Here is a 72,089-nt window from a genome sequence, read left to right as displayed (position 1 = left end):
GTAGATCACAAGAAATAATATAAATCATGCTATAGAAAGTTTATTTTTTAGGTACTAAGAAGATATTCATTCTAAACTTTTAATTAGAAATAATTAAAAAGTTAAAAATTTATTTTTGTATTAGAGATTCAAATACAGCACTAAGTTTCACATAATATTTGTCAGCTTCCTTTAAAGCCAATATTTTTATATTGGTATAATACTATATTCACAGTATTTATAGACTATTCAGATATATTTAGTTTTTCCACTAAGTTTTTCTGTTCTAAAATTCAATATAGTGTAGCTTATGACATTCTGTTGTTATGTCTCCTTATAATTTTCTAATTTGCAACAGTTTTTTCCTTCACATGTTTGAAAGTACTGGTCAAGTATTTTGTAGAATGGCCCTCAATTTGGATTTATCTCATATAGACTGAGAGTGTAGTTTCTCTCTCTCTTTTTTTGTAGTTCTCTCATTTTCACAGAAATGACTTACCCTTATCAGTGCATCATATCCAGTGATTCTTGATGTTGACAAGCTTATTATTGATTACGTTAACTTCATTTACTTGGTAGAGGCATTATATACTCTAGTCTTATCAGCATGTACTGTGGTATAAACACTGAGTGCTAAACGATTGCGCCAATGAAGCTCCTACACTAGGCTTATCCATTGTAAAGTTAGTTTTACCTTAGTGATTGCTGCTTGGAGAAGATAGTCTTTTATTGGGCTGGAGTGATAGCACAGCGGTAGGGCGTTTGCCTTGTATGCAGCCTTGTATGCAGACCGGGGTTTGATTCCTCTGCTCCTCTCGGAGAGCCCGGTAAGCTACCAAGAGTATCTCGCCCACACAGCAAAGCCTGGAAAGATACCTGTGGCGTATCCAATATGCCCAAAACAGTAACAACTAGTCTCACAATTTGTTGTGAGACATTACTGGAGCCTGCTAGAGCAAATCCATAAACAACAAGACAGTGCAGTGCTACAGTCTTTTATCCATATGCCGTACTTGTCCTTAACTTTTTGTTTTGTTTTGGGAATACATCCAGTGGTGCTCAGGTGCTGACTCTGTGTTTGGGGGACCATATGTGATAATGTTTAGTGTCAAAGATCAATCCATAGTCAGCTACGTGCACGGCAAGTGCCTTAACCTCTGGACTATCTCTATGACCACTTAACTTTATTTTTTTTAAAAAATAGAGGCCACAACCAGTGGTACTGGGGTTGGAGGCAGTACTGTGTTAGGTTGTGCTTGGTGTCCACCAGGGCTGCTCTATTGGTAGGTGCATGTGGGGCCATTTGGTGCCAGGTATTAAACTCAGTTTATAACTGAACCATATCTACAGTTCCTGTCCTTAATGTTTTGCTCATTGATTTTGGCTTTTACCCATATATCTTATCTGGAGCCCATCACTACTCTAGTATTTGGAGTGACTTTCTATTTTTCGGTTGTTGTTAATTCCTCCTGCATTTACTAATTGTAGCTATTTTTAAAGAAAGAGCTATTGAATTGTTTTTGAAGAATCAGGATTATTGTGACGATAAAAATGGATGATAGAATGGAAAGAAGCAAGACAGGAGACAGGAAAACGACAAATTAGGAGATAGTTTAAGTAATTTATATCTTGAACTTGGACAAGGCTAATGCAAGTGAATAATTAATATAAAATATTTAATAACTAGAGCCAAGAGAATATGTTGACTTATTGAATGTAAGCAAAGAACGAAGACATCAAATATGGCGATAGACTTCTATCTTGAGGATAAGAACTATTTGAAGTATTAATGGTTTTGAAAGAAGAGAGATACGATGAAGTAAGCTCTGAATTTGCAGGGTTGAGGGACCCATAGTACATCCAGGAAGGATTGTTTCAGACATTTATCCTATAAAGGGCTGAATCATGGAAGAGAGGTTTGGAATCAGGAAATACAAATCATGGTACAGTTTGTGAATTAAAGAGGTTGCCTTGCAGTGTAGCTGGTGTCTGTTTGATGTGAGCACTGAGTATGGTCTCTAAGGACCGCTAGTGATCATTCGTGAGCAGAGTCTGAGCACTTAAGGGTGTGGCCCTACTTCCTCCCACAACACCACTCCCATATATATATATATATGTATATATACATACATATATATGTCATTAGTAGACAGTTGAGAATTAGAGCCACAAAAATCCAAAAGTTTCCCAGAAAATATATGTAGAGAGATAAATTATAGCAATCCAGGGGATATCCAGTAACAGCAGAAAAAAGAAGGAACTCACATAAAGAGAACAAAAATGTGCATCAAGAAGATTCTTCAGAAAACCAACATCCTGGGAAAATGTCACTTAAGTGATGATTATTCTTATGGAGGAAGAACACCTGGGTGTTCCCCAGCTGTCAGGTTACAGAAGAGCCAAGAGAAAGACAAAGAAATATGGTAGTTATGAACTCTTCTGTGACCTTTATTAGAGAAATTTTAATGTCGTGGTGAGTACTCAGAGAATTCTGTTGAACTTGATATTAAATCTTATGCTCAGTCACTCCTGGTGGTGCTTGAGGGAACAGGTGGTGCTGGGAATCAAACACAGGTCTCCTGCCTACAAAGACTATCTCCTCACCCTTTGAACTATTCTACATAGCCTACTTCTTTATTTTCAATAAAGTTTTCAATGATTTTACTGTTGGTTTACAGTGTTTCAGGAATACAGCCAGACACCTGGATGTGTGAATGTACTACACTCTCTCGAACACCAGCAGAGTTCTAGTGTCATTCACCACAACCAAATTGGTCCTCTCTAGGCATTCCTCTCACCCATGACAACCATCTTGTTACAAACACCGTACTCCTTCCTTTCTTCCTCCCTCCCTCCCTCCCTCCCTCCCTCCCTCCCTCCCTCCCTCCCTCCCTCTCTCCCTTTCCCCTCCCTCCTTCCCTCCCTCCCTCCCTCCCCCTCTCCTTTGATTTTGGGCCAACCTCATGATACTCAGGGCTTATTCTTGGCTATGTGCTCTGGGGTCACTCCTATCAGGCTTTGGGGAGGGCACCATATGAGATACTAAGGATTGAACCCAGATCAGCTGTGTGCAAGGGGAACACCCAACCTGCTGTATGATCACTCTGGCCTAACCACCATACTTTCTAAGAGATATTATTATTTTTAAAAGTTCATTTGTTTTATATGTATTAGACATATATAGGAGCATGTATTGTTTGATACTGGGAGAATTTTATATTATATATTTTTTATTCTTCAAGATAGATAATTCTCTATATTTCTTCAGGTGCTTTTGTATAAAAATATAAACACACATTGTCATCTGATGATGTTGTAGATAACATCATTTCACTGTCAGTGCATGTACTCTACCTGGCTGCCACAGAATCACCTATAGGCATCTCATTATTATGTCTCAAGTCAACCTGTTTGAGTCGAGTGTTTGTTCAAGGTGTCAGTGTGCTCAGTGGACAGGTCAATTTGCTTTGCTTGGCCAGGTTCCTGAGTGCCTTTGGGTCTCCAGTCTTCGAAATGTTTCATCAGCTAAATGGAGAACAAAGTGAAAGGAGAGGGGATAGTTCAACTTAAATCTGTCCCCTTGAGGAGGGGAAAAACTTCAAACAAAAATTCCTATTTACAGAAAAGCAATTGCATTATCTTTATATAATATTACTTCAGCGGAGAGGTAAAAAATTTCTTAGCAGACAAAATCACTTCCTTTATTTTACCTTTAGCAAAAGCTATTTGCCTTCAGAACATCCTTTGAGCTTGAGAAATTAAGCCTGAAATATGAATCATTTGAAGAAAAGTACAACATATTCTGGAAGCAGAATTTGGCCTTATGACTGTTTATTTACAAGGCACTTCTTTTTATTTTAGAAACAATGTAATAACATTACAGAAAGTTAAAAAGCAGAAAAGAAAACCACTCCTGATCTATTAGTATAGTTACTATCTTTTTTGAGTATTTCATTTCTTTCTATAATGAATCCATATTTTTAAATAATTATAGCCTTACAGAAATATAGTTTCATCCCTGGCTTTTTTTACTTAACTCATAAGCATTATTTTGCTAGGTAGTCTTTACAACTAATTTTTAATGACAGCATAATATTCCACGAAGTGGATGCAACACATATTCATAAGGAATTACTCTAATATAGGACATTTAGTTTGTTTCTAATTGATCACTGTTATTAAAAAGACTATTGGAAAATGTTGTATGCCACGGATATTTTATATTATTTCTTTAGGAGGTATTTTAAGATTAGTCAGAGGAGATCAAAGTTATGTTCTTTACACATATTTCCATGTTGCCTTTTAAAAGACTTTACTCATTATGATGTCACAACTGACACTTCCCAAGTGGCTACCAAGTGGTCAGAGCAAGATCAGGCGGGGTGTATCTCTTTGTGTGAAAAATTGTGGAAGGATAATGTCAATTCTGACAAGTAATTTATGTGTGTGAGATGGGTGGGGGGAAGAAAATCATAGCCCAAACAAAGATTAAAAACCTGTCAAATGCTTAAAGAATTGTAGTGTGGTGGGAGAAGACAGGAGCGTCTGAAAAGCAAGAGGCAATTTGAAGCTCTAGTCTCAACTATGTTTTGGTTATAATAGGATAGCTATGTACAGAATTGATACATCTGAGAATATTAGACATGTGCAACATGATACTGGACTTGGAAATAAGTAAAAGTAAAGTAAAAAGTAAAGGCCCTCCCGTTGATCATCGATTTGCTCGAGCGGGCCCAGTAACGTCTCCATTGGAGACTTTGTTGTTACTGTTTCTGGCATATCGAATATGTCACAGGGAGCTTGCCAGGCTCTGCCGTGCGGGCAAGATACTCTCGGTAGCTTGCCGGGCTCTCCGAGAGGGGCGGAGGAATCGAACTCGGGTCAGCCATGTTGGCTGCGTGCAAGGCAAACGCCCTACCGCTGTGCTATCGCTCCAGCCTGGAGCTTGGAAATAATTAAATTTTATTTCGTTTTCACTGTGTTGGATAATTTTTATGGGATTGCCCCCATTTAATATTCATTATGTGTTATCATTGTTGTCATTTTAAAGTGAGAACCTGAAAGTTTTGTGAGACGTGAACAAATGAGTTTCTTAAAATGACACAATGGTTAGTTATGTATGGTTGCTATTAGCTCTAGGTGATCTGATATCTGTGATTTGCTTTGCCATGTTGTTCTCCACTCTGCTGAAGTTTTTTTTTTTTTTTTTGCTACACCGAGTGGTGTAACAAAGCAAGTAGTGGACTGCTGAAGAAGACTGCTATTAGAGAGAGGACTGCCATTAGAAAAATGTGGGGATGAGATAATGTACTGGCTCAAAAGAAGATGATACATTTCTCCCCCATAGCTGGGCTGGTCTTCTCTTTTGCCTACTTGTACTCCAGGACCCAGAGATTCCCTGGGAAGGAACAGGTCTTCCACATGCAGTGAAAAGTTGGAAGAACCCTTGAAGCTATGACACAGCCTTCATAGGTGCCTTCAGCATCACAATTGGTATAGAATTAGCAAAAGTTTGTGGGTGAGTCCCAGGGTGTCAAATAAAAGTTGTTTTATTGTTGGTGTTGGTTTTGGGGCCATAACTAGCAGTGTGCAGCATCAGTTCTTGGCATACTGTGCTTGGGAGTTGGTCTTGATGGTGTTCAGGGATCATCACTTAATCACTTAACTTCCCGTTAGTCGTCGATTTGCTCGAGGGGGTGCCAGTAACGTCTCCATTTGTCCCTTTCGCGTGCTAGTGTAGCCCAATGGCATCTGTTCGCTCTGGGAACACGAAGAGCCTCAAACCGATCGTTCATGATCTTGATGAAGAAGTCTGACCATCTGGTAGGTGGCCGGCCACGCAGTCTTTTGACATCCCGTGGAATCCAGTCAGTGACAGCTCTAGTCCAGCAGTCCTCTTTAAATCTCATTACGTGACCAGCCCATCTGATTTTTGACACATTGGCAAACGAATCAGCATCCCTAATTCTTGATCGTCGATGGATGTCAGAACTCTGGATTCTTTCTCTCATTTGAGTGAAACGTGATATTCCAAGCATAGCTCTTTCTATTCTTCTTTGGGAGACCTGAATAGCGTTCTCATCCTGTTTGCGTAGGGCTCAGGTTTCTGAGGCATATGTTAATGCAGGAAGAACAGTGGAATCAAAGAGATGTGCCCGGAACCGGAGGTTCTTGTCCTCTTAGCTATTTCTTCGATGTTCTTGAAGGTGTTCCAAGCCGCTCTCTTCCTCCTGCGCAGCTCGGGTGCCAGGTCATTTGTCATGTTGACTTCTCGACCTAGGTACACATAGCTGTTGCATTTGGAGATGGTCGTTCCATTGAGAGCGAATGGGGCGTCAGGAACGAGGCTGTTTCTCATAAACATTGTCTTCGTAAGATTCAGCTGTAGTCCTACCTTTCCACACTCACGGTCAAAGTCGGCCAGCATTTGTGCCGCTTGGCTGATGTTTGGTGTTATTAAAACAATGTCATCAGCAAAGCAGAGGTGGTGTAGTTGCCGACCATCTATCTTCACTCCCATTCCTTCCCATTCCAGTCGTCCCATGATGTTCTCGAGGGTGGCACTGAAGAGTTTCGGTGAATTGGTATCACCCTGCCGAACCCCTCTCTTGACATCAACGATCACTTCTTTGTAGAATGGTGAGATCCTGGTAGTGAATCCGCAATACAGCTCATGGAGGATCCTGATGTATTGGGCTTGAATGCCCTGATTGGCTAGGGCTTCAATGACCGCTTCCATCTCAACAGAATCAAAGGCCTTCTTTAAATCAATGAGCGTTAAAACAGAGCGGCATCTTGAACTCCCGAGAAACCTCAATGAGCTTAGTTATCATGTGGATATGGTCGATGGTGCTGAATCCTTTGCGGAACCCGGCTTGCTCACAGGGATCATAAATTGGGGATAAAACATGGGTCCTCTGTGTGAAAAGCAGTATCAACTCGATCCTTTGAACTATCTCCATAGCTCACTACCACCCTTACTAGGTTCTTATGGCGTATATCAAAGGAAATCTCTGTGGTTCTGTTAGGAGGACATTTTGCCAAAGCCTTATTGTACCTGGAGAACCATTCTTCCCACTGAAACCTCTTCTAGCCCCCTATTAGTGAAACATAGTTAACAAAGGGCAAGGCTCTAAGGAAATAGACTAGAAATACTAGAACCAGGGAAATGGAGAGGGGTGTAAACTGTAGTGTTTCGAAGAACACTTGTGAAGGTCACAGCATTATATCATAGTGTCACTAAAATATTAATATTTTATCAATAGAACATCACCCCTCTTCCATGCATTACCGCCAAACTCCTCAGACTCAAGATTACAGCTGAAGCAGCTGTGAAACACAGACTTTTCTCTGAGAAGGGCTCTTAGGGAAGACTAAGTCAAGAAGGATGTTAAGAAGACACCGAGGGGATTTGAAGCCTTTAGCATTTATAGTGACAGCTAATGTAAAACAATTGAACTTCTACCTGACAGTCATAAATCAGGCATTAAAAGTCTGTATGTCCCAGTTCTTATCACCTGATACTTCTTGTCTTCAACATAAAATGGCAGAGTATACTGGACAGCAAAACAAAACATTACAGAATTTAAGAGAAAATGTTATCCTCAGAAATAGCCACAAGCATGATGGATTTTGAAATCATCTGATAGAATTGAAAATAAATGTGATTAATATGCTAAAAGCTCTAACATAAAAGTAGAACGTATGTAAGAACAGATGAGTAGTGCATGCAGATAATTGGTAAAAGTAAAGTAGTAGAAATAAAGACACTGACACACTGATGAATAAATGCCTTTTATGACACATCAGCAGGTGGGGAAACAGCTAAAAGGAAGGTAGTATTAGATAAGCCTAAACATAGGTCAACAGAAACTTCTGGAACTAAAATACATAGAGAAAATGTGTGGAAAAGAAAAAAAAAAGAAAAAACCCAAACACAACAGCAGCAGCAGCAAAGAATTAAGGGACAATTAAAGCAGTTATAAAATATGCATAATTAGAGTATCAAAGGGCTGGAGCGATAGCACAGTGGGTAGAGCATTTGCCTTGCACGTGGCCCACCAGGCAGATCCAGGTTCGATTCCTCCACCCCTCTCAGAGAGCCCAGCAAGCTACCAAGAGTATCTCACCTGCACGGCAAAGCCTGGCAAGCTGCCCATGACGTATTCGATATGCCAAACACAGTAACAACAAGTCTCACAATGGAGACGTTACTGGGCCCAATAGAAGAAATCAATGAACAACGGGAGGACAATGACAGTGACAGAATATCAAAATAAAAAAATGACAGTCGCACAGAAACATTTCTATTTTTTTTTTACAGTTGTAGATTTACAATTTTTTGTGTTTGGGTTTCAATTATACAATGATCAGATACCCATCCCTCCACCAGTGCCCGTTTTTCACCACCATGGATAATATCCCTCCCACCCCCATCCCCCCATCCCCCCCTGCCTCTGTGGCAGGGCAATCCCCTGTGTTCTCTCTCTCCGTTTGGGTGTTGTGGTCTGCAAAAGAGGCATTGAGAGGCAAACATGTTCAGTCCATAGTCTACTTTCGACATGCATCTCCCCTCCTGGGAGGATCCTCCAAACATCCTTTATTTGGTGCTCCCTTCTCTATCTGAACTGCCCTTTCCTCTAGGATACCTGGCTGGCCTCTAAGTTAAGGAGTAATCATCCTGGTGCTTATCTCAGCTATTCTTGGGTATTAATCTCATACTTTGTTACTTTATATCCCCCAGATGAATGCAATCTTTCTATGTCTATCCCTCTCTTTCTGACTCATTTCGCTTAGCATGATACTTTCCATATTGTACCACTTGTATGTAAATTTCATGACTTCATCTTTTCTAAGAGCTACATAGTACTCCATTGTGTAGATGTACCAAAGTTTCTTTAACCAGTCATCTGTTCTTGGGCATTCAGGTTTCTTCCAGTTTCTGGCTATTGTAAAGAGTGCTGCAATGAACAAACAAGTGCAGATGTCACTTCGACTATACATTTTTGCCTCTCTGGGATATATTCCCAGGAGTGGTATTGCTGGGTCAAATGGGAGCTCAATTTCTAATTTTTTGAGAATCGTCCATACTGTTGTCCAGAAGGGCTGAACCAGTGGACATTCCCACCAACAGTGAAGGAGTGTCCCTTTCTCGCCACATCCACGCCAGCATTGGTTGCTATTGTTCTTTTGAATGTGGGCCAGTCTCTGAGGTGTGAGATGGTATCTCATTGTGGTTTTGATCTGCATCACTCTGATGATTAATGATGTAGAGCATTTTCTCATGTGCTTTTTTGCCATTCGGATTTCTTCTTTGAGAAAGTTTCTGTTCATTTCATTGCCCCATTTTTGGATGGGGTTGGATGTTTTCTTCTTGTGGAGTTTAACCAGTATTTTGTATATCCTGGCACAGAAACATTTCAAGCAATTATGGTTTAAGAATAAATAATAGGGTTTAAATCACAGACCGCTGACATCCTATTATGACATCTTATTATCTCATTCCTGCTTTGGACAAACTGGCAGGCTACCGAATGTAGCCTGCCCACACGGCAGAGTCTGGCAAACTCCCTGTGTTGTACCCAATATGCCAAATACCAGTAACAATGATGGGTCTCATTCTCCTAAAGAGCCTTGAATATAATCTCAGGCCTAGGATGAAAGGAGACGTTACTGGGGCCTGCTCGAGGCAATCGACGATTAACAGGATGATTTGTGATTTGTGATTGTGAAATCATAGACCATGGAGGCACAGAGAATATTATTCTTAGGAGCAGATTAAATGACAGAACCGACTTCTCCTCCCTCCCCCCTACAAGACCAAAATACCTCACCTGGGAACATCAAGTTTAACTGTAGACATTGAAAAACAAAAAGAAAAATTTCTAAGAAACTTGTGATGGGTGTGTTGTGTATGGAAAAACCATACCAAGGAGAAACAAAAATAAGAATTATACCAGTTTTCTAATCAGAAACTACACAAGGAAGAGAATGGAATAATTAAAATGTTGATTTAAAAAAAACCCCTCTATCCTTGAAGTCTATATCCACCTGGTCATATCTGAGACACTACTTTGCCGCCTGGGAGAAAAGAGAGAGTAAATAAGGAGGAACCACCAGAAATCCTCACCCTTGGAGAGTCATAGGGTTATGACTGGGGAGGATTAGAAGCGTTTGTAACTGTAGTAGTTACCAAGTCCTTATTGGATTACACAGGTGTTAGTCTGGGCGGGTAGATGTGCTTTACATAAAATCTGACAAGGTTGTTAAGACAATAGGGCATTTTTGACACTCATACAATTTTGACATTCTCACAACAGAATAGAAAAAATAGAAGGCATCAATGCACAGCATTGCTGTCTTGGGCGTTCTAGAAGTTCAGCTTCAGTGGGAAAATGGGAGATTCTGGCAGCAGACAGAGTCCATGGCAGGTCTAAGATGGAGTAGATATGCACGTAAGTATCTCCGAGATATACTGGGTGAGTTCATGAAAGATTTAAGAGCCCCACAGACGCATGACCCAGTAAAAATGAATTATTTCTGTTACTGTCACTTCATTAGCTGCCATGGATTTTGAAGGATCGACGATGCCCTACTCTCTTTCAAGAATGTGTCCTAGCTCATTCTGTTCATTCCTCCAGTTACCTCTTCGGTTAGCATGCAGAAATACACAGAACTAATATAAGAAAGAATCTTTGCGTGCGCGGGGGTGGGGGGCAATATTATGTAAAATAGAGTTCATTGCCCTGTATCTGTTTCTCTGCTTTATTTTTGGAATTAAGATTACTACTAATATCTCCTTGAAATAGATAATGTGGTCCAGTGTATTTGTTAAGCTCTTTGTGTCATTGAGGTTTTATCCTCCTTGAATAATAGCGTTTGAAATTAGTTGAACTCCGAACTACAGGTTCTCAGCTTTTATCTCATACTTTGCAAGTTTCCCCTAAGAACAGTGTATTTGCTTTTCAGGACTTTTGTTGTATGCTTTCTTTTCTCTATGGAAAGACCCAGGTAAAGTTTAAATTACAGTTAATTGATAGAGGCCAAGGAGGAAGATAGAAAATTTAATTAGTTTCCCTGCAAAGTAATGTGCATTAATCTTACTTTCCACACTAGAGACTAACGTATCTTAACTTAAGGTGCACATGAAATGTTCTGTTTAAATATACAGGGTCTTAGTCATCCTTCCAGCTTATTTTCTGTCTAGACAGAGAAGAGAATCAAATCCCTTTTAAATTATAAAATTGTTCTGCAATTAGATACCATGCAATCTCTTAAGGCACTCAAGGAACTTCATAAATAGTTAATACCAGTTAACACTTGCTTAGCTGGGAGGTAGGGAACAGATGCTATTGGTGTCCCATGGCCTCAGTTGACTTACACTTCCAACTACTCATCCCTCATGCACAACCCCTCCTACCTCAGGCTCTCATTAGGGCAGGGAGCTGGTTAGACCCACTGACTTCAAACTAGAAGAGTGGGGTAATCAGAATAATCTAATAATCTAATAACCAGTAGCCATTGGAGTTAGGAATTGGTAGATAAATAGCCCTATCTCCTGGTCTTTTATTTATTATTATTCATTATCATTAATTCATCATCATTATTATAATTATTATATATTTTTAATACTACATCAGCAGTTCTTAGGGCTTACTCCTGGCTCTGCACTCAGGGATCACTCTTGGCGGGCCTTGGAGTATGGGGTAGCAGAGATCAAACCTTGGTTGGCTGCATTCAAGGAAAGCACTCTATCTGCTGTATTATCGCAGCCTCGCCTCCATTTTTATTTATTTCCGGCCTTCCAAGAAATGCTTTCAGATTCTAGGAATCATTGCCATTGATGCTAAGTGCTGTTGTATGGACCTGATTATTCCATTCTTCTCTACTTCCTCCTCCTGCTCCTCCTTTTCCTTCTTCTTGGGCCTAGTGGTACTGGTTGACAACCAGAGGAGTTCAGGGGGTCTTATGGTACTGGGGGTTGAACTTGGGGCCTCTATGTGCAAGGCGCATCTTCCAAAACCAACATTAACAACATTAACACCAAGACCTGAGTTTCATTTATGCCTGGCTACTGAGCAATCTCACAGTAATAAGCAGCTGAGTCAAACACCCTGTGTTGCGTCTTTTGCCCTTACTTCTCTTTCTTTGATTTCCTGGGGACACTTCTAAATAAACTACCTAACCCCGTGTTTTAGATTCATCTGCTTTTGGGGGAATTTGAAGAACTGATTAATTTGGAGGATCATTTAGGCTGATTTTAAATAAGCTTATACTGATTAATACATGCTTACAACTATTCACTGGGAGATCCTTTAGGAGACTTCAAAGTGTTAAGGGTTTTAGGTATTGAACAAAATAGACACTTACATTTACCCTACAGAACCTTCCATATTCTTCCCCACTACTCCTTCTTGATTTTCAGGTCACAATTGATGGTACTTACTCCTGGTTCTGTGCTTAGGGACCACTTAGGGCTTACTCTAGGCTTAGGGCTTACTCCTGGTTCTGTGCTTAGGGACCACTCCAGGTGGGGCTTGGGAACCTTATGGGGTTCTGGGGATCGAACCTGGGTTGACCTTGTGCAAGGTAGGTACCTGACCCACTGGACTATCTCTCTGGCCCTTATATTCCTTTGAAAAACCTAACAATGATGTGAAATAAATGTTATACTGATACCCATTTTATGTAGAACTAATACAATGAAGCGTTTTCAAGATTTTGGAGGATAAAAATAAAAAATAATTTAATTTCCACAGACACTACTAACTTTTCTTTGATATGATATGGGTGTTCACAGATTTCTTTTCAATTTTCAGCTACTTCTTTTCTGGTTAAATATCTCATTGTGGTTTTAGGACTCGCTCTCGTGCATATTAAAACATCAACCACAGAACCAACTCTTAAGTTTCCCCTCCTTGCCGTTAACTACACCTGGGCAACACCTGCAGAGATTTATGAATCTTGACACTAGGCTTTAGTACGAGAGCTGTTGGGGCCAGACTTTAAAAGCCTCCAGGTGGTTCAATTGTGATTTCAGGCCAAAGCAGAGGATCGTGGAGAACAGCCTGTTCTTTCTTGTGTTCTCTTATCTTTCCTCTGTTTGCCAATCTGGTGTTGGAGTTGTTTCTATTGGTTATCATCATTGATTTTACTTTCTTCCCACAGACTTAGAACAGCCAGCATCCAACACTTCCTATGGGTATTTAGGACCCCCAGGGAAGGGTCCTGAGGAGACTTTGCTGCCCTTTTGACTGACTAGTATAACTTCAGTTTCTCAGACAAATCTGTATGATCAAAGTTCTGGTCTTTGGCTCAGTTCTACATCTTTCATGGCTTCAGGCATTTGTAAGAGCCTTTCCCTCCCTCCCTCATTCTCACCCTCTCTCCTCCTCCCCATCTTTTGTTTTGGGTCACATTTGGTGCTCAGGGCTTCCTCCTGACAGGATCTGGGGATCTAATAGGGTTCTGGACATCTGCAATGCAAATACCTCACCTCTGAGCTACGGCTTTGGTTTTTTATAATGGTTGCCTCTGCTTCCACTTTGTCTGGTAATGGTACCTACAATCCCAGTGGTCATGTAGACCTCAAGGCACAATATGTAAATGTCTCCTTTTTTGTTACACCCCTGCCCTGCAAACTTGTTAAAGATTTTTTTTTTTTTGAACTTTCTTGAAGCTAGAGAAGGAAGCAGCCAATGGAGGGAGTCAGTTTTGCTTCTTTCCCCTGCAGGTCAGTTGAAGAAAGAAATGTTTCTCCAAAAACACGTTTATGCTCTTGGAGGTGTGAAAGGGATGTTAGGGATTGTGGAAAGCTTGTGGAAATATCCCCACTCAAAACTCTGATGTGGCTAAAAGTGATAGTTACATTGAGCATTTGGACCCCTTAGATCTTAACCAGGTTTTTTTCCAATTCCAGAAAATTAAGAACCACCCACAAGGCACTTCCTTCCATTTTCTTGCATCAGCTTAGGCACAGAGAGCAGGAAAGATTCAGTTCGAAGAGAGTGTCAAGGTCATGTCCTAAGTAACAGACCTGAATGAAACTAGCTTTTCTCTTGTGTCTCTCACATATTCCTGAAATGATAACTTTTAAGAAAAAATAATTGTGTTTATAATGTAAACAAATAGTTTCTGTACTTTTTTTTTTATCAATTTGAAAAATAAATCATGAGGAGTTTTCTGTATCTACTTGATTTTAGGAACTTGAGTCTGGTGCCTTGGACCACTTGGCCAGATAGCACAGTGGGTAGGGTGTTTGCCTTGCTTGTGGCCTACACGGCCGACCAGAGTTCGATTCCTCCACCCCTCTCAGAAAGCCCAGCAAGCTACCCAGAGTATCTTGCCCGCACAGCAAAACCTGGCAAGCTACCCGTGACGTATTCGATATACCAAACACAGTAAATATTGTCACAATGGAGATGTTACTGGGCCCGCTCGAGCAAATCGATGAACAACGGGGTGACAGTGACAGTTACAGTGATTTGATTTTAGAGGCTGTCTGGATGGTCCAGGGGGCAAGTTAGTTCTAAAATCCTGTTTATTTCTTTCTGTCCCTCCAGTGAGAAAATTCCAAGCCAAAATTCATAATGTGCAATTTAAAATCTATTTCAGTGTGGGGAGGTACTAATTTTGGTGCTCCAGTTTTTCTTGAGGAGGTTTATAAACAAACATCCTGCTGTGAAAAACCATTTTAGGTGTGCACATGTGCACATGCACACACACGTGAAGTGTTCATTATGAGAGAAGAACTCAGAAATAAGGATACTAGAGCCTTCAGGTCAGCGATAGTCCAGTGAAATGTTCTTTTTTGCTGTTATTTTGTTTTGAGTCCTCACCTTGCAGTGCTCAGGTCTTACTCCTGGCTCTATGCTCAGGGATCACTCCTGGTGGGCTCAGGAAACCATCTGGCTTTCCCAGGATTAAACCCAGATCAGCTGCATGCAAAGCAAGCATCCTACCTGTTCCGGCCCTCATAGTGAAATGCCCTTTTAGGATGTTTCTAATAATTCATTTCAAATATAATGTATGTCATTTGTACCTCTGAAAGTGGGAATGGTAGTGTAGACAAGAAAGGGGGCAGACACAATAATCTCTAATTCACTTATAATCAGCTTCAAGATACAAGATTTTTTGGTTGGGGCAGGGGGTGGAAACATGGGACAGATTATTGTATTTATCCCCAGTCTACCCTTAGATTGGGCACAGCAAATATCTCTTAAGCCTCCAGTCAGTGGTGTTTGGCAGTCACTGCCTGCCTGGAGTTTTGCACTGAGAGGATTCTGAGAAGTGGTTAAGTATCAGAGTCAGCCATTGGTTCAGAAGGGTAACACTTATCCTTCTAAGCCACTACTAGTTCTTGGCTCAGTTTCATGGTAACTGATCACACACAGAGGGTAAGACAACCTTGAAGTGTTTTTATTTGCTAGGTTTTCCTCTTTCCAGTTCTTGATTGCCAGCCACAGGAACTCAGGCATAAAACGAAAGTATTTTGTAAGGATATTGGATTGTCTACTGAATCCCCAGGAAGATTGGAGAAGCTGGCTTAGAATATGGACAGTAGTCAAGCTGGCATTGCCCTGGGTACAGGGATTGCTCTTTGACTCTCCAACCCCACCACTGCTCTCGAACCTTTTCTGAAACACTCTTGCAGAAAACTTCGTTGTATATATTTTTTAAAACTTTGAGTGGACTACAAAAGAAGAGTATAATGTAGTCACAGGCATCCATTCCTGGCATCTCTGATTATTCCAATTCTGCTGTTCCTATTTAAACTATCCTCCATTTTTTTTTTCTGGGGAGCGAGTATTTTGAAGCATTCTCACACAAAATCTTAAATAAATTGTAAATATATCACTCCATTAGAAAATAATGTAACAAAGCTAATCCACAACCTGATTTGAGATGCTACTTTTTGTACAAACTTTATTTTTCAGAGATCTAATCCCTAGTCTTTTTTTAAAAATTATTACTTCTTTTTATTCTTCATCAGTGCACATCTTCATTCTATAGTCAGGGAGCTGGAGGAGAAGGTCTGCTCCTTTGAAAACCATAATGGGAGACGGGGCCAAGCCTCTTCACTCTCTCAGAATTACTTTCAATGGAGAATGGGGTACGTATTCTGGGCAGACAAAAGAGCAGATAAGACATAATAGAGATTGGAATGTGCTCTTACAACTCATCAGAGGAGTAGTCACTTGTCAAAAACCACCATTTATATTTCCTAATTGTCTTTGACTTATAGCTTAGCATTCTTCTACAACTGTGTAAAAATACTTTGATAGTCATTAAGCTTTGATTTAAAGTGCTATGGTTTCCACCTGGATGGAAGGCTATTTTCTTCTTGGGAGGTTTATTAGCAATTACATATGTAAATCTATGCACATCGCCTTTTGATACATTCTCTTGGGAAACATTACACCAAGAAATTATTAATGTACATGAAAACAACAGTTAAAATTCCCAGAGGATAATCGAGGCATTGAATATTTTTACATATATTAAGGGATCTACCAATATCACTTGAGGGTGCCAGGACTGAGGAAAAACTGCTAAAATAATAATTTGCCTTGCTGAGAGATTTAAAAAATTTGACCAATTAATGTACTCATATAATTAATACTAGAAGAAGAATTAAGGTTGTGGACTACAGAGTTTCTAGCAGTAAGAAGGAGATAACTGCAGGCTATTAGCTGTATCTGGTAGGATCCTTGCTTAATGCAAATTTATCACATTTGCTTGTAGGAGAAGTGGGATGCATAATTTTCGTCTTCTTGTTTTGAATCAAATATTCACCTTCATTTGTATTTCCTATTGTGTTATTGTTTCTGTTCTCATCTCCAGAGATTATGAGCTATAATCACAATTTAATTTCTGATGGCAGTCATCATTAATGACAATTATCGAAATAAATAAATTCAACAAGTATCTATTGGTTGATATTGATATATCCATAATGGAGAGGTAAAGTATCCCAAACTGAAGGGGATAGGGGATATGAAATGCAAACTTGTTAGATGAAGCTATCAGACTGGCACTAAAGTAAAAAGCTCTTGGAATTTAGGGACGGGAAGGTGTGGAATTAATTCTGCATAGAGAACTCAAGATAGGCTTTCTAGAATAGGTGGCATTTGAACAGGACTTCTATAGTATTAGGTCACTTTACATGAAAGAGGAACACTCAGGAAACTGGAAATTACAGGCACTGGAAATTACCCTCTATGCATGTGGACAAAAAAATTATTCAGTCATATTCTTACTGGAAACAAGGCATTTTATCTTATCAGCAAAGGCTCTAAGAAGAAAAAATTCAAAACGTGTAGTTAAAACCCTACAGAAAAACAGTCGTTGTCACACTGCATCTTTCTGCCTGGCTGAGCCCCTGTGGTAGTTTGTAGTTTCATTTAGCTCCAGCTCATGGGACAGTCAGCACAGAGGGCCACACCCTCTGTGAATGTGTTTGTGGGATCAGTCTTCAAAGGGGATGCCCATTTTTCTCAGGCCCTTACATATACAACCTCTTAAGTGTGACCTACTGCTTTTTGGTTCACTTTGAGTCATGTGTGGTGGTACTGAGGGGTTGCTTGGGTAGTGTTCAGAAGACCATATGGTGCCAGGAATCAAACCTACACCCATGTTATACTCACTCACACACACTCAGCATATCGGTGTCATCTTCTCATCTGCCCTTGATCAGAAAGTGAAGGGGGCTGAGCACTATTATATACTGTGGGGAGGGCGTTTGTCTTGCATGTGGCTGACCTGGATTAGATCCCAAGCATCCCCATCCATGCCTACTCGGATTGGAGTCGAACATCCTCCACCCAGATCCTCCAAATTCCAGTAGGCGGGGGTCACACCCACCACCTGGCCCCCTGGCACCGTGTAATCCCATCAACGGCCAAGACTCAGAGACTATAAAATCCAGCTCCCGGAACCGGAACATCTTATCAGGACATCTTTTTATGACATCTTATTATCTCATTCCTACTTTGGACAAACTTGCAGGCTATCGAATGTAGCCTGTCCACAGGGCAGAGTCTGGCAAACTCCCCGTGGCATACCAAATATGCCAAATACCAGTAACAATGATGGGTCTCATTCTCCTAAAGAGCCTTGAATATAATCTCAGGGCTAGGTTGAAAGAGACGTTACTGGGGCCTGCTAGAGGCAATCGGCGAATCCCCTATAGTCCCCCGAGCTTGCCAGGAGTGACCCCAGAACACAGAACTAGGAGTAAGTCCTGTGTACAGCCAGATGTGGTCCCAAACTGAACAAAAATCAAACCAAACAATTGCTGTCTCTTCCCCCCCAAATCAACTAAGCTTAAGTACTGAGGGTGAGCTCTGTGTAGTGGGATGTTGCTTGTGGTTTTGTGCTAAAATAACTGAAGTCAGATTAAGAGCTCTGCATATGAATACATTCAGGAAAGGGGACTTTCAGTGCTTTTGCAAACTGAAGGAGAGGACTGCCTGAGGTTGAATACTCTTAGAATTGGCAGGTTACTTATTTTGTTTATATCAGTATTATCTCATCTGTGAAATGATCCTAAGCATACTATTTTCTCATTGCATTACTATGTGTGTGATGGTATAAAGTGTGTGGGATGATGCCTATTGAGTTTTAACTCTTGCTGGTTCAACAGGGCATGTAGAGGGAACCGTGGAATTAGAAAGGGGTGCTGGACTGATTTGTAGACAACATGAGAATGAGACCCAGGTCTAAATCAAGACATCTGCTTGCTGGAACATCCAGGGTTGGTCTGAATAAGGGTCTTCCTTCTGAATTTGATCTTTCTATGGTTTGAGGGTGAAGTTAGCTCCTTTCTAGGTGCTTCTGGGAACTTGGACTCTCTTCTAAGGTTACTAAGATATCCTGGCAGTGGGCTTTGATGTGGAATCAGGGTATCAGTGCCTGAATAAGCTTCATTATAATGAAATGATAGGCAGAGTTGGCTTGCATGGCCCCTATAGATGGCAGGCAGGGGTATTTTAGTTTGACTTCTGAGGACTCTTCTCTGTGCTAGGAAGCTTCCTTTTAAGGCTGTTCACATAAGAGCAGCAAGGGATTATAGAATAGAAAGGCACATGCATGGAGATAAACTTGTCGATGGCCATGGTTAAAGGACTAAGAAGAGAAAATTCAGGGGAGTATAAATCTTTGAGCAGTTTTGTGAATCTTGAAGTCATTGCCTTAGTCAATACAAAGCCTTGCACTGCTGTTTTGAACAAGTTTTGCTGAGCAGAAATCGTACAAGTAAGATTACTTTAGAGAAAACCAGTGCTCTGGAACCCGAAGGGCTGCCAGTTGCATTGCAGCTCAAGGGGCCGGGATGTATTAAGCCCAGGATGAATTAACCTCTGCAGTGCCACTGAACTGAGTCTGCACCCAGGGGATACCAGTGTGGGTTCAATTGAAGGACTAGGAAAAGAGTGAAAGCCTGGGGCTGTGTTTGAGATGAGATTTGTCCTTATAAACTCAAGGGCAGACTTCTCCTCCATAGGGAAGGAGAAATCTGCCCCCATCAGTTCTAATGGGATGGGTACAAAGCCATCTTACTTTCACCATTTCTGGTCCGGCTAGTCTTTGTCTTTTATTCAAAATTGTGTGTGTATAGTGGGTGCGGGTGGGGAGGGGCAGATATTGGCTTCTGAATGTACTTAGAGATCACTTGTCCAGTGATTGCTATTTCCCTCTCTGAAGGAAATTACTGAATTTGAAAAGTTTGATAAGTGCTATTGTTTATTTTCATTCTCCTTAGGATATAATTAGGTGATGATATCTATCCTATAATACTAGCTTAAAGAGCTTTGGTCTCTAATCTAATCTACTCTATATCAAAGGAAAATAGTGAGTTGCAGACGGGGAGCAATTTACTGGTTTGTCCCTCCCTCAGCCTCTAAGTGGCCAGGTAGGACAGGACCCAGACACTCCTGACTCTACATTTTGGTAGTATTTCACATTAAACACAGTAAAATGCACTGCATCTTGAGGTTGTTTATATAGTGTAAAAAGATCTTAATATTCTTTTATTTTTGTTTTCTGAGGCAGCACCAGAGATTATAGGTCTCATTTTATATAAGCTGTCATCACTTGGGATGCTGACATCCTAGCAGAGAAATGGAAGGACCTAGTAACTCCCTTTAAAGTAAATCTTTTTACTTTAAAATGACTATTTGTTGGAAGAGAAAAGCTTGAAATGGCGTAGAATATCTTCCTCTCCTCCAGGAAAATGCCAAGAGTTCAAAGAAACTTTGTCTTTTTCAGTGCTGGGGTTGGACCAGGACTTCAGGTATGCCAGACAAGCAATTTACCTCTAATCTAATCTCTAGCCTCTAAATATTAAATTTTAAGATTAGATATTTCACTTTGATACATCACCGTCTGTTCCTCTTTGGTTGAAGGTCACTTGTAGAGCATTGGTTTAGAATCACTTTTTTCTCTGTCTTATAAAAGCTAAGCTTTGTCTTGCGGCCAGAGAGTTTTCCATTCATTATTCTGGCTGAAGAAATGGTTTGTACTGAATAGTAGGTTCCCAGGGGGATGAGTGACTCTCCCTAAGAATCTGCAGCAGATTCTTATCATACTGTATATATTTACTCATCTATTTGGGCTGACATTTGACACCAGAATGTAATTTTGGGGAGTACAGGAATTTTGTTGTTGTTTATTTGTTGTATGGGCTGTAACCAGAACAATGGAGTACACAGACGTAGGCTCTCTACCTGTTGGGTGAAATAATTCACAAATTTATCCTCTGAATCTCAGGAGAAGGTACGAGCACCAATGGCAACAGTGTTTGCCTAGAGTGTTCCAGTTCTAGTTAATGGACCCTGGAGTGCTCCTTCTCTAATTTTGAGCGGGTGAGTACAGGGACATCCAGAACAGTGCACATACTCCCTTTCAGAATGACTGCACGCCAACTTTTAAAGGGTGAGAAAGAACATAGTTTTTAATACTTCTGGACAACTAACACAAGGCTTGATATTGCTCATTTTTCAAGGGTAATTGCAAACCAAAGCAGTTGTACTGGCCAAGAAACTTGGGCATATTTCATTACAATTGCAAGATGCCCGTAACTGCAGCTGATGAGGGAAGACAAATCCAGAGCAGTCAGTCTTCCTCCAGGGAATTCAGCTCATCTCTGCTCACTAAACTGTTCTGAACTTCTGAATTGAGAATGTTCAGGACTCTTGACTAATTAAATGCTTAAGGTACCAACCACATACTCAGTCTGCTCTGGAGCTAGCATAAGAGGAACTTCTTAATTTGGGTATTTCATTTGCCAACACTGTTTTGGGAGAGGATCTACATTTCAGGATAATTTGCTTAACTTAAGGATAGACATGCATAAGGTAAAGGTAAAGGTAAAGGTAAAGGCCCTCTCGTTGTTCATCGATTTGCTCGAGCGGGCCCAGTAATGTCTCCATTGGAGATTTTGTTGTTACTGTGTTTGGCATATCGAATACATCACGGGTGGCTTGCCAGGCTCTGCCGTGCTGGCGAGATACTCTCGGTAGCTTGCTGGGCTCTCCGAGAGGGGCGGAGGAATCAAACTCGGGTCAGCCATGTTGGCTGCGTGCAAGGCAAACGCCCTACCTCTGTGCTATCGCTCCAGCCCCAGACATGCATAGTTACCAATTTTGTCTAAACCAAAGTATCTTAAACTGTAGTAAAAGGGCTAAACATTTATTTTACCTAATATGTTTATGATGGTCCTCATTCCCCTGACCCTGAAAGAGCTCCCAATATGCCATTGGGCTATACTAGCACGTGACAGGGACGAATGGAGACATTACTGGCGTCCGCTCGAGCAAATCAATGAACAATGGGGTGATAGTGATAGTGATAGTTTTTCTACCCCAAACTGTGTTTCCCCCAGTGAGATTCAAAGAATAGAATATAGAATGTAAATCAGGATATGGACTTTAACATCTAACTATAGGTTCAGATAATGCAAGTGGAGATAAGTACAAATTCCAAAATATGTCGGTGAAGTTTAGAGAAGAGCATAGACTTTATCCTGAGCCTGCAGTCTGGTCTTTTAAAATAATTGAGGACTTGAATACTTGTCTCAGAACTAATTTCAGGCACCAACAGAAAGTTTAGAATCTTTATCAAGGCTAGGTCAATGGGATTTGCAGCGAAATATCATTAATCAAGTGTGGGAAGATATTAAATCAAATTATACCTCCAGTAGAATTTTTACTGGTGGTAGTTTTAGAGGTGATGTGTCAAATGACAGATAGTATAAAAGAGCACCAGAAGAAAAGAGTCTTTTTTTTAAATGTGTTTGTGAGAGAAACTGCTTTGCTTGGAAGCAAGTTTGCAAATGTTCATTCCCCTGTCTGCACAACACCACCAAGAGGAGACGTATTCGCCTTCACCCTTTTCAGATTCAGATATGAGAACGGCAGTAGCTCAGGAAGATTGTGTAGTATTCATGTGTACAGAGAAACTCTCTTCTTACACTATTGAGAAATCTTCATATTGTTTCACACGCAGGCTTAATCAGATGACATTCTATTAGTGGTGAATGAAGGAGTAAAACTACCTTCCTTCCTTCCTTCCTTCCTTCCTTCCTCCCTCCCTCCCTCCCTCCCTCCCTCCCTCCCTCCCTCCCTCCCTCCCTCCCTTTCTCTTTCTCCCTTCCTTCCTTCCTTCCTTCCTTCCTTCCTTCCTTCCTTCCTTCCTTCCTTCCTTCCTTCCTTCCTCCTTCCCTCCCTCCCTCTCTCCCTCCCTCCTTCCCTCCCTCCCTCCCTCCCTTCTTCCCTTCCTCCCTTTCTCTCTCTCTCTCCTTCCTTCCTTCCTCCCTCCCTCCCTCCCTCCCTCCCCCCCTCCCTCCCTCCCTCCCTCCCTCCCTTTCTCCCTTTCTTTCTCTTTCTTTCTTTCTTTCTTTCTTTCTTTCTTTCTTTCTTTCTTTCTTTCTTTCTTTCTTTCTTTCTTTCTTTCTCCTTCCTTCCTTCCTTCCTTCCTTCCTTCCTTCCTTCCTTCCTTCCTTCCTTCCTTCTTTCTCTCTTTCTTTCTCCACTTTCCCACCAATACTGGTTGCTTTCAGTCTTTTTTTTTTTTTGAGTTTTGGGCCACACCTGGCGATGCTCAGGGGTTACTTCTGGCTTTGCACTCCGAATCATACCTGGAGGTGCTTAGAGGGACATTTGTGGTGCTGGGTTGGCTGCTTGCAAGGCAGGCACCCTACCCATTATACTGTCTCTCTGGTCCTGATTTTTTTGATTTTGGGTCACACCTGGCTATGCTCAGGACTTTCTTCTGGCTCTCCACTCAAGGATCACTCCTGCCTGGGTGCAGGAGTGGTAAGGAGTGCCAGGAACAAACCTGGGTCAGCTGTAGGCAAGACAAGAGCCCTTCCCACTGTACTATCTCTCCAGTTCCTCCAGTCCTTTTAATATGCCTTTTATCTTAAGGCCCTTGTAAATCAGAATGTCTATGTTATGATACATAGACTTATATGTACAAATGTGTACACTATGTACATATATTACACACAATATGCACGCATATATAATTTTTCTAAAATATACTTTGCAAATCAGGTATAAATGTTCCTATTTTATATTTAAAGCACTGATGCTAAAAATAAAACCCCTTAGGGGTCAGGGAGATAGTACAGATGTTTAAGTGCTTGTCTTGCGTGCAGCTGTGACTGCAGGCCTGGTTCAAATTTCTGGCACCATGTGAGGTGTCCCCCCAACACCTTGAAGTATGGGCCCTCAACATACAGTTAGGAATAGCTCCAGAGCACAGAGCCAGGGTTGGTCCCTGAGCATCATTGGATTTAGCCAAAACATACAAACAGGCACACAAAAAGCAACCTAAGACTACAAATATAGAAAATAATAGAATCACTGTCTAATTTCAAAATCTGTATTACTTCTGATAGAGTACATAGCTATCTTGTGATTCTTTTGGTCTCGACACTCTGACAATAGTACTAATATATGAATTAAGTAGACAGAACTGGGCACAGAAATTGTTATATGAACAAATGATTTTCCCCCATCCCTCTTCAACGTCATTGGCTTTGTAGCTGCAGAGCACATGGCAGTACTCCAGGATCTATGTCCACAGAGAACCGGCCATAAGCATTTATTTCTAGCTGTAAGCCTGATGTTTCAGTAGCTATTACAATGCTAGACTGTCTGGATTTTCTAGTTTCTTTGTTTCATTTTGTGGAGCATACCCTGGGTTTTAAGCAGTTTTGGATTCAATGAAATTGAGTGAGACTTCTGTGATTTCACAGTGAAAATAAAAAATAGAATAAAAGTCTTGAAACAACTTTTTTTTCCCTTTTGGGTCATATCCGGCAATGCATAGGGTTTACTCCTGGCTCATGCACTCAAGGATCACTCCTGGTGGTGCTCGGGGGAACATATGGGATGCTGGGAATTGAACCCGGGTTGGCCGCGTGCAAGGCAAACTCCCTCCCTGCTGTGCTATCGCTCCAGCCCCTTGAAACAACTTTAATCAGGAGAAAAAGGGGGGATACAGTGACAGAAGGGAGAGATGGGGAAAGGTGATGGAGAAGAGAGAAGAGAAGAAGGGAAGAGAGGATAGGAAAATAAAAGGGAAAAGAAGGGAAGGAAATGCAAAGAAACAAAAAGAAAAGGAGGGGAAGGGAAGAGAAATAACCATTTTAATAAAAAATTGATAAAGTCATTTTTAAAATGTTGACTTTCATCATCTCATGAGAAACATCTCCAGGCAAAAGTCCCTAGTCCCTGAGTTTGGTCAACAGGTCAGTTTGATCAAAGTAAAACTGAATTTCCACTAGACTAACATAATATATCCATCAGTAAGGATCCTTTATGTCATGAAATTATAGACGTCATTAAACCATCATTCTTTATTAGCTTTGCACTTCTGGGTATGAAACCAGGGCCTCATACATGCAGGGCTCTACCACAAAGTCTTACACCTAACCTGTGAGGCATCATTCCTTATTTCCAGAGAAATTTGCCTGATTCACTCATATGAATTTGTATGGCCTCTTAGTTGGTCTCTGGTGAGTTGTTCTGTCTGCTCCTAGCAAGTAGCAAATGCCTTCTGATGAAAAGAAGAGGAATATGGGGTCAGATCCCCTCTTCACTATTTAACATGTGACCTATGTGAAGGTACTTAGCATACATAAATACTCCTTTTTATAAGCGTCAATATTAGTTTACATGATTGTCTATATTTTAGGGGCACCATTTCATGCGTCACAAAGTATGTTATCATACACATCTGCCATCAGGTACCAATATCTCTGTACCACATCACTGGACTCCTCCCATACTCCATCCCCTCTCCAAACTCATTTGATAACCCCAAATCTTTGGTTTGAGTCCACAGATTTGTTTCTAATCTGTAAAATAAAAGCAACAATATTCTCTTGGTATTTATATAAAAAAGGAGCCCTATCCATGGTCACCTTCTCCCTACCAAAGAAGAAATGCACGTTGGCATAGAAGTTCATTGTTATTGAGTAGATATGATGCCCTACCAAATGAGGGACATGTAGGCCAGAGAGAGTAAGGAAGTAAGTCTGATGTCTTGCATGTGACTGACCCTGGTTCAATCTTGGCACGACATATGGTTCTCTGGGTACCACCAGAGGTCACTTCGAGCACAGAGCCAGGAATAGCCCCTGAACATTTCTAGCTGGGGGGGTGGGGGGGTGGGGGGGAGAGACAGACAGAGAGAGAGACAGAGAGACAGGGACATCACAGAGACAGAGGAGAGATCTTTGTTCTCTGTAGCACTTAAGACAATAGCCTATAGAAATAACCCAACATCCAATGAGAGAGAGAAATGAATGAACAAAGAAATTGTAGTGTATATGTAAAATATTTCGATTCTTCCGCCCCCCTCGGAGAGCCCAGCAAGCTACCGAGAGTATCTCGCCCATACGGCAAAGCCTGGCAAGCTCCCTGTGACGTAGTCTATATGCCAAACACAGTAACATTAAGTCTCATGATGGAGACGTTACTGAGCCCGCTCAAGCAAATCGATGAACAACGGGAGGACAGTGACAGTGACAGATGTAAAATATAATCAGCTATAATACTACCTACCTATAAGAAAAGATAAAAATCTTTTCATTTGCTGAAACTTGGATGGAATGGAAGTAAAACAAGTCAGAGGGAGAAAAATAAATACTGAATGAGCTCATTCATCCAGACAGAGTAAGTGAATAGATAGGTCAGATGAAGCCATTCACCTTGGGTTATAACTCAGATTACGAAGCAGAGGAAAGAGGGTTGTGGGGAACAGAAGAAACTTGTTGGTCGAGAAGTGACATGAGGACAGTAATGGAGTGTCTTGGGTACTTCAGTGGTGCTGAGGTGCAGTGACTTTGCACATCATCTTTACCAGCATTATAAACATGCTACCTTCACTGTAATAATAATAAAAAGGCTTTAAGTAAAAAGATATAATAATAACGTGTCAGGGAGAACAAAGGTCAATGTATATATTGCTCCCTCACTGGCAGAACTTTATTGGTTATACCAGGTAGTTTATATCAATTCTCTATTGCTGTGTAATAAGTCAACCCCCAAAACTTAGTGCCTTATGGCACAGGAATCTACAACCTGGGCAAAGCTCAGTAGGGGTAGATTTTCGTTGCTCTAGGTGGTAAGGCATGAATCTCTCAAGTGGCTACATGTCCAGGGAGTTGGGCAGGACAGAAACAGCAATTTTACTCACATCTTTGACACCCCGTGTAAGGACTGGAATATCTGGGAGCTGGTCAGGTGTTTTCCCTTCCCCTCCATCCCCCATCAGAGAAGTCCACCCCCCATCAGAGAATGATGACATGGTGAATAACAGCTTCCAGAGAGCTAAAACAAAGGGAGCTGCCAATCTGCTCTGTAGGGCTGAAGTCTGAAGTTGTCATGGGGTGTTACTATTATTTTATTCTATGTCAGAGACAGTATTCCTATAGTCTTCATCTCTCTCTCTCTCTCTCTCTCTCTCTCTCTCTCTCTCTCTCTCTCTCTCTCTCTCTCTCTCTCCCCTCCCCCTGTCGGTCTCTGTCTCTCTCATCACATAATGATGGGATAAGAAACAAGGAGTTGCAGTCATCATTTATCTACAACAATCCTGACATAAAATTAATTACCTTTTCCAGCCCTCTCTTGCCCACCAGCAGTGAATGTTGGCAAATTCTAAATTAGGAAGCTACAATGACTGCCACCTGCCAGAGCAGAAACAGGTGCTAGGAACAGGTCCAGAAATATGTCCAGGGCTGTGAGTGTGAGATGAGAGAAAAAATGGTCTCTCCTGAGCTCTTTTTCCAAGTGATGTCTTTACAAAACATTTTTAAAGTAATATGTAGCATAATGGTTGTTTAGGCTACGGCGAAGAAGTCATAGGAAGTCATATAAAAGCAGCACCTCAATGTGTAGCTAATGTATCGTGAAAGTAGTAATTTTATGTACTTTTCTCTTTTATGAACAACAATGCACTCCTCTTTTCTACCCCTAATTCCCAAGTAAGGAGTTCCTTGATATTAGAACTCACTTTGCCTCTCACAGGGCCAAGCTTCCTGAAACCAGTCGATTCCAGATGTCATTGCTGTGAATGTATGCTGTGACTGTATGTGTGATGGAATGTGGGGGCATGCCTGCCTGTATAAGCATGTTAATAGGTGCACAGTTGATAAAATTGGTGTGAGCATGTGTGACCATGCATCGTGTATAGGTATGAACAATGTAGAGACCGAGAATGGGAGCAGCAACCAATTCTAAATTCGATAAAGGAAAAATACCACTCGTGGCATCCTGATTCAAAGTGTGTGATTAGGTTTTGCTGGCCACTTGGAATATTGCCTAACGCTAAAGCCCGCAGCTTCTCTGCCTATTGCTGATGGTGGCATACCAGTCTTTTAAGATATAATAAATGATGTGCCCTCTGCCAGTCTAGAATTAACAGTTTGGAGAATTTGGGACAGGGAGATACTGAAAGTGCAGGATCAGAGTTGCCAAAAGTGTGAGCCAGTGAATTCTGGGAATTAATGTTGGTACCAGGTTCTGGAGCTCAGTTTGCTTCCCCACTTCACCCTCTGACTCCTGCCAATGGGCATCCTTGAAGAATGGATCATTATTCACTGTGCATTTTCTTTTTGGCTTGTTTGAGGGTGCTCCTCACCAATCTTCGCAAGCTCCATTTGCATTATCTCAGGTTTGATCATGCCTACTATTTATTTCTACATCATCCTGTTTCCTAATCATTAAAAAATTCTGGATCTAGGAGTGGAAATCAGTAAATATACAGCAAATTTACTGTATTCCCCTTTTTAAAACCTTACAATAGGAGGATTTTTGTCTTTGTGTCCCGGAAAAATGATTTTCCTTCATTTTGCTTCTACTTTTAGTTTCTATTTCTACATGGGCTTGGTTTAAGTTTGGAATGGTTGATGAGTTTTCAGTGAAGGAAATAATAACAGCTCATGGAACATTTTCAAACACATCTCTTCTTGCAGTAGGGATATTTGAGAGAGAAGTAATTCATGAATTTGTTAGTAATTATTATTTATTGGAGTATAGAGGTTGTGCCAGGCTATATTCCAAATGCAATACACATGTTATTTTCAATTTAGGGATGACAAAAACATGGCCCCCAAATAGTTAGGCAACTTTCCATGATAACAGTGGTAGTAAGATCATGCTGGATAGAGCTTTTAGCACTAGTTTTCTGCTATACTATGGGTACCCACTCTCAGGGGTAGTGTGAATCAGATATTTTAGCTGTCACTCACTGCTCAGGGAGTAGAATTTGGCATTAATATTGATTTCAGTTCCCACCCCTAAGTTTATCAAGTCCTAACCTTTATGGCATCAACTTCCTGAATTATTTCTGGATTCCTTGTCCTTCCCCTTCCCTCACTCATAAATAAACTTTGGTTGCTGTTCCTTGTTGGGATAGTAGAAATGAAGATCACGTTCCTCCCACTGTATATCCCACTGGTCTGGTTTTAAGTTGAAACACTCTCTTGGAGGGACAAACATAGAAGGATTTCACTCATTTTTGGAGTATAAAATAACATGACTCTTGGAGGGACAGACATAGAAGGATTTCATTCATTTTTGGAGTATAAAATAACATGAGACTGACACCCAAGGACAGTAGACACAAGGGCCAGGAAGATTGCTCCATAGTTGGAAACCTGGCTCATGAGAGGGGAGAGAAGGCAGCTGGAATAGAAAAGGGACCACTAAGACAATGATGGCTGGAGGAATCATTTGGGATAGGAGCTGTATGCTGAAAGTAGATAAAAGACAAAACATGATAACCTCTCAGTATCTGTATTGCAAATCATAATGCCCAAAAGTAGAGAGAGAGTATGGGGGGAATTGTATGCCATGGAGGCAGGGGCAAGGTTGGAAAGGGAGGGTATACTGGGGAGATTGGTGATGGGGAATATGCACTGGTGGAGAGATGGGTGTTTGATCATTGTGTGATTGTGACCCAAACATGAAAGTTTGTAACTATCTCTGAATCATCGTCATTCAATAAAATAAAAAAAAGGAAAAAGAAAAAAAAAGAGACACTATCTTGGCATTGTGAGAAAGAGTCACTATTGAAAAATTTGGTCACATCCATTTTCTCATATGAGTCTCATAATTGCTCTGTGGGATGGTTTATTATCATGTATCCTCCCCAGTTTTATAAATGAGTAAACAAGTTATCAGTCTACAATAGTTGATAAAAAGTGGAGATAGACCAAATAGAGCTGTATTTGATCTTAGTTCTCCTTTATTAACTATGTAGGTGCTCTTTATACTTGATGACATAAGTAAGTATAATTTTGACACTTAGTATTTTTTTTTTGTGACAAAGACATGTTTCTGTAAGACAGAGAAATCCAGCTCATGGAAATAAATGAATACACTTCTTCAGTAGAGCATATTCTTTGCATGTGTGGGTTCCTGGGTTTGACATCTGATACTGCAAAAGATAAACTTAAAAAACAAACAAAGTAAACAGGATCATAGAGATAGCTGAATGAGTTGAGAGCGTGCTTTGCATTTGAGAGGCTTGGGTTAAATCTCCAGAACTACATGTTCCACAGAGTACTGCCAGGAGTGACCTCCAAATACTGCCCCTGGGCATCATGAAGTGACTCCAAAACCAGCAAAAATACCCCACATTTCTGAATAACTTTTGACTTGAAGAGCAAATAAAATTGATAAATCAAGGGGGTTAAAAGTGGGCAGAGGGTGGGATGAGGGGGATGGGGGGTGGGAGGGATACTGGGATCCGTGGTGGTGGGAAATGGGCACTGGTGGAAGGATGGGTATTTGATCATTGTATAATTGAAACTCAAGCACAAAAATTTGTAAGTCTACAACTGTACCTCATGATGTCTCACTAATAAAAATTTAAAAAAAGTGGGCAGAAAGGAGTGCAAAACGTAGGCCACTGCTAATGATATGCTGAGAAAAAATACATTATTATTAGTTTAATAATTTTAAAATATTTTAAAAAATAAGTTAAAGTTTTCAACATAAAAAGTTTAGAAAAACAGGCCAAAGTGACAGTACAGTGGGTAGGGCATTTGCCTGCACATGGCCAGCCTGGGTTCAATCTCCAGCATCCCATATAGTCCCCCAAGCACCAATAGGAGTAATTTCTGAGTGCAGAACCAGAAGCAACCCCTGAGAATCACTGATGTCACCCAAAAAAGCAAAAAAAAGCATTAAAAAATTTAGAAAAACAGCAGCAAAACAAGATAAAATAGGAGGGGCCAAAAGTTTCTGATATAAAAAGATAAATAATAGAAGGAATAAGACTAAATATAGTTCATTCTAAGAAAACAGAAATTTCCTCGTGCATATGCAGGTATGAGAGATAGAGAAGATCAGGATGAGAGAAAGAGAATGAGAGAGAGAGAGAGAGAGAGAGAGAGAGAGAGAAGTTGAAGGAGCTTTAGTCAGTATAGTAAAAGTAAAGTAAGTAAAGGCCCTCCCGTTGATCATCGATTTGCTCGAGCGGGCCCAGTAACGTCTCCATTGGAGACTTTGTTGTTACTGTGTCTGGCATATCGAATACTCTCGGTAGCTTGCCGGGCTCTCCGAGAGGGGCGGAGGAATCGAACTCGGGTCGGCCATGTTGGCTGCGTGCAAGGCAGACGCCCTACCCGCTGTGCTATCGCTCCAGCCTTAGAACATTTCAAAAGTATAAGAGCTTATATAGGGGCTGGAGTGATAGCGCAGCGGGTAGGGCGTTTGCCTTGCATGTGGCTGACCCAGGTTTGATTCCCAGTATCCCATATGATTCAGGTCTGACCTTGTCTGGGCCGGGTGCTGTTTGTTTCTTTACTGACGAAATGGCGTGTCGGATTTCGGAAGGGAGAACGTTGGGAACGACATATCCATCCTGTGGAATTTGGTATGTCGGCAAGTGGACATGGCTATCGAAGAGATCTGAGTAGAAGTCATGGATAATCTTCTCCATTGCCGTTCTGGAGGATGTGATGGATCCATCAGGACGTCGGAGGGCAGTCATCTTGGTCTTATAGTTGGCGAAGGACAGGCGGGCGTTACGAATACTTTTCCCGGCTTCTGCCGCCTCTACCAGTACTTCTGCTCTTCTCTCTTTGAGGTCTTCCTTGATCGCATCTCTGCACTGCTTTGCGAGCTCGGACGTTAGCTTGCGGTTGCCTGAGGCATGCGCCAAACCACGCTGGCGAATTAGCTCAAGAGTTTTCGAAGACAGCGATAGCACAGTGGGTAGGGCGTTCGCCTTACACGCGGCCAACATGGCCGACCCGAGTTCGATTCCTCCGCCCCTCTCGGAGAGCCCGGCAAGCTACCGAGAGTATTCGATATGCCAGACACAGTAACAACAAAGTCTCCAATGGAGACGTTACTGGGCCCGCTCGAGCAAATCGATGATCAACGGGAGGGCCTTTACCTTTACCTTTACCTATCTCTCTCTTGGCGTTCCTTGCACATTCATGGAGGTGCTGAACCAGTCGATCGTATTCCTCGTCAATGTTGTCAACAATGGCATCTTCCCATGTTGCTGCAATAGTACCAAAGAGTTCCCAGTTGGTGGTCATTCTGGGAGTTCTCTTTTTGAACTTTGCAGCCCTTTCTCCCCGCTCTGTGAAGTAGAATTTTGCACAAAGGAGACGGTGGTCCGATCCCGTTCGAAATTTTGGGACAACAGCGACATCAGTCAGGCAAAACCGTCGATTGAATATGATGTGGTCTATTTCGTTATGGAATCGTCCACCGGGAGACTCCCATGACCATCGTTTAGATTCTGCCTTCTGGAACTGTGAGTTACCATGAATGGTCTTGGTCGACATGATGAACTCAGACAGTTCTCAGACAGTTCCCCATTCACTCTCAATGGAACGACCATCTCCGAATGCAACAGCTATGTGTACCTAGGTCGAGAGGTCAACATGACAAATGACCTGGCACCCAAGCTTCGCAGGAGGAAAAGAGCGGCTTGGAATGCCTTCAAGAAAGTCGAAGAAATAGCTAAGAGGACGAAGAACCTCCGGCTCTGGGCACATCTCTTTGATTCCACTGTTCTTCCTGCATTAACATATGCTTCAGAGACCTGGGCCCTATGCAAACAAGATGAGAACGCTATTCAGGTCTCCCAAAGAAGAATAGAAAGAGCTATGCTTGGAATATCACGTTTCACTCAAATGAGAGAAAGAATCCGGAGTTCTGACATCCGTCGACGATCAAGAATCAGGGACGCTGTCTCATTTGCCAAGGTGTCGAAAATCAGATGGGCTGGTCACGTAATGAGATTTAAAGAGGACCGCTGGACTAGAGCTGTTACCGACTGGATTCCACGGGATGTCAAAAGACCGCGTGGCCGCCCACCTACCAGATGGTCAGACTTCTTCGTCAAGATCATGAATGATCGGTTTGAGGCCCTTCATGTTCCCGGAGTGAACAGATGCCATTGGGCTACACTAGCACGCGAAAGGGACAAATGGAGACGTTACTGGCGCCCGCTCGAGCAAATCGATGACTAACGTGAAGTTAAGTGATTAAGTGATTAAGTGATCCTATATGGTCCCCCAAACACCACCAGGAGTAATTCCTGAGTGCATGAGCCAGGAGTAACCTCTGTGCATCGCTGGATGTGACCTAAAAAGCTAAAAAAAAAAGCTTATATATATAGTTTTATCAAAATATATTTATCCTGGGAGAAGATAATTTTCTATTTAAATATGTATTACTAAATTTGATATAAAAGAGACAGAAAATGTGAATATACCAATAATGATATAATTTGGCAATTTTACTAAAGATTACCATTTAAAAAGTCACTAGGTGTGAATAGTTTTAATATGTGAACTCAATCTATTTATAATAATTTCTATGTTAATTAAATGCTTCTAGAGATAAAATAAGTAAGTTTTCTCTTTATTTTATAAATCTTGAATAAGCTTCATACCAAAAACTTGAAAATATTATATAAACCCATGAGACAATTTTTTATGTGAATATATATGTGAAAATCTGAATAGAGAGCTAAATTATAAATCAACTTAGCAATACATTAAAAAAAGTATAAATAAAGAAGTAAGTGGGATTTCTTCTCCAATGCAAGGATGGTTCAATATCAATAGATCTAATAATCCTTCATTACATCAGTGTAAAATGTTCTTAGTTTCCAGAAAACCATTAATAAAATTTTGAACAGTTTGAACAACACTAAAAAATAAAAAACAAAACAAAAACACTCAAGCCAAATAAACAAAAAGAACCTATAATGAATGAAGACTAATGTTTGAAACTAGGAATAACAACTACATAGTGAAATTCGATGCTATTGTTTTAAAAATCATTCAGACATGTTTGCCTGTTGTCCACTGTCAAGTCTCATTGCTTAGATAGTTCATGTGCCAGAGATTCACAAAAGTAAACTTCGGAATGAGTTTCTCTTTCTAGAACAGATTAATATTCAAGCGCATATTAAAAGTCTATACTTGAATATCTTACAGACTTTCCCAGGCTGCATTGTAGTTCCTGATTACCCCCTCCTCCTGAGCTGAACCTTCCTGCTGTTTTCTCATTTCAGTGAATGGCACCGTTTTGACTCCTGTTCAGAATAAGAACAGATGCTGTTTTCTGTTCCTTACTTTATAATACCATCTATTAGTCAATTCTTTACATTCCTTTAAAATGTATCTTAAATATATCTCCATTGGAGATTAGAGGGCTGGTAGGGAGATCATTAACTTAGAAAAACTGTATTTGCATTGTGCTGTTTGTTACATGCATGTAATTTGTACTTTAAGATCTAATGACAAGGAAAAGGTAGAAAAAGGACAAAATTCCCTTTGATATTGTATCATGGAAAGTGCTTCTCATTGACTTTTAGTACCACATTTCTGAGAAAGCTTTCTGACTGGAATAATAAATTGTGCTTGAGGAACATAGAAAAAGTGGTGAGGGCAAGGTCACTACTGAAATGGAAAACTAAGTGACACATGACTCGAAAACTCTCTGAATTGCTGGCATTCCCCTGCTCAAGTTGAATGGAACAAATTCCCCAAACAGAATATGTCAAGATTTCTTTGAGACGCCACAACTGCAGATTCTTTCTTCTCTCTCGTCTTCTTTCATCTATACCTGCTCATTCCCCTCCTCCTGACCTCCCTACCTTTCTCTTCTCACCTCTCTTTTTGTCATCTTATCTAATTATCAATGGGTTCATAGAGTCAAGAGACGATTCATCTTTCAGTACTTTAGTGCTAGAGTTTTCCATCTGAGGCATTGGATAATCAATTAAATTACTCATTCTGGGAGACAGAGCTCATACACATCCTTTCAGGGTTCATAATAGCATTCTAAATGTGATTTGAATTCTCCCCAGTGCAAGTCAACTTGACAAGCATTTGATGATGTTTGGCACAAAACAAACCCCCAATACAAACATGAATTAAGCTGACAAGAACCCCATGTTTAGAGATGGGAATAAGCATGTCAAGACTCAAATATACAGGGTTCTAGTTCTGTTATAGTACAAAGTGTTGAAAGGCACAGAATTTATTCCACATGGGTGGGAGTTTCCTCAAAATGGCTATTGAGTTGGGTGGGAAGAAGCTGGAGGGGCCTGAGAGTGGGAGGTTGGGGAGTGAGTGGAGAAGGGCAGCTTGGAAGGGAAGTCAGACCAAAGTAATAGATTTAACAAGGTGAAAAGAAACTCAAACAGAAATGTAGAGTATGTTATGGGGTCCATGAAGCAAGCAGTAGTGATTGTACAGACTTCACCAGTTTGAATTTTGCCCTTACGTGATACTGCTCTCTTGCCTTTTACAAAGTAGGCCAGGAATATTGGCTTTTTTTTCTGGAAGCTGCTTAGGAAAGCAAAATATCAGGCTTTAATGATCTGTGAGCACCTTATGCTTGGTTTGCAGCACTGCAATTCATGTTTTTAATCAGGTTAAAGGTGTTGCATACATAGAGAGGCAGCTCAGTGGGCTGGAACATAGGTTTTGTATGCCGGGTGCAATCCCTGGCACTACACATTTCCCTATGTACCACCAGGAGTGATCCCTGAGCACAGAGCCTGAGCACTGCTGGGAGTGGCCCAAAACCCCCAAAATAAAACTAAATAATCAGAAAGAATGAGAGAATACTAGTCTCAGGGCAAGGGTATAGCTCAATAGTCAGGAGAGTGAGAAAGTGCATGTGTCACACACACACACACACACAGAGAGAGAGAGAGAGAGAGAGAGAGAGAGAGAGAGAGAGACAATTGTGTGATGTGTTTAACAGTCTTTTAGCTCCAATATAGAGAACAAACTGGAGAGAACAGTATTAGGTTTAGAAAAACTTACTAAAAAGGCCATTACAGTGATTTGTGGAGGAGGAATGTATTTATCATCAATGATCAAGCTCTTAGGCCTTATGCAATGCTATCCTGAAGCAGTGTTTTAATTTTAAATTTAAAAACTGTTTCTCCCTTTTAGCTCCCAAATTAATTGTAAATGCTACCAATATTGAATGATTAAATAAAATTGAGCATTTGTAGAAACTGATTCATAAAATACCTGTTGTGTTATCAGTGTGAAACATATGGAAAGCTTTTTATTTTACTGGTAGCAGCAAAGATTTGATTGACTCCCAACTTCTAGATTCCACCCTTCAGATGGTTCTTTGGAATGTAAACTGGTTTGGGATTTATGAAAAACAATAATTTGAGAAAGCTATTCATCTCAAGCAAGACCTTTTCTAGTCATCTTAGTAAAATAGATGCATATTATAAAGATATGCCTGGAAAGATAAAAGACCCCACCAAGGACCAAACTCTAGGAATCAGTTGTTCTGTTGATTTTTTTTTAAATGATCCCACAGTATCACCTTTTCTTTTAAAAAATTCTATTTTTATTTTCATTGAATCACTTAGATGTACAGTTACAAAGTTGTTCATTATTGAATTTCAGTCAAACAAGGAGCGATAGCACAGCGGGTAGGGCGTTCGCCTTACACGCGGCCAACATAGCCGACGCGAGTTCGATTCCTCCGCCCCTCTCGGAGAGCCCAGCAAGCTACCGAGAGTATTCGATATGCCAGACACAGTAACAACAAAGTCTCCAATGGAGACGTTACTGGGCCCGCTCGAGCAAATCGACGATCAACGGGAGGGCCTTTACTCCAACACTCATTCCTTCACAAATGTGTATTTCCAACTTCTATTGTCCTCAGTTTCTCTCCCACCGAAGCCCCGCCCCCTTCCCACAGCCTTCCCCTATGGCAGACACTTCTCTCTCTCTCTCTCTCTCTCTCTCTCTCTCTCTCTCTCTCATTTTCCTTTTAGGCTCTGTGATCTGCAATACTGTTATTGAAAATGTATCATGCATATCACTTTATCTCCTTTCAGCACTTAGTTTTGGTCCAAAGTGATCATTCCAGCTATCATTGTCATAGCGGTCCCTTCTCTGTCCTAACTGTACTGCCCCTCCTCACTTGTGGCCAGCTTTTCACCATGGAGTATCACTTATTCTTTAATCTCTCTTCACTCTGAGCAATGCAGTGTGTGAGTCACAACTTTAATTTGCTTGCAGCCATTATCTTAGGGTTATCCTCTGCCGAGTTTGCATGAACCAGGAATGTTTTATATCTCTTGTTCTGACATACTTTTCTGGCTTAACTTTTTTGTTCTGAATTTTTAGTGTTATAGGAATGTTATTAATATGAGCATTAAAATAAGCCAGGATAGATTTGGCAGACCTTTACTTTGTATGCTCAGTTTTTACCGTGATCTAGTAAAATGCCAGTGCAGTGAACTAAGCATAATTTTATCCCATAGTTAAAGTTAAAAGACCATGATAATCTGTTTTGCTTTCTGTCTTCCTTTTAGGTCTAAGATACCTACCCCCTCCTCTCCCAACGATAGCATATAGGGCACTCACTAATACAGTATGCACGTTAGCTAAAAACAGCTGGAGCTAAGCTTGTGGTGGTTATAGAAGTATTCCAGCACTCTTCTGTCTGGTATATCAGCTGATTGTGCTTTAGCTTGAGCCTGTGAGATGCACAAAGTTGTCACAAGGTCACTGAGAAATTTAGGAAATTATAGGGGAGGTAATGTGTGCTAAGTGCAGAAAGTAGGACATGAGCAGTCTTGGCTTTAAGTCTATCAATGACATTCTGAATGTTCTTACAGCGGGAGCTTTGTATTTTATTGTGTGGGGTGAATCAGTAGCTCTATTTTGGGAACATTTTTATAATCAGAGATAGTTATAATTGCATAATTTTAATTTAGAATTGGGGATTTTCCAAGTGGTACTTCGAGACCTGGGAGCCTCTCCTGGAGATATTTGGTTTGGCTGTGCAGGGCTCACAAGGGCTGTGCAAGGCCCAGCTAAGCTATGCTGTCAATTTGGGGCCCTCCCAGCATCAAAACTGATGGAATTCAAGGGTCATCAGGTCTATATGAAGGTGTGCTAGGAAGGTGCATTTGGTGCCAGGGATCAAACTTGGGGTCTCATGCATGGAGGGAATGTGCTTGGGCCCCTGTAAACTTCTCCTTAGCTTTAGCTTCAGTAAATTTTAAGGTTCTCTTTAACTCTCAGATTGGAAGAAAAATTATGTGGAGACCTTTATTATAAATTTCTTTTCATCAGTATTTCAGTCAAGCTTTCCCTTTGTTTTGGTCTGTAGTTGTTTTATTTACTTAGCTAAAGCTAAGATTCTTCAGAGAATCTGGTTTATCCAATTTGAAGTCTTTTGAGTTATTTGGCACTGATCACTCAATGAATTTGCTGAGTTTAAACTTGGCTAGGAAGCGATGGTATAGGGTATGACTGTCACATAGAAAATATGTCTGTCCCCAGAGTAAATTGCTCATGAATTTCTATGCAAAATCCCTTGAAAAATAGCTGCCACATTCTATATCAGAATGAGGAACTGCTTCTTGAAAGATGGAGCATTGCTTACTAACATCTTCTAAAAGAAATCAAGCCTTGAGGTAAGATTCTCTTCACAGTTGTATCCTCAGCATCTGCAGAATGTGGTGAACTCATGTATTACTTATTCAGTCAGTATATATGAAGTGCATGGAAAAATAGTTTAATTTCAGGTTTGGGGCTCAGAAACAAGAACATGTCTGCTCTTGAGGGGCATAGGACAATTTTTTGTCACGTACTATTGCTTCATTGAATAAAGACTCAACGAAACCAGGCAGTTTACTGAGACAGAAATGATATGATCAAGGTAGCTGTGATACCTATTTTGCTTGCCCTTTCAGAATCTGAAAACAAAGTGTCTTCTAAGAGCACTCTTTGGATAACCGAATAATCAGGTCAAAACTTCTCCTCTGGCATAAGAGCAGACCCTTTGTGATAGTGCATGAGCTCTAAACAGGAGCACATAATCCTCTATTCCTTGAGACTATTCACACTGAGCTATTTACAGTTCCCCAGCAAGCTGGTGTTTTCAGTCACTGAGCTATTCTGATACATATCTTGCACTGCTACATAACAAGTTGCCACAATTTAGTAGCTGATAACACACATTTATTAGTCAGTCAGTAGTTTAGGCTTGTTTTACCTGTCACCTTTGATAAGGGTCTAAAGTTTCTCTGGGGGAGTGTGGTATGGTGGTGCCAGCAGTACCCGTGGGGTGAATGCATCAGCAGCCTGATGGTGCCTTCAGGCTTCCTGATACCCCCAAATTGCCACTGTGCCTTTGGCCAGACCCCAACAACTTGGGGCTAAGTTTATCAAGAAATTAAACTGCCAGAAGTTAGGTATGTGGGAGCCTCACCCACAAACCATCTCTGGTTCAGCTATACACGCTCATGTATTGGCCTTACTTCACTGTAGCCCTGTAGCACTGTCCTCCCGTTGTTCACCGATTTGCTTGAGCGGGCACCAGTAACATCTCCATTGTGAGACTTGGTGTTACTGTGTTTGGCATATCGAGTACACCATGGGGAACTTGCCAGGCTCTCCCGTGCGGGCGGAATACTCTTGGTAGCTTGCCGGGCTCTTCAAGAGGGGTGGAGGAATCGAACCCGGGTCAGCCACATGCAAGGCAAAATGCCCTACCTGCTATGCTGTTGCACTGGCCCTTATTTCATTTCATTTTTCATTTCATCATCCTGTTATTCGTCGATTGCCTCGAGCAGGCCCCAGTAACGTCTCTTTCATCCTAGCCCTGAGATTATATTCAAGGCTCTTTAGGAGAATGAGACCCATCATTGTTACTGGTATTTGGCATATTTGGTACGCCATGGGGAGTTTTCCAGACTCTGCCCTGTGGGCAGGCTACATTCAATAGCCTGCAAGTTTGTCCAAAGTAGGAATGAGATAATAAGATGTCATAAAAAGATGTGCTGATAAGATGTCGCCAGCCCACACAGCCCCTCTCGCTGCTGTGTGACATGTTAAGCTATTCACAACAAGCAGTGCAAAAGATAGTATAGGGAAGGTTGTCTGCCATAGAGGCAGGGGGAGGGTAGGTGGGGGTATACTGGGGACATTGGTGGTGGAAGACGTGCACTGGTGGAGGGTGCTCAGTGATTGTATGATTGAAACTCAAACAGGAAAACTTTGTAACTATTTCACGGCGATTCAATAAAAAAATAATTAAAAAAAATTAAATTAACATTCTGAATTAAAAAAAAGTGTTGTGGAATTCATGCCCAATTCAATCAGCTTAATCAATGGCCAAATAAATAGCAGTACTCCTTCATTAAAAAAAATAATGAAGCTTCTCTCCAATATTTGTGGGGTTCAATTCCTTTCAGAAGCTCAGGGTCCTCTCCTAAGTTTATGAGGTTATTAACAATTCAGTTCTTTGTGTTTGTACTATTGAGGTCTTTGCTTTCTTGCTCACTTTCATACTGTGGCCAATGCCATGTCCTAAAGGTCTGCCAAATTTCCTGCCAGGTAGTTCCTTACAGCATCGCAGTTTGCATCTTTGTTTTTAGACCAGTCTAGTAAGCTAAGATGGAGTTTTGTGTAATGTAACACAATTAGGGGAGGTAATGTTCCATCACTTTCATCAATTCTAGTGGCTTAAAGCCAGTAACACAGTCCACCCACACCTAAGGGCCAGTCATATGGGCGTGAGCCAGTTGGGAGTTACTTTGGGTGTATCTGCTGAAGTACACACGCTGGCCTGCATCCTCCCCCCTGCAATTTGTTCCATTCCAAGGTCTCTAAAAGTCTCATCCTATCATATCTCTTTGTTGCGTCATTCCCCAGTCCTCTGCTTCAATAGTTACATTTCCCTTTACCAATGTTTCTGCCTTCTTTTATCTATACTGTTGTTACAGGGTGATCTGCAAAGGCCTATTCTACTGGAATGACCCATCCCCTCAACAATTAGTGAAAAATATATAGATTGATCATAGATTAACTTGTGTGAGAAGAAGCTTCTATTGTACTCTGTATAGCAAACATTATTCCTCCGTTCTCTTTTTAGACAATACCTGGCTTTGTTCAGGGGGTTTTCCTGGCTCTGCTTTCAGGAATGACCCCTGGTAGTGCTTGGGAGATTATATGCACTTCCTGGTATCAAATACTGCATATAGTCTCCCAAGGCAAATGCGTTACCTCCTGTAATATGTCTAGCCCCTCCCTCCTTCCCCATTTAATGCGTTGGCCTCTCTCTCAATGTCTAAACCCTGTGAAAAGACCCTGTTATTCATTCCCACATGCCTTCCCACTTGTTAGCCCTTCTTTTCTTCCCCTTACCACTAGTCTTCTCTTGCTCACACATGTTCCATTCTGTTCTCTGTACCTGATCTCTTCCTTTCCAGATCTCTTTGTATTCACTATTTTTCTTCTTTTTTAATCACTGTCACTGTCCTCCCCTTGTTCATCAGTTTGCTCGAGTGGGCGCAATAACGTCTCCATTGTGAGACTTGTTACTGTGTTTGGCATATCGAATACATCACGGGTAGCTTGCCAGGCTTTGCCGTGAGGGCGAGATACTCTTGGTAGCTTGCCGGGCTCTCCGAGAGGGGCAGAGGAATTGAACCTAGGTCTGCTATATTGGCCGCTTGCAAGGCAAATACCCTACTCTCTGTGCTATTGCTTCAGCCCTCTTTTATAATATTTTGCATTTTTTTTAACCTTTAACTTTTTTTGGTTTGGGGACCACATCTACCTGTGCCTAGGGCTGACTCCTGGATCACTCCTGGCAGGGATTGGGGGACCATATAGGATGCCAGGGATTGAACCTGGGTTGGCTGCTTTTGAGACAAGTGCCCTACCTGTTGTACTATCTTTCCAGCCCCCAAATGGTTGTATTTTAATGTTTTTCACCAGCTCAACCAAATTAAATATTCTCAGTATTCAGTACAGGGAAATCAAAGATTATTAGTAAGTACCTAATCACTACTTCCCAGCAATACATTATTTTCCCCTTTCTGGTATAGTAAGTAATGCTTTCATTGTTGGTTGAATTAATGGCCATCAAGATAATTTTTCAGGGGCTGGAGCGATGGCACAGAGTGTAAGGCATTTGCTTTGCATGCGACCAACCCGGGTTCGATTCCCGGCATCCCATATGGTCCCTCGAGCACTGCCAGGAGTAATATCTGAGTAAATAAACCAGGAATAACCCCTGTGAATCGCTGGGTGTGACCCAAAAGCAAAAAAAACAAAAATAAAAATAATTTTTCAGATAAATAAAATATAAAAAATAAAATTAAATTAAATTAATAAAAAAGATAATTTTTCAGAGACCTAGAAGTTCTAGAAAGAAAAGCATTCACTTTGAACTTAGTTGTTTTCTCTGTAGCTTGAATAAACAAATTGCCTCAATTGTAATCCATGTGTATTCTCAGAATATATCCATAAACTCAGGCTTGGGGAGAACCTGTGGCATGATTTAGTTAAGAATTCACTCTGATACCTTAATGTTCTCAGTCATATCCTGAAGTATCAGTCTATAAACTGTGGTCCACATGTCAGTCATTATTCTCACAGGGTGGGCTTGATACTTTGGATCATTTTAAGGTTTGAGGGACACCTACTGAAGAGAATATTCACTCAAGGGTCTTGCTTAAGGAGCAGCATGTGAAAATAGCAGAAGGCTCACAGTGGGTGAAAATGATGCTGTCCTCAGATATGCCAGTTCTTTCCTTCACAGACTATGTCAGAATGATGCTTTGTTTGTTTTCTTCAAAGTTGGATGTGACCATGTGATTTGCAGTGGTGTATGAGTGATATGTCCCAATTTCTAGAGACTTGAACAACCAGACTGTGACTTATCACATTCTCTTCCTCCTGCTGCAGCCCCTGTAGAGAAGAATCCTCCTTCTACCTAGGCCCTGGAGTATTCAAATGATCCAAGTAGAACCTGCCCTTGCCCTGCATTAGATATGTAGAAGTAAATGTTTTGTTGTGTTAACTCCTCAATTTGGGAGTTATCATTGCAGCTTATCCTAACTGATACAGACACTGAAAATCACATTTGCCAGACTGAATGCATTTCACATTCTCAAAGTAATTTAATAGAATCACTGTTTGGGTGATCCTTTCCTAGGATGTAGGTGACTGTAAAGAGCTAGTGGATGTGACTCCTGGATATAGAAAGAGATTCTGAAATAGCAGAAGAGAGCACTGAGACTCTTGCTTTTTCAATCTAAAATAATTTGCTCACTTTATAGCTAGATTCCTTGTCCTTTCTACTGCATAGCCTCTGCCTCATTTCTCTCACTACTCTCCTAATTATTTCTATGTAAGTTACAAAGGTATGTTTAATAAGCATGCTGTTTAATTCAGATTAGAAATTAAATGATGTACTCTTACCCATGTACCAACAATTTAGGTATGTTGGTTCGTGTCTGAGCACTTGCTGGAAGCCTTATGCTATCCATGGGGGATTCCATTTGCATGTGAGCAGAGATGATATTGAAATTAATGAGGAGGACTGACAGAAAGATAAGCTCCCAAGGCTTCTGGATTACCCCTCGTGGTGTGTAAAGGGCTAAAGGAAGGACAGCAATTATTCTGTTTGGCAGACCAATTCTCTCTCTCTGGAAAATGATGGGATGAAGAGTGAAAGTCACAAATAATACCTTTCCTGCTTCCCAGGTATAAATGAGCTATTTACGATTCCTGCTGTATTTCAGTTTTGTCTTTTATTCTTTCATTGCACTAAACACTAAGCCTTAGAGGAGGTTGTGGAAGAGGGGGAATCTTTAAAAAACAATATGCTTGCAGACATCTGCAAGCAATCATGTAGTATTTGTCTTCTTCAGAGGACTCTCCTAAAGCCTAAAGACTATTCCATTTGAATATATTTATTGAATAATAAAGTATATACAGAATAGTTGTATTGTAGCTTACTTTTGCATTGCAGCTTTTAACAACTTAAAAATTACTTTTCAAATACTTAAATATAGTATATTCACTAATATTTTTTTATCTTGGGTCACACCCAGCAATGCTCAGAGGTTACTCTTGGCTCTGAGCTCAAGAATTACTCCTGGCAGTACTTGGGAGATCATCTGGGATACCAGGGATTGAACCCAGGTCGCTCTCATGCAAGGCAAATGTACCTGCTGTATTATTGCTCTGGTCTTCACTAATTTATTAAGAATATTAATATTGAATTTATGTTATGTGCCAAGTACAATAGTAGAATGGTGGAATTAATGATGAACAAATTAGTTTTAGCTCCTTCCAATAGCTGTTTTTACCAGCTATTAAGAGACTATTGAAAGAACCTCTTGCCCCTGCACCAGGTTGTCTTCACCTGGGGCCCCTCAGGGTGGGGCGGGTTGAGTTTCCCTCCCTGCCCCAAGCAGAACCCTGGTAGCTGAAAACCTCCAGAACCCAGCCATAGTATGCTCAAGGACACTCTCCACATGCTTGGATGAGCCTCAGGCCTGAAGGAACCAGCAGAGGAACCCAGATATGCAGGACCCGTGCCTGAGATCTCCAGGCCTGCTCTGATCAGCATTGGGCCTCCTCCATCCAGATCCCCCATTTACCAATAGCTTGGCAGTCACACCCACAAACTGCCCCCGGTGCCATGCAATCCCACCAACGGCCAAGATCTAGAGACTATGAAAGAAAGCTCCCGGAAGCGCACGGCCGCTTATATTCCAGCCCACTTATGTACCTAAAACAGCACACACGTGTTTGGTTTTAACATGTTGGCTAGTATTCTCTTATATATGGGCTTAAATGGCCCCAGAATGAAATACAACAACCTTCACACACTTCCCTCTTATTGTGGTGGGAAGATGCTCGCTGGTTGGGTGGGCGTTTGAATATTATTTGTAATGAAATATTGTGACCTCTATTGTTCCCCCCTTTGCCTCTGTCCCTTTTGGAGAGCCTGGCAAGTTACTGAGAGTATCCTGCCCACATGGCAGAGTCTGGCAAGCTACCCGTGACATATTCGATATGCCAAAATCAGTAACTATAACGGGATTTATTGCCCTGACCTTGAAAGTGCCTCCAATATGGCAGCGTTGGGAAGGACAGATAAGGAGAGGCTGCTAAAATCTCAGGACTGGGATGAATGGAGACATTACTGGCGCCCACTCAAGCAAATCAATGAACAATGGGATTACAGTGATATAGTGATACAGTGATTAAAAGACTATAGATCACCAGGAGCTTTTACCACAATTTTAATGCAGTGCAGTGATAGATATGTGCCCAGCATGCTATTGGAGTGAAGTAGGAGGAATGAACATCCACCATGATACATTGTCAAGGAAAGATGCCTGGAAATGTGGTTCTTAAATAATCTTTGAAGAAATCAAAAAGAAATTATGTCAACAGGATGAGAGAGGAGGTATGCGAAAGCCAAGAAGTAAGTGGTAAAATGGTGCCCTGGATGAGTATTTGCAAATTATGTGTCCGCATAGAAAAAGCATTCAAGATAATAAGGCTGTAGGTCATGGGGGAAGTGGCTTTTGCTAAAAAAAGATATAAACTTATGTAGGCCCATAGACATAAATTTTTGTGTGTCTATGTAGATACGTATATATGTAATAGGTATATGTGTAATATATATATGTAATATATTTTTATTATTTGGAGTTTAGGGAAATTTCTAGAAATATTCAGATAATCATCATTCAACATTTAATATCATGAAATTGGATAAGAGCACTTAGAAAGTAAATGTAGAAACAGAAAATGAGAGTTCTCCAAATGTAGACCTGGGACATTTCAAGATTAAGAAGTAAAAATGAGTGATTCCTATTTCTAGTAAGTGAACTTGATTATTCTGACAAACTCTTCCAATGAAAATTATACAAAAATGCTAGCTAAGGTAAGAAAAAATGTACATTAATTGAGAACAATGGAAACCCAAGATGTTTGCAAAAGAAATCTATTTCAGGGATGCCTCAGGTGGGATGTCTTAAGAAGTCTTTTCACTTCTTTAACCTGAAATGGCTAACGTTTTAATCTAAGATTAGGATAAGTATGACGAAACCCAACTGACTCTGTGCCACCTAATGCCAAGGATTGTAGAGAAGTTTTTCTTTCTACTGGAGAGACAGGAAGCAAAACAAGCAAAGAGGGACCAGGGTTCTAGTATGATGAGTAAAACAAATTGCATGCAGTTGACTTGAATTTGTAATATATACATGTATATCTCCTATATTCATGTTGGAGATAAAGATATCTATTATCAGTCTATCTCTTGCCCTCTCTCACTCTGTCTCTCTCTCTAATGTGAAAGTCTTTAAAGATGGGCCTTTAGGATATAGTTAGGATTAGATACATAGGGTGGGACCCTCATGATAGGTCTGTGGGATTTAATAAAGCAAGTGACCCTTCTCTCTCTACATGCATATGTAGGAAAGACCATGTGTGGACACAGTAAAAATGGAGGTTTGGCAGCTAGAGGGAAGAGTTCTCACGAGACTTTACTATACTAACACTTTGATTTTAGACTGATCAGACTCCATGACTGTGGGACATAAGGCTCTATTGTGTAAGTTATTCAGTTCATGGCATTTTGATGTAACATAGGAGAAGAATTAGATCATCACTGAAGAAATAGAGAAAATGTAATCAACAAACTCAGAAAAGATTCAAAGGAAAGAAAATTTTTTTAAAAAACACAGTCTAAATGGATGCAATAGAAGAGTAAATAAAGCAGAAAATTGACAGAACAAGTAGAATGTACAAAATATGATGTTAGACTTAACAATTCACAGTATCAGTCATTGCATTAAAGATAGATATACAACAGGTTTAAATTTACAATGCCAGGATTATAAAATTAGATCTTAAATTTTTTTCTAATAGCACATAATATTTATGAGAAATGTATCTAAAATTCAAGAAAGTTTGTAAGTAAAATCAATATAGAAATAAATACCAAAAGAAAATTGGCATGGCTAAATTGTTATAGAAAATATTCACTTCAATACTGAAAGTATTATGAGAAGTAATGAAAATCACTTTAGAATGATATACACCTCAGCTCACTGAGATGTCAATAAAATTTAAATTTATTATGGTTCTATAATAGAGTTTCAACATATATAAAGCCAAGGTGATAGACCTATAAGGAGAATAGAAGAATATACAATCATAGTGGAAGATTTAGATGTGTCTATGTTAGGGAAGAATATTATTATAGGTAATTTGATAGTCTTCATATCAGTGGAGCAGAGGAAGACCTTTTAATTGAAAGTAGTATAACCCTGGTGTTCCGAATTGTTGTATGTCTTGGTTTACTTGGTGCTTACAAAGCCATAGACTATTTATTCAATGGAACATATTGTTTTTACTTATTTTTCCTCTAGGTATGTAGCAGTACTGTAAAAATATCAAACAAGCAAATGAAAAAACAGAAGATGATCTGCACATGTGAGAATGGAGAGGGTAACTAGTATGGTAGAAGGAAACCCTAAAGAAATGTCTTGGAAGGAAAGTACAGAATATAAGTAAAGCAAGACAAAGAAACTGTTGTATCATTTGCTGTTGATAAGCAATTAACTCAACACAGTAACAACAAGTCTCACAAAGGAGACATTACTGGGCCCGTTTGAGCAAATTGATGAACAACGGGAGGACAGTGACAGTGACAGTGACAGTGACTGCTTATTTTCAAGGATTTTAATGTCTTTGGAGGTTTGCATACTAGTGGCTTTGGTAGATGGGGACAGGAAACTGGAGGGAGTGGAGAAGAAACTGAAGAAAATAAGAAATGACCAATATACTGATGTTTTATGACTGCCATAATGAAGTACCTTGAGTGTGGTAACTTAAGCAATAGGGATGATGTAGTGTCTCACAGTCCTAGAGGCTAAAAGTTTCAGATCAAATTGGCAACAGGCCTGGGCATAATAGACAAAGGTGACCAAAAGTTTCAAACTTCCCTTTTCTGGATAAATAATACACAGAAATTATGTGTACAGGGTGGTGACTATATTTAAAATAAGTATATTTGAATGTTTTTAAGAGAGTTGATCTTAAAATTTCACTGTAGAAAAAATGTGTAACTCTGATGATGCGTGTTTAACTTACTGCGTAATCATTTAAAACATTCTCCATATCAGGTATTTTGTTGTATGCCCACTATGAAAAGAATATTATATGTCACTTGTAATTAAAAACCCAAAATGTCCCCAGGTTTTGTTCTTTCTCAGGACATGAAGGTTCTTTTTCCTCTCTGGCTTCTGGTGCTTTGTTGGAGATCTTTTTACTCCTTTAGTTTCTATTGCACCAACATGATCTCTGCCTTCATCTTCCCCCTGGTGTCTCCTCTGTGCTCTTTGTGTATAAGCCTGTCCTTTTTATAAGGACACTGACCAATTTGTCTTAGGAACTTGCGCTGCTCCAATGGCACTTTATTTTCAGTACTTAAATTTGCAATGTTAGTACTTATATTTCCAAATTAGGTCACATCTGGAGATAGCAATATCAATTATAAAGTTTTGGGGACACAATTCGACTCATGAAAACAAGTAAAAGAGAGCTCTCGAGGGAGAAAAGAACTGGAGTTTGCTAGAAGATATATAGAGTTAAAAAGTTTTAGCCCTTTGCCTACTTTCAGCACTCAGTTCTTGTACAGAATAATTTCCAACTATCATTGTCTTGCTGGTCCTTTCTCTATCCTAAATGCTCTCCTCCCCTACCTTCACATTGGTGGCAAGCTTCCATCCTTGAACCAGTCCTCCTGATTCCTGCTTTTACTATCTGTGAGTATTAGTTTTATGTAATATTATTATGTTTAATATTCTACAGATGAGTTTAATCATTCTGTCTGTCTTTCTCCTTTTGATTCATGTCATTCAGTTTGATACTCTCAGTACCTGTATTGCGAGTCATAATTCATTGAGAAAGAGAGAGAGAGAAAAGAGAGAGAGTGAGAGAGAGAGAGAGAGAAAGTGCCCAAGTGTCTGCCACAGTGGTAGGATGGGGAATTGGGGGCAGGTAGGGAGGGTGGTGGGAGGGAAACTGGGAACATTCATAGTGGGAAATGCATACTTACTACGAGAAAAAAAATTCCCCCTCCAAATCCCCAGTTTTAAAAGATGTGATAATGAAGAGCATATTTGCAAACTGATTGAAATGACCCAGCAGACAAGGGAAGAAATAGTGATTCAGGATAGAGAAGGACAATTGCTTGAGAGCTGTCCTTGAGTGGGTAAGAGGGTATTCAATCCACTGCATAAATAGAAACATGGTCCTGAGGGTTGTGTGTGGATATTGTATCCATAGAAACAGAAGTAGAGGTAGAATACAGGTACTCAGGAGATAGGCTGGTAAAACATGGCAATGGATGGTGTAGAAGCACTTTTTTTTTGGTCCGTTTCTATTTTGTCAGAGAATGGAAACAAGATCATGTGCTGAGAGGAGAGCAAGGAGGAAGTGGAGAGCTGCCAAGAGGTGTGAAGCAATCTGGTACCATAAGGAGGCAAAGAATCACTAGAGGGTTATTGGGGCACACACAGGGCTCGATTTAGACTAGTAGCTGTGAATTTAACCGCAAGTTGATGGATAGGCTTGCGTGTGTGCTTGTTTCCAGCCAAGGTTAACTCTGTGGGGGTTATTCTTACGGTTAGTCATTCCTAGACAAGGAACAGAGATTGAAATGAGGACTATATTTTAATGTTAGAAAATATTATAGATAATGTTCATGTATCTGAATTAACCAATAATATGTTGTAATAAAAATCTTTGTAGATGAAACAAAATCACCTGAATAGGCACAGGCCATTCTATATAAATGAAGCATTTCTTTGTTATTTTGAACAGACCTTTTTTTTTTATCTTGTAGAGGGTAAACATAATAAGCACCGTGCAAAGTGCTGAATAGATGGTTTTGTCTTTTAAAGAAGCTCCTTTAACACTTCTTGAAAAACTGGTTTCAAGGTTATGACTTAATTTGCTAAGCTGTTGCCTGTCCAGGAAGCTTTGTATCATTCCTTTCAATCTGAATGATACCTCACTGCATAAAATATCCTTGGTGAGGTGTCTATTTCATGGAATTTTTTTTTTGCTACATCCCACCATTCTCTTCTGGTATGTAAAGTCTCATTCGATAGATCTGTGAATCCTACAGACTTTACTTTGTATGAAAGTTTCCTTTTTGATCTTATTGATTTCTATACTCTGTCCCTGTATTTTGCTTTTGTCATTCTGAGTGCAATGTGTCTTGGAGTTTTTCTATATGGATCAATTTTTGCTGAAACCCTTTGGTTCTCTTGAATCTTTGTACCTATACTCTTCAAGTCTGGGAAATTCTTATCTATGATATTTTAAACAAGTGGTTTTTTTTATCTTCCAGCTCTTTAGGGACTCTGGTGATTCTTATGATTTCTCTTGACTTCGTGCCATAGTTATCTAATATCTAATATGCTGTTCATTTCCTTTCCCATCTTCTGTTGTTTTTTTTTTCAAAGATTTACTGCATCTAATCTTAGCACTCCATGATCTCTTTTCAGCTGCTTAGCTCTCTGTTGAACTAAAACCATATATATAAATATATATATAAAGTAAAGTAAAGGCCCTCCCGTTGATCATCGATTTGCTCGAGTGGGCCCAGTAACGTCTCCATTGGAGACTTTGTTGTTACTGTGTTTGGCATATCGAATACGTCACGGGGAGCTTGCCAGGCTCTGCCATGCGGGCAAGATACTCTCGGTAGCTTGCCAGGCTCTCCGAGAGGGACAGAGGAATCAAACTTGGGTTGGCCATATTGGCTGCGTGCAAGGCAAACGCCCTACTGCTGTGCTATCGCTCCAGCCCCAAATATTTATACGTATATATAACCAACCAATATATATATATATATATATAACCATCGGTGATACCATTTCACCGAAACTCTTCAGTGTTACCCTCGAGAACATCATGTGACGACTGGGATGGGAAGGAATGGGAGTGAAGATAGATGGTCGGCAACTACACCACCTCCACTTTGCTGATGACATTGTTTTAATAACACCAAACATCAGCCAAGCGGCACAAATGCTGCCGACTTTGTGAGTGTGGAAAGGTAGGACTACAGCTGAGTCTTACGAAGACAATGTTTATGAGAAACAGCCTCGTTCCTGACGCCCCATTCGCTCTCAACGGAACGACCATCTCCGAATGCAACAGCTCTGTGTACCTAGGTCGAGAGGTCAACATGACAAATGACCTGGCACCCGAGCTGCGCAGGAGGAAGAGAGTGGCTAGGAACGCCTTCAAGAACGTCGAAGAAATAGCTAAGAGGACGAAGAACCTCCGGCTCCGGGCACATCTCTTTGATTCCACTGTTCTTCCTGTATTAACATATGCCTCAGAGACCTGGGCCCTATGCAAACAAGATGAGAACGCCATTCAGGTCTCCCAAAGAAGAATAGAAAGAGTTATGCTTGGAATATCACGTTTCACTCAAATGAGAGAAAGAATCCGGAGTTCTGACATCCGTCGACGATCAAGAATCAGGGACGCTGTCTCATTTGCCAAGGTGTCGAAAATCAGATGGGCTGGTCACGTAATGAGATTTAAAGACGACCGTTGGACTAGAGCTGTTACCGACTGGATTCCACGGGATGTCAAAAGACCGCGTGGCCGCCCACCTACCAGATGGTCAGACTTCTTCGTCAAGATCATGAATGATCGGTTTGAGGCCCTTCATGTTCCCGGAGTGAACAGATGCCATTGGGCTACACTAGCACGCGAAAGGGACAAATGGAGACGTTACTGGCGCCCGCTGGAGCAGATAGACGACTAACGGGAAGTTAAGTGATTAAGTGATATATATATAACCAACCATATTATTCATTTTGCCACTTCTGATATGATATTCTAATTTTGGGTCCTATCATTTCTTGCGATTTGTTGTCAAATATATATCTATTTATATATAGGGCCTTTATATATCTGTGCCATTATTTCTCTGAGTTCATTACACATCCTAAACATGGTGTTACTAAAGTCATTCTCTGGGAGTTTACATAACTAGTTGCTTCTGATAAAGCCTTCTCTGTTATTATTTGAAGTCATTGAACTTGGTGAGGTTCTATGCTTTTTATCCATTGTGTTTGCTGTGTTCTTGCTGTATCAGGAGTTAATCTTTGTAGCCCTCCTGGGAGTCTCTGAGGGATTAGACTGGATGCTACTCTTTACTTTCTCTACCTGTTTTCATCCAATGACAGGAAGTATAAATGTGAACACTGTGAGATGTGATGAGTAGAATAGATGTGATTCAGAAAATGTGGTGGGGGCCTGCTGAGAAGTGGTGGAGGTGGATGGACGAGTATGTCAGCTACCAGGACTAGCTGGAAGGGAGGAATCTAATTCTGGACAGAAAAGGTCCCTGGGTGTCATTTAGAAAGTTAAGATCACCTGGGGATTTGAATGAGAAAGCAGAGGTTCATCAGATGTGGAGGTTGCCTGCTGAGAAGATGGTAGAAGGTGCTGAACTGGGGACTATTTTTAGGTAGCTGAATGCTACATAGTAAGAGCTGCAAGGGAATTGAGGGAATTTGCAAGTGGTTAATTACACTGGGTCAGTGTCTCCAAGTTTGGTGGTAGGTACATAAAGGTATAGGGTGACAAAAGGATCAGTGGACTGATGGATTAAAAGATTATGGGAACCAAGATATTCTAAACTGCTTTGCAAAGGTCTCATATCTCCTTTAGTCAAAATTTCCAATGGCAGAGTATCTGAATAATAGAGGAAGTCTTTAAGTGGGCTTTTCAGGATGCCCTGAAAGATTTGCTGCTCCACCCCCTTTCCACTGCTGCAGCCTTATTTCTTACTTCTCTCCCTAGCTGTCCATAGCCAGAAATAAATTTCTGCTCAATGTTTCTTGAATACCCCAAATAATCTTGCGGTCTTTTCATTAGTGGTTAACTGTTAAAGGAATATTCTAGAAATCTGCACATTTCAGTTCTAGAGCATTCAGATCGTTGCTCAAGTACCTTTTTTTTGGAGTGTGTGTGTGTGTGTGTGTGTGTGTGTGTGTGTGTGTGTGTGTGTGGTGGGGGTGGGGGATGGAGATAATGTTGTGGACATGAGGTGGATGGTGATCTATCCCTGGATAGCCTTGAAAAAGTGTATCCCTCCCAAACCTCCAATTCCCTCTCCTGCTTAGTTTTTCTCACAAGCAAAATACAGTATGTTTGATTTATCTTCTCTCTTAAATCCCATATAAGTTACACAAGGGCAGAGCTTGTTGCTTGTTTTAGCCAATTATATATTCCCAACACTGAACTGGTGTGTCGGTCACGGTCATGGTCCTCCCGTTGTTCATCGATTTGCTTGAGCGGGCCCAGTAACGTCTCCATCATGAGACTTGTTGTTACTGTGTTTGGCATATCGAATACGTCACGAGTAGCTTGCCAGGTTCTGTCGTGTGGGTGAGATACTCTCAGTAGCTTGCCGGGCTCTCTGAGAGGGGCGGAGGTATCAAAATCGGGTCGGGCTGCGTGCAAGGCAAACGCCCTACTACTATGAACTGGTGTGTAGCAGTTGGTAAACAGGAAAAGTATGGGATGATGAACAGAGTGTAAAGTTTGAAACTGAACTTAGAAAAGAAAAGTAAATATGGACAATTTATGATGAAGTCTAAGGTATGAATGACATGGGGTAGATGACATGGAGTAGGTGGTAGGTGATAAGTGGTAAAAGACCATCATTGCAGAAAAGGAAGTCAAGACATTGAGGAGTATTCCCAAAAATTAAAAAAAATTTAGGAATTAGAATGGAGAGTTAGAGGAGGCAAAAACAATCTGCTTTCCCCCCCCCCACTAGTCATAAAATGTGCAGTAGGAGAGACACCTAATGCTGGAGACTTCACAGTTAGTTTTTAGGGCAGGGAAAGAGAAATTTGTTTAGAATCTACAAGCAAGAACAAAGATTCCTACCCCCTTCACCAGCAGTGCTATAGTATGAAGCACATGACTGGGAAAAGGAGTGCAGAAATCTAGTGTTCTCAGAGCAGGGTTTCTGGAAAGCTGAAAGCAAAGACGAGAATTTTCAGGAAAACAGAAAAGAGGATTGAGTTGAGTAATTTGCTGATGAGTCGTTGTGATTAGGTTCAGATTAGGCAAAATTAAGGATAAACAGAGCCATGTACCTGGAAACACCTGAATGATAAGGAAATCTGAAATATTCTGCAAATTCCTTTTCTTCTGCTTCTCTATCGCCTCCACTTCCTCCTCTGCCTCCTTGAAGTGAAGTAGATATAATATTCATATTTTTGAGGAACCTTCATAATGTTTTTCCCAGTGGTTGTGTCAATTTGTAATCTCACAGTTTGGGATTAAAAGAGTCTTCTTTTCTTTACATCATTGTTTTCCTGCTTATTTCCAACACTATTTTCCTACCACTTGGAAACCAAAATTCTATAGTCAAGGCCCAAGTGTTTGTTATAATTAGGTACTTTTTTTAAATGACAGATAATTCAATTCTAAAATGGAATTTCTAAACAGGCTTGGGAATAAATGCAGTTTCTCACTCTGGTGACTTTGAAGGAAATGACACTCATTTGGATCTTTAAATTTTTATCTGTAAACACAAACCACTTTTTTCCCCCTTTCAATATGTCATAGTTTATGCTACAATATGAAGATCATTGTGGTTTGAAAGGTCAGTCCTTAAGACTTCACTAACCACTTGTCCATCACTTTAGGTGATCCTTTTTATTAAAGTTGTTTTCCTTTTTTGTTTCCTTTAAAGAAATTCTCACAGCCCATTTTTATTAGACTCACAAACCCCTTCTTGTTCTCTCCCCAAATCATCCAATTTCAAGCTCTCACAAGCTGTCAGGCCTGGAAGAAGTCTTTGCCATAGTGGTGAATCACATAAGGACAAATTTATTTGCTTTGATTTTTTTTAAAAGAAATCCAAGGGGGAAAAGGCAAGTGAATGTTTGGTTATTTATTATAGTCCTGACTTTAAATGTGGTTTCTGACTTTCTTTAGTGTCTTGTTTTTGCTGACTGTACCCTTACATTTTAATGCTCCTCCAAGGGAGCTATTGGGTTTCTGCACTTGTCGGTCATCAGTGCTGGAGCCAGCCCCCAGAGGTTGAGCCTGAGTCCTGGCATGTTTGGAGTTGGTTCCCTCTGAGCCTCAGTGACGCATATCAGCTCACTCAACTACACACAGCCATGTTAAAACTGCTGAAAGTAGAGTACAGACCGAACATGATTGCCACTCAATGCCTCTTTTGCAAAACACAGCACCCCAAAGGAGAGTGAGAACAAAAGGGAATGCCCTGCCACAGAGGTGGGGTGGGATGGGAGGATGGGGGTGGGTGGGAGGGATACTGGGATCAATGGTGGTGGAAAAATGGGCACTGGAGGAGGGATGGGTACTCGATCATTATATAACTGAAACCCAAGCACAAAAATTTGTAAGTCTACAACTGTACCTCATGGTGTTTCACTAATAAAAATTAAAAAGGAAAATAAAACTGCAGCCCCTTGGGCTGTGAACTCCTACTCATCTTTGGCTCCGACCTCAGGCAGCACTGATGGTGTTGTTGAGGTTGCACAGCGAAGCCTGTGTCCATAAGAGGGCCATTTAGTTCTTCCTAGTTCTTCCGCTCCCAAGCCTCTTTTTTTTTTTTAAGTCTTCACTATTTTATTAAACTAGTGAAGACAAACACATCATTGGAATGTGCAATCACTTGCCTTCTAGTTTGGATTAAATATAGACACAAAGTTGTGAAAATGAACATTCAAAGTCGCAATTTAAAACTATTTGAACATTACTTTTTTTAAAAATGAAACACAAAATTGCCTTTATATAATGATTTAAGAGATCGATCACTTGATCACTTCATCACGACATCTTGTTACTCATCGATTTGCTCAAGCAGGCTCCAGTCAGTCACGTCTCCATTTATTTCTGTCGCGTGCTAGTGTAGCCCAATGGCATCTGCTTGCTCCAGGAACATGAAGAGCCTCACACCATTCATTCAGGGTCTTGATGAATAAGTCTGACCATCTCATAGGTGGGCAGCCACGCATTCTTTTGATGTCCCATGAAATCCAGTCGGTAATAGCTCTAGTTCAGCAGTCATCTTCAAATCTCATTATGTGTCCAGCCCATCTGATTTTCTACACCTTGGCAAACAAGACAGCGTCCCTGATTCTTGATCATCAGTGGAAGTTCAAACTCGGGTTTCCTTCTCTCAGTTGAGTGAAATGTGATACTCCAAGCATAGCTCTTTCAATTTCTCTTTGGGAGACCCAAATTGCATTCCTATGCTTTTTCATAGGGCCCAGGTCTCTGAGGCATATGTTAGTGCAGGGAGAATGGTGGAGTTGAAGAGATGTGCCCAGAGCCAGAGGTTCTTCATCCCCTTAGCTATTTCTTCGACACTCTTGAAGGTGTTCCAAGCCGCTCTCTTTCTCCTGCGCAGCTCAGGTGCCAGGTTGTTCGTCATGTTGATTTCTTGAACTAGTTACACATAACTACTGCATTTGGAGATGTTCATTCCATTGAGAGAAAATGGAACGTCATAAACGTGCCGTTTTTCATGAATATTGTCTTAGTGAGACTCAGCTGTACTTCGACCTTTCCACACTCACGGTAGAAGTTGGCCAGCATTTGTGCCGCTTGGCTAATGTTTGGTGTTATTAGAACGATGTCATCAGCGATGAGGAGGTGGTGTAGTTGCTGACCATCTATCTTCACTCCCATTCCTTCCCATTCCAGTCATTGCATAATACTATCGAGGGTGGCACTGAAGAGTTTCAGTGAAATGGTATCGCCCTGTCAAACCCCTTTCCTTACATTGATGATCACTGCCTTATAGAATGGTGAGATCCTGGTGGTGAATACATGGAGGATCCTGATGTATTGAGTTTGAATGCCCTGTTTGGCTAGGGCTTCAATGGATGACCGCTTCAGTCTTAACAGAATCAAAGGCCTTCTTTAAACCGATGAACGTTAAACAGAGTGGCATCTTGAACTCCCAAAAAATCTCAATGAGCTTGGTTACTGTGTGAATATGGTTGATTGTGCTGAATCCTTTTAGGAACCCAGCTTGCTCGCATGGTTGTCCTTCATCTAGTGTTATGTCATTCCTATTCAGGATGACTCATGTGAACAGCTTGTAGATGACGGACAACAGGCAGATCAGGCGATAGTTGCCAATGTCATGGAATGTCTACCTTCAGTAGAACGGTCCTGCTGGTTTTTCACTGGAACTGAACCTTGCATTCAGACAAGTAGCATGTGAAGAGCCAAGCCAGTGTATTGATGAGTACTGATGACAGGTTCTTCAGGTGTTTGGGTCTGACCTTGTCTGGGCCGGGTGCTGTTCATTTCTTTACTGACAAAATGGTGTGTTGGAGTTCAGAAGTGAGAACTTTGGGAACAACATATCCGTCCTGCGGAATTTGTGGGCAGGTGAATGTGGCTATAGAAGAGATCCGAGGAAAAGTCGTGGATAATCTTCTCCATTGCCCTTATGAAAGAAGGCACCAGAGATCCTTTGCCTGCCTGCCCCATTCTCCAGCGACCCAGGGATCACACCCATAAGACACTCCCTGACAGTGCTAGATAATCTCCTCATCAGCTGACCTCCACTACCCAATGGCCACCTCACTCCAGGTCGCTTTTCAGACACTCAGGCAGAGCCTCATGTATGAGTGAAGTACCAGGCAGTCCAGGTAATGTGGAACGTTGTGACCTTGGATTTGGGGCTCAATGGGACCCGGGACCAGAGATCCTTTGCCTGCCTCCCCCATTCTCCAGCGACCCAGGGCTCACACCAATAAGTTTTAAGAGATTATTTCAAATAATCTTCATTTCAGTACCATTTGGGATATAATATTGAGACAATATAGATATTTTTTGGTTTAGCTAAATTTTTCATTTATTTTTTAAAATGGATCCCAATGAAGTACAGTTACAGACATACAAACATTCATGGTTACGTTTTCTTCATACAATGCTAGAGTACCCATCCCTCCACCAGCGCCCATTCTCCACTACCAATGTTCCCAGTGTGCCTACCCCTATCCCCACCTCATCCCTCCCCCCCCACCCACCCTGCCCCGCTTCTGTGGCAGGGCATTCTCTTTTGCTCGCTCTCTCTCCTTTTGGGTGTAGTGGTTTACAATAGAGATATTAAGTGGCCATCATGTTGGGTCTATAGTCTATTTTCAGCGTGCATCTGCCATCCTGAGCTGGCCCTCCAAGCATCCTTTACTCCACTCCCAAGCCTCTTTATATGTATGGGAACAGTTTATCCTTTGTCTTTTAAAAATTCAACATTCCAGGTTAAACCAACTGCTTCTATTTAGAGTCCAAAGTTACTTTTTACAAATAGATAGACCCATGAACCAACACTATATTTGCCATATAAAATCATTAGCACCCTCACCCCCCCAAGTTTCCTCATGCTACTTTGTAACCATCAGCCTTCCAGCTGTCTCCCAGACACCCACAGATCCTGCTTTGTATCTTAGGTGACATTTTTCAAAAAGTCAGATAAGTGGATCATGCAATAAGTGTAGTTTTGTGTCTGACTTCCTTCATTTGGCAGTTTGATTCCTCAAGTATAACATTTTATTGTTTTTTACAATCCACCTGAATTTCTTGCTCTTTTGTTTCCCCTAGTTCCTTTTGTCTTTGGATTATTTCAATATACATTTTAGGATTCTCTTTGTCTCTACTAGCTTTTAAGCTCTATCTGTTTTCACGGGCTTTTTTTTTAGTAGGATATCTAGAGATTAGAATACACATCTGGGGCTAGTTAAAAACTTATTGCCTCTGGCTTCCAAATCTACCATCTCTTTCTCATACCAACACTGCCTTAATGATTCTGAAACTGGCGGCACCTGTGTTTGGTTTCTTTTCTAGACGATGCAACGTTAGGATTCACCAGTAGAGGGAACTAGAGGGCTGCAAGTCTAAGTGAAAGGAGCAGGTGAGTTTTGATCTAGTTGAATTCTTGCAAGGCCTGGGGTTCTTTTTCTTCCTATTGCATGGCAGCCAGTGTGGAAGATATGGGTCATGTTCACTCTCCAGAAACAATGTGCCATGCTGGAGACCTTTTCTTTTGCTGAGTAAGTGAGACCCACCATCACCCCTGAGGTCATGTTTGCAGAGCAATTCCAGCCTGCTTGCACTCCTATGGTGGTGATCATGTCTGTGTTTGGACTAGCGCAGTCTCTTGTATAAGGGAGAATTTCTTTGCCTTTGGAAGGCTGCATGTTCCTGTCTGTGACCAGCCCGTTTCCAGTGAATTCTCTGGAAGGAGGTAGGGCTCTTCTAAATTATTTTCTGTTTGTCTCTTTCTCTCTGTCTCCATCTGTCTCTGTCTCTCTGTCACTATCTCTGCCTTTCTCTCTCTCTCTCTCTCTCTCTCTCTCTCTCTCTCTTGCTGGGGCAGGGTGTACACCCTGTGATGCTCAGGTTTATTCCTGGTGATACTTGGAGGACCACATGGAATGCTGAATATCAAATGCTCGGCCTGTGCGAGGCAAGAGTCCTACTCGCTGTCTTATCATTCCAGCTCTTCCCTTTTACATTTTTTTGCTCTGCCTCCAATATTTGAATTTCTGTGTCCTTTACCTTTTAATTAGTTAACCTCTTTTATTTTATCTGTTCATTCAAATATAATGTGTCGCACAGCTTTGTGACCGCGCAACATATTATAAGACACTTCCTACCCATTTTCCACAATTACTACACCATATCTGATGGGGTTCAGACAGTAGGTAACAAATCATAGAGAAAATTACATAAAGATATACCTCTTGGAGAGCCCGGAAAGCTACCAAGAGTGTCCTGCCTGCACGGACAGAGCCTGGCAAGTTCCCCGTGGTGTATTTGATATGCCAAATACAGTAACAACAATAGGTCTCATTCCCCTGACCCTGAAAGAGCCTCCAGTCATTGGGAAAAGAGGAGTAAGAAGAGGCTGCTAAAATCTCAGGGCCAGGAGGAATAGAGACATTACTGGCGCCCACTCGAGTAATTAGATGATCAACAGGATAACAGTGATACAGTTCAGTTATTTATTTATTTATTTATTTATTTGAAGTGTGGGAATTGAACCCAAGGTCTCACACATGCAAGTCAAGCTCTCTACAACTGAGCCACATTTCTGGCCCAGTTTAATCAGATTTTACAGCTATAATATTTTGCTGGAAAGGGGCTGGAACAACAGAACAGCAGAAAGAAAGGCACTTGCCTTGCATAAGGCCAAGCCGAATTCAATCCCCCACACCCTCTTTTATCTCCCAGCACCCTATATTGTTCCCTGAGCCTGCCAGGAGATCCCCCAGCACTGAGCACTACTGGGTGTGGCCTCAAATACAAAACAGAGGAATTCATAGTAATTTGAGTTGTTTTCTTCTGTGCATGTGATATGTTGATTTTCTCTAACGGCTTTCTAGGTCTTATTTTTTTTTTAATTGAATCACCGTAAGATGCAGTTACAAAGCTTTCATGATTGAGTTTCAGTCATACAATGATTGAACATCCATCTCTCCACCAGTGTACATTTTCCGCCACAAACTTCCCCAGCATTTCCCTCCGCCCATCCCACCCCACTCCCTGCCTCTATGGCAGACAATTTCCTTCTTATTCTCTCTAGACTTTTGGGCATTATGGTTTGCAATACAGATACTGAGAGGCCATCATGTGCTGAAAGTAGATAAAGATTTTTTTTTTTAAATTTTTATTAGTGAAACACCATGAGGTACAGTTGTAGACTTACAAATTTTTGTGCTTGAATTTCAAATATACAATGATCAAATACCCATCCCTCCACCAGTGCCCATTTCCCACCTCACGGACCCCAGTATCCCTCCCACCACCCCCATCCCCCATCCCACCCCGCCTCTGTGGCAGGGCATTCCCCTCTGTTCTCTCTCTCCTTTTGGGTGTTGTGATTTGCAAAAGAGGCATTGAGTGCAATCACGTTTGGTCTATAGTCTGAAAGTAGATAAAGTTTTAATTTTTAAATTTTATTATTGGCTTTTTGGTTCTCACCAAGCAAGGCTTAGGGGTTACTCCTGGCTCTGCACTCAGGAATTACGCCTGGCAGTGCTTGGGGGATTATATGGGATGCCACGGATCAAACCTGGGTAGGATGCATGCAAGGCAAATGCACTACCTGATGCACTATCACTCCAGCTACCAGGATTTTAATCTTTTAATCTTTGGTTCTTGCCAATTTTACTATGAAATGGCAAGGTATTGTATTCTATGTATTCATGCTGTGAGGAGTTGCTGAACTTACTAAATATGCAAATTTATATTTTGAATAATTTGTTAGGGAAAGTAACCAAGCTTCAAAACAAGTAGTGTTCCATATTTGTTTTCACCTGGAGATGAGGATCAAAAATAGAGGGGATGCTAGTGGGCAGACATGTTTTAAAATTTTTCTGTCTCATTTCATGTATTTGTTCATTGTGTATGTGTGTTATACTCTCAGATTTCCCCACAGATTCTTATTCTAATTTTTTGATCTTTTATTCTTTTTTCTTTAAATTAGCCCTTTCCTTCTCAACTTCCTTCCTTTTCTCCCTCCATCCTTTTTTCCACTTTTTCCTCTTTCAGATCATTGAATTCTATGTCATATCTAATCTGATATTAAGCCCATCTAATGGATTTGTGATTTTCAGTATATATTGTTCACTTCTAAAGTTTATATTGGACTCTTTTTAAATGTTTTTTGTTTGGCTAAGATTTCTTTCTTTGTGAGCATATGTTCCTTTGCTTCTTTGAGCATACATAAAATAGTTGGCAGCAGACTGAACCTCCATTTAAATACCCTCTCTTCTCCATTTTTATTTCAGCTGAATCTTTTACTGCCTGATATACCATTTGTGATAAATGAGTTTGTAGAGTTAGGTGCAATTTACTTATAACCTTGACCTCCTCTGGTGTTCCTATTTCCGGGATGTCTTCCTTACCTACCATGTCTCTAATATCTCAGGACCCTTTTTATCTTTGTCTAAAGAGATAACAGATTTGTTCTCAGAAGCAGCTTCATGGCATTTGGTGACCACAGAGCTTGACACCAAACCACAAAGATAGGGAACATACCTGGTAAAATTTCTTTTTTTTTTTTTTGTTATCCCCATGCAAACTCTGCCAGCCTTTATTCACTCTACAGAGGATGCAGGTTATATTTTATTATTGTGTCTAGAATTCATAGGTTATTTGCAAGAGCATCAGTCTACTGATGAATTATCTCTCTCCACCATAAGTGAAACCTCTTTATCTGCTGTGTCTCATTATCTGGGCAGTAGGTCTGAATTTTGGTCTATAAACACAGAAAGGAGGAAACTATACTATATCTTCCCCACCTATAACTTAAGTTTATTTCCACTTGGAGTCTCCTCCCTAAGTCGTTTCAGGGACTTCAAAAAAAAAAAAAAGAATCTTCCTGGTTATTTTCTCCAGTTCTAAGGTAATATGGCACCCCACAGAGTCCTTTGTGCAAATAGGTTACCATCTTTTGTCCATATGAATATAGCCTCATCATGTCACAGGTCTCTGCTGCCCCTAACTTCATAGTGAGGCTACCTCGTTCACTTTCCTGTTGGAGAGGTTGGAAAGAGGTTCAGCACCCCCGACCCCCATCTCCCAGAAACACCAGACTTCTCTGCTCTTCTTGTTTTTTTCAATTTGTTCTTTTTCCTGAGAGCAGGAAACTTGATTTTATTTAGAACAAGTATATATTTTTTTGTCTTTAAATACATGATTTTTCTTATGATATCCAATGTTTTTCTAAGAATGCAGGCTTTGGGAATATCCAAGACAGGAAAATGTAAGAGTTGCTTTCCCCCCCCCCCCCCCCGTCAATTTTTTACCCCTGGGCCTATGAACTCAGTGTTGGCCAAAGGATTGTATGAAGGTTTCTTGAAGGATTGGAAAAAAGAAAAGGAGTAAGGAATCCCCTTGATACTACCAAGTTGTATTGAGGAGACAGGAAAAATATCTTATTCACCTCTGATTCCCTTGCCTGTGATTCCATCCCTGGCCTAGGATGGTTTCTCTATACAAATTAATTAAATCATTGAACTAATTTGCTGTGCCCTGCTGGGTATGTGTCATGATATCTAACCTCTGTTCCTTGAACTATAGAATGGGGATAATGATAGCTATGTCGCAGTGTTATTGTTGGTTTAAATGAGATTATGCACTCTGAAGAGTCTTCTAGCTGTAATGTTTTATTACTGTTATTATAAATGTTCATTGAGCTGAGATGGTGCTTGGCATCTTCACCCAAACCCTGGATGATTCCAGGGAGACTTAGTCAACTGGAAACATACTTTCTCCTTTTTTCTCTGAGAAGCTGTGCAATTTTAATGTGAGCTTCCCCCCACCACCCACACTCTAAATTATTTATCTTCCTGATGACAGTTTTTATGTCAGTTTGCTTGATGATTCCTAGATGATGAGAATCGATTTTGGATTAGATTCTACCCAGCATGAAGTAACTAGGATGGTTCTGAGAAAATGATTGTAATATTGTATTTCATCGTAAAGGCATGTGCTGTCTATTTGCATATTTTACCTAGAATTTAACCTGAATCCTAATCACATGGCATGTTAAGGTATGCTTCAGATAAACCTTTTAAGTATTCATAGAAAATACTTTCAGACTGCTTGATGAAGTGAAGATTGAATAAGATGGTTTTCTTGATGAAACCCAGTGTTTAATAAGAATTTCTGATGGTGTCTGAGTAGCACCGTAGCACTGTCCTACTGTTGTTCATTGATTTGCTCAAGCAGGCACCAGTAATGTCTCACAACAAATTGTGAGATTTGTTACTCTTTTTGGCATATGGAATCCCTCACGGGTAGCTTGCCAGGCTTTACCGTGAGGGCTAGATACTCTCGGTAGCTTGCCAGGCTCTCTGAGAGAGGCGGAAGAATCGAACCCGGGTCGGCCGCTTGCAAGGCGAACACCCTACCTGCTGTGCTATCACTCCAGCCCGGTGTCTGAGTACCTATGAGAAAAGACCATTACCCCTTTCTGAAGGAACTCAGCAATAGGAAGGGTTAGTGGTACTCAATGACCTGGTATCTTCTAAGATGCTCCTTAAGACTTGCAGATTTTACTTTACCTTTTATCAAAATCCTAGAAACTTCTGTGATTGATTGTTTCTGGAGAGTAACACAGCAGACACCCCCACTCAACCATAGATTCATAGGTAAGGTCTGGTTTAGTTTTTGTTTGGTTTTGGGCCACATCTGGCCATGTTCAGGGATTACTCTTGTCTTTGCACTCAGGAATCACTCCTGGTAGTACTGAGGGGATCATATGTGGTGCCAGAGATCAAACCTGTGTCAGCTGCATGCAATGAAAGTGCCCTACCAATGTACTATTGCTCCGGTCACAGGTTTTATTTGTGTATGTGTGTGTGTGTGTGTGTGGTGTGTGTGTGTGTGTGTGTGTGTGTGTCTCAGGAATCACTTTAGTTGTGCTCTAGGGACTCTATGGGGTACTGGGTTGGCTGCATGCAAGGCAAGTGTTTTCTGTATTCACTCTCCATTCTTTTTTTTTTTTCTTTTTGGGTCACCCCCGATGATGCACAGGGGTTACTCCTGGCTCTGCACTCAGGAGTTACTCCTGGCAGTGCTCAGGGGGACCATATAGAATACGGGGAATCAAACCCGGGTTGGCCGCAGTGCAAGGAAAATGCCCTACCCATTGTGCTACTGCTCCAGCCTGTCACTCTCCAGTCTTAAGATCAGGTTTTGAGAGAGAATTATATGCAAGTGAATGCTATTTATGTCTTTAGAAAGAGAGACACAGTATGAGGGCTATTAGTCAAAATTTAAAGATTTATTTGGTACTACTGTACTGTAGTTTTGAAAGTTGTGAACAGTTTCTACCAAAATCACCACAAAAGTAATAATTGTGTGAGGGAATGGAAATGTTAACTATCTTTTTGTGACTATCACTTTGCAATATATGTGTGCATAAAATCACTATATATACATACATATATATATGAACATATGAACTTACATATCAATAAAGCTGATTATAAGCGATAGCACAGCGGTAGGGCGTTTGCCTTGCACGCAGCCAACATGGCTGACCCGAGTTCGATTCCTCCGTCCCTCTCGAAGAGCCTGGCAAGCTACCGAGGGTAACTCGCCCACACGGCAGAGCCTGGCAAGCTCCCCGTGACGTATTCAATATGCCAGACACAGTAACAACAAAGTCTCCAATGGAGACGTTACTGGGCCCGCTTGAGCAAATTGATGATCAACGGGAGGGCCTTAACCTTTACCTTTATAAAAGCAACCTCTAGATCTGAAACATTTATCTAGACAAAGATGGGTCAAAAGTTTGGTGGGAATGCCAGTCTGAGGAAATGTCATGGTGAGAGATGCATCTGTGGGCGTTAGGAATCCAGTGTAGAAAGAGGCTCAGAAACAGAAAATGCATACATTCCACAGGAACTGAATGTCAGCCAAGGTAGGAATTTTGCCTTTAGGCAAAATTTTTACTAATTATTGGCTTGTTTACTAATTGTTGATATGTAAGTACATATTTTTCATTTGCTCTGAATTAAATGCTTATATAAAAGCAAAAGTTCTTATTTAACTATGTAACACATTTTCCAAATGCTGTATAATATATGAAATATATTACATATATTATATTATATATACACATATATATGTTATATGCGTGATAAGTAACAACATATATCACATGAGTGATACAGCACTTACATGACACACATATACATAGAAATATACCTTACATATATATATATACCTCTACCTATATACACATGTGTATTTGTTTGATACTACACACATACACATGTTTGAGTAGGGCTTTTTTTATATTATATAGTATAAATTCTGAATCTATTGTGTGTACAAATGACTTGGCCTTGAAACCAGCATTTAATAGCTGTGTTTTCATAAAGGAAAATAACTTGACCATGCTGTGCTTTAGATACCTTACCAGTCACGGTCACGGTCACGGTCCTCCCGTTGTTCATCGATTTGCTCGAGCAGGCCCAGTAACGTCTCCATTGGAGACTTTGTTGTTACTGTGTTTGGCATATCGAATACGTCACGGGGAGCTTGCCAGGCTCTGCCGTGTGGGCGAGATACTCTCGGTAGCTTGCCGGGCTCTCCGAGAGGGGCGGAGGAATCGAACTCAGGTCGGCCATGTTGGCTGTGTGCAAGGCAAACGCCCTACCGCTGCGCTATTGCTCCAGTAAAAATTAAAAAATAGTCAACTATTTCTTAGGATTTGTGTGAGTAGAAAATGAGCTATTTTGTGTAGAGTTCTTAGAACAAAAGCTTGTATGTACTCAATAACTTATCTATTTATTGATTATCATTTTGTGAGGCTGGGGAAGTTGGAAAAGAAGTTCCAAGAGGGCCTGCAATGCATGATGATAAGTAGTCCTGAGCAATGGTGTGTTCAGCTGGTGATGTAAGAAGTTGAGTGGGGTGAGGGAGCGAGCAGGTGAACTGAGGACTTTGGAAGGAGGTTCTGAGAGTCTAATAAGGGAAACCCACAATCTCACTTGGGCAGGACAAAAGCAGGGTATGGGATGGTGTTCCTGGGCGGAAAACTCTGAGGTTTTTCTTCTTCCTCCTCCTTCCTTCCTCCTCCTCCTGCTCCTCCTCCTCCTCCTCCTCCTCCTCCTCTCCTGAGGAAACTGAAGCAATAGTTCTGTTGTGGGTAGCAGGGCAGTATTTGCATGGTGTGGGATTCAGCAGCTCATAAAATATAATAATAGTTGTCTGAAGCACTTAATTGCATGGTGGGTGGGGGTTGTATGGAACTGGTATTGAGTCAGCCACAGGGATCATTACATTCTGCCTGCACAGGAAAGGCCAGGGCTGCATAAGCTAAGACTGGGCTCTAAGTCTGATTTGTAGTAATAACAATAGTAATAGCAACAGTGCTACTCTAACTGCTAATACTCGTGATTGCATTTATCGATTATGTACTATGAACCTCAAACTGAATTGTTTCATTCACAACAATGCTATGTGGGAAACTTATGATCACCATTTTTAAAATGAGAATTTCTAAACACAGAAAAATGAGGTGTCTCGTAATGATTGCAGATGAACAAATGGAGCAGGTCTAAACCTAGATAGTTAGACCCCTGCTCAATTACCACACTGCCTCCTAAACTTGGAACAAAGGGTTGGACATCTGGAAAGAGAGGCCAGATATGGTGGAGTTGCACCATCTGTTAACTAACATTATAGGAATTCAACAGCATGTGCCTGGCAAGAGTGAGAGATCAGAGCAGAAAAGAATATCACATGGCTAGTGCAGACAGCTCAGCCTACCCATTCCACCCGATGAATGTGTGATTCATATCTAGAGTAAGAATCAGATGGAAAAGGAGAATCAGCTGTATCATCAGTGGAACTATTTGTGATGGCTTCTCATGGGTAAAGCCTCTCTTTGTATTGAATGTGATTCTAGCTTGTCAATAGACACAGTCTTTGCACAACATGGTTCTTCCATTAAATCAAGTGCTTTACTTTCAAGTTGAATGGAAGAAGCAGTCATCTCTTCTGAAGCTGGAGGGAAAAGATTGGACTGGAATTACTGAGAGATAGTCCGTAGGTCTCTGACTCCAGACCTGCTTAGGAAACGAGCAAGAAAGATTTTGATTGTAAGTGATCTTGCCATTGCGCTGGCCAATTCCTTGGATTAGTGTCACTCTCATTTTCTTAACCCACTGGGCTTGAAGAGCAGGCTTGAGCTGTGCTGAAAACCTTATGGTAAATTATCCAGCTTGGAACTGAAAGCATGTGGTATGATCCTGTGTGTTTTCTAATTCCTGTGTATTAGAAAATGGAGCAAACTACAGTGCTGCTGGATTAAGTTCCCTATTACTTGGATTGCGAATTTCTTGCTTGAGTGTGGTGGAGCCTATTCCAATGCTTATTTTAGTTTGTATTATTTGTGTGTGTGTGTGTGTGTGTGTGTGTGTGTGTGTGTGTGAATTTTCCTTTCCATACAAAATAAATAGAAGGTGGAAACTGCAGCAGAAATGCCTACAGAACTCTGGAAATTGTTCCGTGATTAAGATAAGTGGAGAGGTACATGAAATTTCCATTTCAATCGCGTTTTCTATTAACAAAGAGATTGCCTTAGTTCCCATTTTAAGTTTACAGAAACTGCAGCAGGTCACTTTGCCAGAGGTGCCAGTAAGGAGCCGTTAATAAAGAGGCTTCACTCAATTTTCATTTGAATTTCTTGAATGAAGAGATATTCTTCATTCTGATGACATTAAGGTAAAAACTGCATCCAAACCATACAGTTTTTGAGTCATGATATTTCTGTTACCACCAGTGACATAAAAATACTAACCAGTTGAGGGAACAGCTTCCCTTAGAAAGAAAAAAAAAACAAGGCACCACCACATTTTTGCTGAAAATGTTTTGGGGGAAGGGTCAGATAGCAGTTGAGTAAGTAGCCCTGACTGCTCTCCCTGGAACTTGACTTTCCTGATTGTAAATGCACTGCCACTGGTTATTAAGGGATGTATCCACCAAGTGTGTGTTGGGGATTTGGGTAGGGGTGGGGGTGGAAGGGGTAGGAAAGCAGAGCAGTGAGTATTGCTTTCAGTATAGTGTTTGGGTGTTTGCCTTCCACACAGCCACAGCTGGTCGGTCCAGGTTCGATTCCTCTGCCCCTCTCAGAGAGCCCGGCAAGCTACCAAGAGTATCTCATCCACATGTCAAAGCCTGGCAAACTCCCCATGACATATTCGATATGCCAAACACAGTAACAACAAGTCTCAATATGGAAACGTTACTGGGCCGGCTCGAGCAAATCGATGAACAACGGGAGGACAGTGCTACAGTGCTAATCTTGATAAAATCTATAAACTGTCACTGTCATTATACTCCTGTTGTTCATTGATTTGCTCGAGTGGGCCCAGTAACATTGTGAGACTTGTTGTTACTGTGTTTGGCATACTACTACATCACGGGTAGCTTGCCAGGCTCTCAGAGAGGGGCAGAGGAATCGAACTCTGGTCGGCCATGTCCGCAGCGTGCAAGGCAAATGCCCTATCGCTGTGCTATCGCTCCAGCTTTAAATTATGTAGAGAATAAAACCCTAATTTTACTTTGGCTCCATGGAGAGAGGGAAAATAAATAAAAATTACGAAGTACCAATAAAGAAAAAAGTAAATCCAAGCAGTTAAATACAATATTGGGGATTAAAAAAAGTCATTTACTGAGAGGTTCTGTGTAGATTATTTTACAGTTCCCAATGAACCTCAATTTTCAGTATTTCAGCTCTTGAATTTCTTTTGGCCTGGCTATTTAATTTGTTTTGGCTTCTGGAGCATTAAAAACGTGCTATAATTGGGTATCGGTGCTTATCTTCTTGGAATAGCCACTTCTAGAATTTAGTTGCATGTGAAGAAACTCATTTGAAAACTGGAGAAAGAGACACCCCAGACTTCTAGCCAGGCATGTGGGAGAAGCAATTTCAGAAGCTCCAGTGAGATCCTAGCTGAGGCTAGCAAGGGAATCATTCAGCAGAACCCTAAGTCAACCCACAGATTAAGGGATTTTTTTTTTCTTTTTGGGTCACACAAAATCACAATAATATAAGGTGATTCCATGTTATTTCAAAGATTAACTGAAGTGAATGTACTCTATAAATCATTTATTGGCAGAACTGAAATAAATCCCCATAATTAAACTTATATATGCCTCTCGGAGAGCCCAGCAAGCTACCGAGAGTGTCCCACCCACTTGGCAGAGCCTGGCAAGCTACCCGTGGCATATTCGATATACTAAAAGCAGTAATAATAACAGGTCTCATTCCCCTGACCCTGAAAGAGCCTCCAGTATGGCAGCGTTGGGAAAGATGAGTAAGGAGAGGCTGCTAAAATTTCAGGGATGGGATGAATGGAGATGTTACTGGCACCCACTTGAGTAACTCGATGAACAACGGGATGACAGTGATACAGTGGGTCACACCTGGTGATGCACAAGGGTTACACCTGGCTGTGTTTGCTCTATTTCTAAACCAACTTGGAAGTTGGAGTCAACTTGGAAATCTTTGTCGTCAGTGTCCACTGCTCCATGTTCATCCCATGTCTATGTCTATGATAAGCATGGATGATACTGTGATACTCTACATCTGTGATACTATACATCTGACTTTTATTTTTCTAGATAGTTCAATATGCTTTAGCCTTAATCTCATGCCCACTCAACATCATTTCCTTTCTTTGTATTCTAGTTTTAAGATTAAGGGTAGTTTGTCTTCTATGGTGAGTTGATTGGGTGGGTGAGTTGGACGGGGAGGGCTGACTATGAATCATTTATTCCTTTTGGAGTAGGCTCTCAAAAACCGTTTCCCATGCTGTTTTTGCTCAATCTAGTATCAAGCAAAGGTCAGTGCTAAAACTCAGTGCTGATGAAGGAGGAGCAAGTTATATTTTGACCTCCTGGCCACTGGAAAGTTGTAAATGAATATAGCATACAATAGCATGGTTGTGTGACTTGTATAGGATTAACTGTTAGCTAGCTTGGACTCTGGGAGGATTATGATAGGTGGAACTAGATCTGTTGCTCTGTTACAGAGTTGGTAGGGCCAAGGTCAAGACCAGACAGCACAAGTTGGAGTATGGGTACACAGGGAACAAGAACTGTTCTTGCCCACTGCATCTTCAGCAGCGTGTTTCAACAGCTAAGGGTTTCTAACAGCCTATTCTGAGTGCTTACTACCCAAATATTTGTACGCCTATGCCAAAGTTTGCATTTCCTATTCTAAATATCAAGGACAACACGTCTATTCACCTTTATATTAAGAAATCAAATGCAGTCCAAAGAAAATTTGGACAGATGTCTCAGGAAAAGAAAAAGATTATAGTCATTATTCTACAAATTTGCTTTTCTGTCATAATCTGAACTTTCTTCCCATTGTGGTTTCTTCTACTGCCAATGGAGTCTACCAACCATGCTCATCTAATGTTTAATTTCCAGGGATTACAGGTAGTGTCTTGGCAGTGAGTTTTTGGCAATAAACCAAGATGTGATTTTATTTATTTTTTTTAATTAAAATTTAAAAAATTTTGTTTTTGGGTCACACCCAATGGTGCACAGGGTTTACTCCTGACTCCATGTTCAGGTAACCATGTAGGGTGCTAAGAAATAAACCCAGGTAGGCTACATGCAAGGCAAATGCCCTATCCACTGTACTATCACTCTAGCCCCCCCCAAGATGTGATTTTTTAAAAAGTTGCCTACTTGTGACCAGAGTGACAGTACAGTAGCTAGGACATTTACCTTGCATGCAGTCAACCTGGGTTCAATCCCCAGTGCTCTATTTGGTTTCCCTGTCCATCTGGAGTGATCTCTGAGCCCAAAGCCAGGAGTAAGCCCTGAGCTCTGCTAAGTGTGACCCCCACAAACAAAAAAATAGACAAACAAAGTCACATAGTTGCTGGCCCTGGAGTAGATCCAAGAAGTGAAGATCGCAGGAAATAAATAGTAGTGATAAGAATAAGAAATAAGGGGCTGGAGCGATAGCACAGCCGGTAGGGCGTTTGCCTTGAACGTGGTCGACCCAGGTTTGATTCCCAGCATCCCATATGGTCCCCTGAGCACCTCCAAGAGTAACTTCTGAGTGAAGAGCCAGGAGTAACCCCTGTGCATCGCTGGGTGTGACCCAAAAAAGAAAAAAAAATAATATGAAAATATTCGAGCATGAAATAAGAGTCCAAGGTTCCTGCCCTTGAAAACACTTCCCCTAGCACCAGTTATTATTATTATTTTTTTTACCAATACTTATTTTTTACCATGAAGAACCCCAATAAAACCCCACCCCCCACCCCTCCCCGTCCCTGTGAGGCAGATGAATTCTAGTTAACACTCTATCTGCTTTGATTAGATTCATTGTTTCAATAAAAGATTCACCACTATTATTTAGAGTTTACCCCCCCCCCCCCAAATCAGACATGCTGAAAAAGCATTGTGAAGTGATTTGCTTTCTACAGCTGGGTTCAAGAATTAAATGTTGGTTTTGGATTTCTGCTATTTTACCTATTGACCCTGGAAGTATTTCTACTGAAAGTCAGATAGTTAAGAAACTGGTTTCTCAAAATGGGTATAGAGGGGACCTTCCTCAACATAATTAAAGCCATCTACCACAAGCCTACAGCAAGCATCATCCTCAACGGGGAAAAACTGAGAGCCTTCCCTCTAAGATCAGGGATGAGACAGGGAT

This window comes from Sorex fumeus, unplaced genomic scaffold (assembly GCF_029834395.1).
Source record: "Sorex fumeus unplaced genomic scaffold, SorFum_2.1 ptg000078l, whole genome shotgun sequence".
Taxonomy (NCBI): Eukaryota; Metazoa; Chordata; class Mammalia; order Eulipotyphla; family Soricidae; genus Sorex; species Sorex fumeus.
This window is presented reverse-complemented; position numbering follows the sequence as displayed.